We start from the raw sequence: 71,674 nt of genomic DNA, 5'->3' as shown, positions 1-71,674 counted from the left end.
TTTATGCAGCATTGGGGAGCTGCAGCTATGGCCCACCGAGTAAACACCTTGTCCCGTAAGCACGAAATCACGTGTTCAAATTCCACTGGATGTGTAATTGTGTGAATAATAATCAGGGCTTAATCTGTCACTGAATATTTTCCGGGTCGCTGGTGCGGAGTGGAGTTGGCAGCACAGCCCCGGTAGCCACGGCGATAGCGAAAGGTACACGCTGGACGTGGTGTGCCGGGTGTCAGCAGATTTTTCAGAGTCGCTGACACAGGGCAGCCCTGGCCGAAATTATCTCCATACATATGTAAAAGGCAAAGTTGTGATTATGTGTGTCTGTTCAAAATGTTTAGCGTACTTCCCAACATGCAACAAACTTGAAATTTGCCATGTGGGTACTTTCCAGACTGTACACCACGCAAAAAATATTAAAATACACTTTTGTGTTTTTTCGGGGGGGAGGAGGGGGGGGGGAGCTCAATAATGCATTTTTTTGCCCGGCAAGTGAGCTGTGACGTCAAATCTGTCACGTGACCCACGGATGTGGAAGCTTAACGCATTGTAGTGTAGCGGTTAGCGCACTGCGCTACGAACCCGGCAACCCGAGTTCAATTCCCGCTCACGGCCACCACCGGTGACGATTATTTCAACCGCTCCTGGGCCTCCCCTAGATCGACTCAGCCTCAAACGAGTAACTGGTGTGGTGTGTGAACATCGCCACTGGAGACACAAAGGCGGCCGGGCGTGGTGCTGTCACCCACCCCTTCGTCTGTATAGATAAAAGGGAAATTTGTGAATATGTGTGTCTGTTCGAAATGTTTAGCATACTTCCCGACATGCAACAAACTTGAAATTTGCCATGTGGGTAGCTTCCAGACTGTAAACAATGCAAAAAGTATAAAATATACTCTTTGGTTCTATTGGGTAAAGTCACGTAGGTGAAAATAAAATAACAAAAAATCACGACGTTTCGGCCACAACACAAGCGGCCTTCATCAGGTGAAGGGACGAGACTGTCTGGAGGACAGCGCTGGAGTGAGAGAAGCCACGCTCAGATCACGACCTTTAAGCTGTGTGAGAAGAAAAACACAAAGCGCCTTGACAAAGGAATTAGCATATAATTTAGCATTGAAATGGCTCATTGAAATAGCTAAGTTAAAGTATACACATCCGCAGAGGTACCCCTTGACAAAGGAATTCGCATAGAATTTAGCATTGAAATAGCTGAGTGATTAGCTTGTAACTGGTCACAGAAATAGCTATGTTAAAGTCAGAGCATATTTCACGTAAACAAAACGTGCCAATTAGTTACTGCTTCAGCACACTGGTGTATTGGATAGTAAACCCAGAACATTTACCATTAGAGTATGACGGTTCACTGATTATTACAACCAGCTTCATCAGGCGATTTGCCATAATTGTGAAGAAGTATTCCTGTTTCCGTCTTTGAAGTCAACTCAGCCTCAAATGAGTACTTGGTGCAGGGTGTGAACATCGCCACTTGGGAGACAAATGCGGCCGGGCGTGGTGTTTGGCCACCCACCCCATCGTGTGCTGGGCCGGCCTTCATAGGTGTTGGCTCCCAGCCATTGCCCCGAGTCTGTTAAGGCTATACGGGGGTCTTTGTGTGTATGAGATGCATGTGAGTGTGTGTGTATGAGATGCATGTGTGTATGTGATGTGTGTGTGTATGTGATGTGTGTGTGTGTATGAGATGTGTGTGTGTGTATGAGATGTGTGTGTATGAGATGTGTGTGTGTGTATGAGATGCGTGTGTGTGTGTATGAGATGTGTGTGTGTATGAGATGTGTGTGTGTATGAGATGCGTGTGTGTGTATATGAGATGCGTGTGTGTATGAGATGCGTGTGTGTGTGTATGAGATGCACTGCTGTATAATAATGTACTACTCACTACTGAGTACACAGACAGTCCCCACTGTGTTCACAGCTACCACCCCAACGCACGCATAAACTCAACTCAGTCATTAAAAATGTTAAGTTATGTTTAGCAAACAATAGTCATTGCAACGTTATACTTGAATCTAATAACAAGTTTAAGGCACTGCTGTATAATAATGTACTTGTCACTACTAACCACAGTCCCCACTGTGTTCACAGCTACCACCCCAACGCACACATAAACTCAACACACACACAGTGCGCTAACCACTGCACCACCGCTCCCCACACACACACAGTGCGCTAACCACTGCACCACCGCTCCCCACACACACACAGTGCGCTAACCACTGCACCACCGCTCCCCACGTCCACCACAACCTGGCACCCGATGATGTATCGATCGGCTCGGCTTACCGTGGCTGCTGCGCCAAGTCACCTGCAGAGAAAATCGATTTAAATTTCGATTAACTATACTCGCGCCGATTCCTAATGGGATAACATTAGGAATCGATTATAATAGAGTTACGGATGTATGAGTCGATTTCAATTGGGATAACATGGGAACCGATTTATTTGTGGCTTAGGCTAATAAAATCGATTTGCATTGGGATAACATGGGAATCAACAGTGGTCTAAAATGAACCTTCATTAATCGATTCCTCCTGTGTAGATGTGGGAATCGACCACGTTAGACGATCACGTGTGTGGGCGTGGTCTCTCAACGTCAATCAACCAGGTAGGGCGTTGACTGGTGGAGAGTTTGGGATCTGATTGATTGATTGATTGCTTCTGTGGACAGGTGTCTTTTATACAGGTAACGAGCTGAGATTAGGAGCACACTCTTAGAGGGAGTGCTCCTAATCTCAGCTCGTTACCTGTATAAAAGACACCTGGGAGCCAGAAATCTTTCTGATTGAGAGGGGGTCAAATACTTATTTCCCTCATTAAAATGCAAATCAATTTATAGCATTTTTGACATGCATTTTTCTGGATTTTGTTGTTGTTATTCTATCTCTCACTGTTCAAATAAACCTACCATTAAAATTATATTTCTTAAAATTATATTTCTTTGTCAGTGGGCAAACGTACAAAATCAGCAGGGGATCAAATACTTTTTTCCCTCACTGTAAACCCCAATGATCCGATCGAAATGAGGGATTTTGATTGGATCATTGGGGGGCCACGTGTCACTACCACCCCCCCCCCCCCAAACAGTCATGAGCAGCACCTCCCCACACGCCCTGCCACCGAGAAAAATGTTTCACGTACGAGAGTGAAACTGATATTTTCATTCTCAGCTGGAATTTAGCCAAATGCAATACGCTTGAGAAACCTGGTTTAAAATCACAAGCAAGTTGCCTGAATTTCAAACCCATGGTCTCAGCGGTACAGCTCGGTGCTCTTGGCAGGCTGAGCTAACCGGTCACTTCATCGCAAGCAACAGAAAGCATCAAGGTTGTCAATGCCGTGCGCGTCGTCCTAATGGGGAGCGGCAGTGTGGTGGCTTGCAACGCTGTGTTGCGAACCCAGTGAACAGAGTTCAATTCCTCCCCACTCACGACCAATAACGGTGTCGAATATTTAAACCGCTTTCCATGGGTCGGCATGGCTTTAAATGAGTACCTGGTGCAGTGTGATCGTGGTGGTGGTTGTGATGGTGGTGATGATCATGGTTGTGATGAAGGTGGTGGTGATGGTGTCTCTATGGGTCTCTGTGAGTCCCTGAGCCTCTATGGGTGTCTACGAGTCTCAGTCACTCTGGGTCTATATGGGTCTCTATGAGTCTCTACGGGTCTCTACGGGTCTCTGTGTGTCCCTGTGGGTCTCTGTGAGTCTCTGTGTGTCTGTTGGTCTCTGTGTGTCTCTGTGTGTCTCTGTGGGTGTCTCTGGGTCTCTGTGTGTCTCTGTCGGTCTCTGTGAGTCTCTGTGGGTCTCTGTGTGTCTCTGTCGGTCTCTGTGTGTCCCTGTGGGTCTCTGTGGGTCTCTGGTGGCCGGGCCTGCTGTTGGCCACCCACTGCTCGTGTGCTGTGCCAGCCTTCATAGACGCTGCTACTCGCCAACAGCAATTGCCTCAACAGTCTGTTATTTCAAGTTTCATTTCAAGTTTTCATGTATTAGGTATAGCCCTGTGACATGGGAATCAATAGTGGTCACCCACCTAAGTTCATTATAAACGTGGGAGCGTTATACGCATTAGTTCGCTATCACGACATACAGTACCCTGGCGTCTACAAACTAAGTTGCCTCTGTGGTAGTAGTTACATTGGAGAAACCAAACGCCATGTCTCGGACCGCATTCGTGAACACAAAGCAGACCTTAAACACGGTAGGACCAACACCTCGGCCATGGCAGATCACTGTTATAATTCAGTAGGCTCACATGACATTGACTTCTCCAAGACAGAGGTTCTTTGCAATCCATCTGGCTACCATGAGAGATTTGTTCATGAGGCTATCCACATATACAAACACAGAGACAATTTCAACCGAGAAGATGGACTTTGGCTTAGCAATCATTGGAAGGATTTGATAAACCATTTCAGGTCTTAATTGATTGTTCATGCTTACGGTGGCTTTCAGACAGCATAAATTAATTTTTGGTCTCCCCACTCCTCTTTTTAGAACATAGATGGACTCTTGAATTAAAGCTTTCGTGACTGCACTAATTCATATTCTTAGCTCTTTCGGTAAAGTCACGTTGAAGGGAAACAATAAAACAATAAAATATATATAAAGCACAATATATTTTATTATTTTATTGTTTCCCTTCAACGTGACTTTACCGAAAGAGCTAAGAATATGAATTACTGCAGTAACGAAAGCTTTAAATCAAAACATCAACAGGCTGATGTGCCACATCTCCTCCTTCAAGAAGTCTCACAGCCCTGCGATGTTGTGTCCACACAACCCAAACTACGGAGTGCCTGGTGGTAAACCGCTGTGCTGTAGCCTGCGCCCCTCCAGTGGAGGAGGAACAGTAAAACCTCGCTGATGCTCTCCTGAAGCACTCCTGTTGCGCAACAATCATTGAGACTAGTTGCACGTGCATCGATTGTAAAACCCCGTTCCGTTTCAGGAAGTGGGGACAGTTGGTGCCGTGTGCTCGTTTCACGTCGGGGTGCCACTAAAGGCGCAGGTCCCACTCCTGAGTGATCGGTTACGCGACTCTCTTTTGCACGCGACACAATCTCTTGTGGTTTATTTAATTATTTAAATCTTCCGTGACTGCAGCGATTCATATTCTTTGTTCTTTCGGTAAAGTCACCACGTAGAAGGGAAACAATAAAATAATAAAAAATCTAAAACAATAAAATTCTTACGACGTTTCGACCGCAACACAAGCAATCATCGTCAGGTGTGAAAACCACAGCAAGAACATTTAACTCGTAATCTCGTAGTCACTTACATGTTAATATCGCCTGATGATGTCACTTACATGTTAATATCGCCTGATGATGTCACTTCCCTTTTAATGTCGCCTGATGATGTCACTTCCTGCTTAATGTCACCTGATGATGTCACTTCCCTCTTAATGTCACCTGATGATGTCACTTCCCTCGCATTCAATGCAAACATGTCCAGGGCCCCGAGCCCCCCACCTCCGTCTGAAATGTCCAATGCGCCCATCGCAGAAAGCTGGTGCTACACACAGGTAACTTGTTCCCCTGTGGCCAATCACATTCAACGGGTCTCCATCTTGTGCCGGTCAAAGTATGCGCATGGCTAATGCATTTAACTTTTACACGGTTTTTGTTCGTCGCAAAGCCATCCAAAATGGTTTCATAATTATGTGTAAGTGCAATTATGGATTATCATTGTACAGGCTATTTTTGTACATCAGATTGCAAAGTTCATAGAATTGCACTAACAACATTATACTAGATAATTGTCTCTGATTTTGACTGGTCGTGTGTTTTTACAAAAGGGGCAGCAGTTTTTATCAAATAAAAAAAATAAAAAGGCCTTTTATTGCACACTCTAATCTATGACATGTTGAGACTTGTTGTGTCAACGCTGTGCAGTAATGAACATGCAAGGTAATCCCAGAACACTAATAAGACCCTTTCATTTACAGTAATGTTTCTTTCCTTATAGACAGTTTGTGTTTTTTGAGCACAATATTCAGATGTGTGGGTGAAATACTTGAGGGTTTGTCAATGGTCATGTATTTATGGTAATGAATGAGCTTTATAGCTGTTATGTGCTCGTGTATTTCAGGTTAAGGTCGTGAAGTTCTCTTATATGTGGACCATCAACAATTTCAGCTTCTGTCGTGAAGAAATGGGCCAAGTTCTCAAGAGTTCTACATTTTCAGCAGGCACCAATGATACATTGAAATGGTACAGTAAATTCTGGCTATTTTATGACATTAAAAAAAAATCACAATGCTCACGGAGGTGCTTTACTAGAACAATTTTGCATAGTGCATGTTTTAGTTCATACTATATTGTTTTAGTAATATAGTCTGCGCGTACATACACACCTAATATTAACGACCATGTCTTGTTCATATGTTCAATCAGGTGCCTACGCATAAACCCCGAGGGTTTTGACGGAGAGAGCAAAGATTACCTCTCGTTGTACTTGTTATTGGTCAGCTGTCCCAAGAGTGAAGTCTACGCCAAGTTCAAGATTTCTATTCTTAATGCCAAGGGAGAGGAAACCAAGGCTATGGGTGAAACTACTTGTATTTAAGTATCAATTCACGTCATATGTGTATTTGGTAACAGGATTATATCATAATCAGCCATTATTTATCGACTGCTGGAAACATTTTATAAACCTTACGAACACCATCCCTCATCCTTCACATGAGCTGATCTAATATCTCCTTGTCTACGTTTGACATCGTCTTGGGCATGTACTCTACTTTTCTTCCTATTCGACCACTAGTCTCATCCATCAACCATCCCATTTAGCGATGTGTCCTGTCCAAGCCCAATCTATATTTACAACAGTGAATATGATGTCTCTAATTTGCCGTTTTGATTTGACCAACGTGTTCCTCTTTCAGTTTCTCACTGTAATTCTCAACATACTTCTCTCCACGCTTTGTGTACTTTTTAGTTTTGTTCCATTTGTCAGTGTTTCTATTTGTAATCAGTGTTTCATAGTAGGTAATATGCACTAGATTGGAATCTTTCATCCTGTAGCACATTGCAACTTTTCATTATCAAATTCATTTTCCAAAAGTGCTCTTGATCCTGTTCCACGTTCAGAAGTTGCCATTATACATATTTTTTGTGTTTTCCATGATATTGACCCTCCAATAATAATTTTATTTTGCTTAGTGTACCTGGACATTGTCATTCACGGACATTTCTTTTCCTAGTTTTACAATCTTCACCATGTGTTATTCCATTGTAATTTATCAAGTGACGGCTTTATTTTTTCTGCTTGCACTCACTATTTATTACAACTTCATTATTTTTGTTTGTATTCTCATCCATTTTTTTTATTCATTTCTGGTGGTTTTACAAAGGTTGGCATTTTCATCCCATTTCACACTTCTCCTTTACCTTGCTTTAGTGGTTCATATTGTTTGTTTTATAATTGCCTTATTACTTTCAGGATACTCTTTAAATGCGCGATAACTATTTTAAGTGATGACATCCATACATTTACTGTGCTTTGCTAAGGCTATTAACATGTTTCTGAGAGTCTAAATCTATCTTTTTGTTTTAAACTTTCATGTTTTTTTCTTATTATTTGCTTTGGTGTTGTCTTTGGTAATGTTAACATGTAACTCACGTCACACAACCATGTTTACAAAGACAAGCATTATTAATACACAAACACATTCAACTAATCCATATGAACTATATCTTCATACACTTAAATCCAGGTCTGATTTTCATCTACCTTGAAGTTAAAAGCTAAACTGAACTATTTTTATTTTACCAGGCAAGGCCCACTGAGCTACAGTGTGGGAAAAAAGTATTTGATGCCCTGCTGATTTTGTACGTTTGCCCACTAACAAAGAAATGATCAGTCTATAATTTTAATGGTAGGTTTATTTCAACAGTGAGAGACAGAATAACAACAACAACATCCAGAAAAACGCATGTCAAAAATTGTATAAATTGATTGGCATTTTAATGAGGGAAATAAGTATTTGACTCCCTCTCAATCAGAAAGATTTCTGGCTCCCAGGTGTCGTTTATACAGGTAACGAGCTGAGATTAGGAGCACACTCTTAAAGGGAGTGCTCCTAATCTCAGCTTACCTGTATAACAGACACCTTTCCACAGAAGCAATCAATCAGATTCCAAACTCTCCACCATGGCCAAGACCAAAGAGCTCTCCAAGGATGTCAGGGACAAGATTGTAGACCTACACAAGGCTGGAATGGGCTACAAGACCATTGCCAAGCAGCTTGGTGAGAAGGTGACAACAGTTGGTGCGATTATTCGCAAATGGAAGAAACACAAAAGAACTGTCAATCTCCCTCGGTCTGGGGCCCCATGCAAGATCTCACCTCGTGGGGTTGCAATGATCATGAGAACGGTGAGGAATCAGCCCAGAACTACACGGGAGGATCTTGTCAATGATCTCAAGGCAGCTGGGACCATAGTCACCAAGAAAAAAATTGGTAACACTACGCCGTGAAGGACTGAAATCCTGCAGCGCCCACAAGGTCCCCCTGCTCAACAAAGTACATATACATGCCTGTCTGAAGCTTGCCAATGAACATCTGAGTGATTCAGAGGACAACTGGGTGAAAGTGTTGTGGTCAGATGAGACCAAAATGGACCTCTTTGGCATCAACTCAACTCGCCGTGTTTGGAGGAGGAGGAATGCTGCCTATGACCCCAAGAACACCATCCCCACTGTCAAACATGGAGGTGTAATCATTATGCTTTGGGGGTGTTTTTCTGCTAAGGGGACGGGACAACTTCACCGCATCAAAGGGAAAATGGACGGGGCCATGTACCGTCAAATCTTGGGTGAGAACCTCCTTCCCTCAGCCAGGGCATTGAAAATGGGTCCTGTATGGGTATTCCAGCATGACAATAACCCAAAACACACGGCCAAGGCAACAAAGGAGTGGCTCAAGAAAAAGCACATTAAGGTCCTGGAGTGGCCTAGCCAGTCTCCAGACCTTAATCCCATAGATAATATGTGGAGGGAGCTGAAGGTTCGAGTTGCCAAACGTCAGCCTCGAAACCTTAATGACTTGGAGAAGATCTGCAAAGAGGAGTGGGACAAAATCCCTCCTGAGATGTGTGCAAACCAGGTGGCCAACTACAAGAAACGTCTGGCCTCTGCCAACAAGGGTTTTGCCACCAAGTACTAGGTCATGTTTTGCAGAGGGGTCAAATACTTATTTCCCTCATTACAATGCAAATCAATTTAGAACATTTTTGACATGCGTTTTTCTGAATTTTGTTGTTTTTCTGTCTCTCACTGTTCAAATAAACCTACCATTAAAATGATAGACTGATCATTTCTTTGTCAGTGGGCAAACGTACAAAATCAGCAGGGAATCAAATACTTTTTTCCCTCACTGTACATAGCTCTTTTTCAGAAGTGCCCCGGCCACAAACGATAGCTTAACGAGATGGCTTATTGTGAGGAAATGTATAGCCAAATACTCTGGATTTTTATAAATATGGAGGGAAAAACCGGAAGACCTGGATAAAAATACATGCAACCACAAGGAGAACATGCAGATTCCAAATATACAGGCATCAGGGTTGAGATCGAACCCATGACCTATATACCAGGCGAGGTAGTTGACTGCCACCGTGGCGCAGGGCTTTAGAATACATTGCTGTCTTTACACTTTGAAAATAGAATTAAGTTTTTTTTTTTCCCATTACATGAAATTACCACCGTTTATTGTAAGAACTGGTGAGTATTGTTTGAAATCTATTTTTTTACAGAGAGCCCGCGAGCATACCGCTTTTTCCAAGGAAAAGACTGGGGATTTAAAAAATTCATTCGAAGAGATTTTTTGCTTGATGAATCTAATAGCTTGCTTCCAGATAACAAACTGACACTCTTTGGTGAAGTAAGTATGACATGCTGCAGCTAATGTGTAATTTTCTATTTTAGTCATTACAATTGCACAGTTGGAGTCAATATTCTACTTAATTGAAGATTGTAATAATTACTTTCCCTGTTCCATACAAGGAAATTGTTAACATGAGTTTTACAAGCACGTTTTTCCTCCACTGGTGCTAGAGTTAACATAGCACAACAATTAAATAATCAAGCGTATTTTTTTTTTGGTTTTCTCCCTCTGGATAGTGTTTATATTTAAACCTTGACATTTTTATAAACTAGAATGTCAGGTATTACATAAAGTGTTTTGTTTAAATGTCGCCACATGAATTCCTTTTCCTATTCTCGGACATCAGCCAGTTTGATGTAAATGTTACTTGTCCTTAGGGGGGTCCTTTTAATCAGCCAGATTTATATTTTTTACCTTTAAAATACTTTACAAAATACAAGCATTTTTGATAATGAAAGGAAGCACATCAAGAAGAGCTGTTCACTTCCTCTGTTGTTGTGCAAAACCCATAATTAGGGGCCTCACTACCTGTTTAAACTGTTTATACAGTGTAAAATAACTTGACAAAAATATAGAATGAAAATTGATTCATATGAAAAACATTTCACGGACCTCTATTTTGGCATTATTCACAACACTTGTTCTGATATAGGATGTCTGCAGATTTGTTTGCTTGATTGAACCAAAGCCTACATCTTCATGCAAAATGTGTAGTTAAGTGAGGATTTGTAAAAAAAAATCATCAAATGCCTTCTCAAAGCTGGTTGATGTCTATGCAGGTTAGTGTGGTGCAGGATTCCGTGAACATTTCTGGTCAATCCAGCATGAGTACATTCAAAGTACCAGATTGCCGGCTGGCAGTTGACTTCGGGGAGATCTGGGACAATTCCCGCTTCACTGACTGCCTGCTTCGTGTTGGTGGCCAGGAGTTTAAAGCCCACAAGGCCGTATTGGCAGGTCTGTGCCACAACAAGCAACACATGCGTCGTTTAGTGTACAATAGAACCATATAATTAATGATACTGTAATTAGTTTGGGGTAATCAACTACAGCCATTTCCTGTTTTACATTGAATTTTATTAACTAACACTGGCAAATGCTTACGTCAATTTGTAATGCTTTTTGTTAAAGGATACATCAGTAAATATGTGTAGTGAATTCAACTGAGTCACAGACGCACTTCTTCAACCGACACACGGGGTACTACCCCTTAACACATGAACAACCTATGGTGGTGGACCACCAGGCTATCTACACTAATTACACGGGAATTAGCTACGACGGACCGGACCCTGGCCGGGGTCCGGGTCCACGTGTTGGTGACTCTTGTAGGACGTATATTCTTCAGGATGAACAACAGCAGCCGGTCCCTCTCAGGGACCCGGCTTTTATCCTCTGTGGCGAGGGTGGCTCCGCCCTTGGCCACGGCCACCTTCTGGAATCCTCTAGCGGGTTCCCGGCCCTGACACGTGACCACCCCTAGCCCCCACCTGGGGGCCCTGTGTACACTTTACCGGTCACGTGTCCTTCGTGGTCAAGTGCCATGGCCCTTGGTAACCCCATTCCCATGGCCAGCACTCTCACACCCTATCCTGTAGGGGTCGGCACCGCACGCAGAGCGTGGTGCCACTCAGCACTGTCAGACAGCGCTCACCATGCCCCTCTCGGGCCGGTACTGCACCCACATCCACGTGGTGCCCGCGATGTTAATTCATCGCACGCCGTGCCTCTCTATAGCCGGCATTACACAGTGACATTCGCGATGTCACTACATATATAAATGTAATATTGTATTGTGTGAGAGATAAACATATTTAATTAGCCTGTTGCTAAAGTTTTTATTCCGTTTTTATTTACTTCACTATATCGTTGTTGTGCAGGAATTAATTTTTCACAATGCAGTTATGGTGTAGGTTTTGAGCCTCTAATTTGGACATTTATTTGCGTCCATGTTTGCCAAATCTGTAATGGATATGCCATATGAAATAAAATATGGATCTGGATTTTACCTCTTTTGTATCTAGATTAATTGATCTCTAGATATAACATCTAAATGTGTCTGTACCACATTCCGGTGTTTTTCCAATTCACTGTACAGTAAAACCTTGAATTGCGAGTAACTTGGTCTGCAAGTGTTCTGCAAGACGAGCAAATTTTTTTAATAAATATTAATTTGATAAACGAGTGAGGTTTTGCAATACGAGTAGTACGTATACGCTTTGTCTGCCTAGCGTCACGTGATCACAACTGATATACGAGTGCTTTGATATACGAGTGCTTTGGATTACAAACACGTTTCCGGAACAAATTATTCTCGCAATCCAAGGTTTTACTGTATTTGTTAACAGTTGCTTTACCTTTTTCAGGTCGGTCACTTGTTTTTAATGCTATGTTTGAACATGAAATGGAAGAGAGCAAAAAGGTATCTTTAAATGCAATCTTAATACAGCACATTAATACTGTGATCATACATTTCCAAGGTGCATTTGTCACAATGGATCGGTTGATAAGTATCTCTTGAGAGTGCTGTCAAATGTTGAACTATTACCCTAGTAACTCTTTTGGCGCATTGCCTATTTATTATCAAAAAGTATTCATTACGAGGGAATGTTAGATTGTATTTTATAGCTATTTTTTATTCAACATTTCACAGAAGGCCATTGCATGTGTGTCAAGAATGGATTTATTACGCGCAATAAATAGTCATCGGCAAGTTGAATACAACTTTAATGGAGCCACTTTACATGTGTTGTGTAGATATAACGGATGTTTATTTTATTTAATTGAATGCTATATTTTCGTCTCCCAATATATGCCGAAGTTAATTTGAATATATTGTGTTGCTACCTTGCAGAATCGAGTGGAGATTAATGATGTGGAGCCTGACGTGTTCAAGGAAATGATGAGTTTTGTCTATACGGGAAGGGCTCCAAACCTGGAGAAGATGGCTGATGAGCTGCTGGCCGCTGCTGACAAGGTTACACGCTTAAAATATTAACATGAGATCGCACCACCTTGTGATGTATCGGTATGCAGTTGTAGGTCGCAAGTGAAATTAAAACAGCATTTAGGTATTTTCTAAAGCCCGTGTCACAAATAATATGAATAGCAAATGTATTTGATGTAGATGTTCACATTAGTGCTTTCAGGTTTTGGAATTGATGTCCTGGGAGATGATTGAATTTTCAACAAAAAATATAAATTGTCATGCAATTTCACAATTGAATTGAATGTCAAACTGGTATTAGTCCATGCTAGAGGCTAGTACGTGTGCATTGAAGTGCATTCACATGCAGCATTTTTATCCTAAGTGCAACCATTTGGCTGTGTGTTCTTGTATTGAGGGGTTTTTGTTAATCACATTAACAATTGATACAATTAGTAATAAAATAAAGGGACGTGTTTTAATAGATTGTTTGATGTGGCATGGCTGTATAGAAATAAATTGGAACAAATATACTTTTATTAAGGAAACGGATATCCTGCTGTTCCTGAAGATCTGCCAGATAATCAGTTAAGAGTCATTACTCTCCCTTCTGGAACATCATATTCAATAGTTCCTAAAGCGATTGTAATGAAATAAGAATACAAATCGTATAAAGTCGCATGTTCAAGCTTTGTTCATTAAAGTTTAATATTCTGCTAGAGTTGAAATATGGTGGCTTGCAGTTGCATTGTTTATCAGCTTAACAACCAAACTCTTTAAGCTCTTGGAAAACAACATCTCACCTCCTTTGTAATTTGCATGACTTTGTAACCAATATAATAAAGTTTAGGACAAGGACCCCTAATTATAGTAGAGATCAATAAATACATGACTTAAAACATAAATATGCTGAAAGGTTGATGCCATGTTTTAAGAAAATTCTCAAACATTTGACTGCTGTATACTGCGTTTATAAAGTAGTTCATGGGGTGAGGGAATGTTATACAAGCGAAATAGGTAGAGAAAATAGTGTTCTTAATGCTGAAATTGCACTTTGTTTTTACTTTTCTCAAGTATGCATTAGAGAGGTTGAAGGTGATGTGCGAGGAGGCACTATGCACAAACTTGTCGGTGGAAAATGTTGCAGAGACTTTGATCTTGGCCGATTTGCACAGTGCAGAGCAGTTGAAGGCCCGGGCCATTGACTTCATAATAAACAGGCAAGTCTAGTGAGAGTGTGACTGTCACTGAGCTGCGTAACATTGATGATGCTTACATGGCAATTTGCATTACAGTCCCTTTTAATGGAGACTAACCGTTTGCCCCAATCCTTATAGACACTGCTTATTAGGAGCTCGCTTAACCCTGACTTGTACTTGCAGTCATGCGATGGACGTAATGGAGACGGCGGGCTGGAAGTCCATGGTTCTGTCTCGCCCTCACCTGGTTGTGGATGCTTTCCGTGCCTTGGCCACGGCCCAGTCTCCACAGCTGGGACCTCCATGCAAGCGTCTCAAACAGACTTAACGGTGGCAGGCAAAGAACATCTATGACCAGGAAAACTTGGGCTGCACGGTGCGGTTATTTACCTGTGGCCTCCATGCAAACAACCGTGAAGACTTTGCATCAGACTACCAACTTTCCTCTGCTTTGAAAATAATGTTAATTTAAGCAAATATGTTTACTTTCACAAAAAGGTGGCCAAATTAACTTTACCATGTAATATAGTGCTACATCTATACATCTACAACTCTATAAACAAGTACATATGTAGAAAAAGTGGAAAACTACAACCTAATAAACACCACGACATATCCCAATTGAGAGAGTGTAAAATAAAACGTTCGATGTGATTGTCCCTAGGTGGCAGGACAATTTGGTTCAATTGTTTAGTTAAGTAAAAACAGAATGGTCTAAAACCCTGCAATGTCTACCTTAACATGAAGGATGAGTATTCGTCCAGTGTCTGTGTACTCAAGGTTACAGATAGTGGTATAGAGAACAATCAGTTCTGAAAGATAAGAATGTGCCAAGCCATATAAGGCCTTAATTCAAGAGGTAAACTTTTCAGATTGATTTTTCATTGCACAGACAGCTTATGCATTGACTAGAACAGGAGTACTATGATTGCGCGAGTTTGAAGACTGACAAAGATAATATTGCAGTCGTGTATCCTGCGTATAACAAAGCATGGATGGAGTGCTCGGTGTAAGAAAAGAATACACAAGGACCATGGCTTATACCATAGCACCGGTGATAAATAAGAATTATCAAACAAGAACATGGAACAAAAGCTGAAAAGTATTTAGGAAAAAAGCGTGGAGCGGTGCATGCTGAGAGTTACTCTGGGATGGAAAGAGGAATGCAGATGTACTGACGTCGCAGACGTCGCTGTGTAATGCCGGCACTAGAGGGGCACGGTGTGCGATGTACTCACATCGTGGACACCACTTGTATGCGGGTGTCGTGCTGGCCCTAGAGGGGCTCTGTGAGCGCTGAGTCATAGCGCTGAGTGACACCACGCTCAGGTGTGCATTGCCGACCCCTACAGGATGGGGTGTGAGAGTGTCAGCCATGGAATCGGGTTACTTTAGGCCATGGCACTCGGGTTGACCCCGGAGAACACGTGACTGGTAAAGTCTACACAGGGTCCCCAAGTGGGGGGGCTAGGGGTGGTCACGTGTCGGGGCGAGATCCTGCTCGAGGATTCTAGAAGGTGGTCGTGGCCAAGGGTGGGGCCAGCCACGGCCACGGAGGATATAAGCTGGGTTCCCCAGAGTTGCTGTTGTCATCCTGAAGATCTACATTCGACGTCCGTGAAGAGTCACCAACACGTGGACTTGGACCCAAGCTGGGGTCCTGTCCGTTGTAGCTACTCCCAGTGTAGTTAGTGTAGTTAGCCTGGTGGTCACGTAGCTAGTTACGGTGTAATTAGTGTAGTTAGCCTGGTGGTTACGTAGCTAGTTACGGTGTAATTAGTGTAGTTAGCCTGGTGGTTACGTAGCTAGTTACGGTGTAATTAGTGTAGTTAGCCTGGTGGTGACATAGCTAGTTATGGTGTAATTAGTGTAGTTAGCCTGGGGGTTACGTAGCTGGTTACGGTGTAATTAGTGTAGTTAGCCTGGTGGTTACGTAGCTAGTTACGGTGTAATTCGTGTAGTTAGCCTGGTGGTTACGGAGCTAGTTACGGTGTAATTAGTGTAGTTAGCCTGGTGGTGACGTAGCTAGTTACGGTGTAATTAGTGTAGTTAGCCTGGTGGTGACGTAGCTAGTTAGGGTGTAATTAGTGTAGTTAGCCTGGTGGTTACGTAGCTAGTTACGGTGTAATTTGTGTAGTTAGCCTGTTGGTTACGGAGCTAGTTACGGTGTAATTAGTGTAGTTAGCCTGGTGGTGACGTAGCTAGTTACGGTGTAATTAGTGTAGTTAGCCTGGTGGTGACATAGCTAGTTATGGTGTAATTAGTGTAGTTAGCCTGGGGGTTACGTAGCTGGTTACGGTGTAATTAGTGTAGTTAGCCTGGTGGTTACGTAGCTGGTTACGGTGTAATTAGTGTAGTTAGCCTGGTGGTTACGGAGCTAGTTACGGTGTAATTCGTGTAGTTAGCCTGGTGGTTACGGAGCTAGTTACGGTGTAATTAGTGTAGTTAGCCTGGTGGTGACGTAGCTAGTTACGGTGTAATTAGTGTAGTTAGCCTGGTGGTGACGTAGCTAGTTAGGGTGTAATTAGTGTAGTTAGCCTGGTGGTTACGTAGCTAGTTACGGTGTAATTTGTGTAGTTAGCCTGTTGGTTACGGAGCTAGTTACGGTGTAATTAGTGTAGTTAGCCTGGTGGTGACGTAGCTAGTTATGGTGTAATTAGTGTAGTTAGCCTGGTGGTCACGTAGCTAGTTACGGTGTAATTAGTGTAGTTAGCCTGGCGGTCACGTAGCTAGTTACGGTGTAATTAGCGTAGTTAGCCTGGTGGTTACGTAGCTAGTTACGGTGTAGTTAGTGTAGTTAGCCTGGTGGTCACGTAGCTAGTTACGGTGTAATTAGTGTAGTTAGCCTGGTGGTTATGTAGCTAGTTATGGTGTAATTAGTGTCATTAGCCTGGTGGTCACGTAGCTAGTTACGGTGTAATTAGTGTAGTTAGCCTGGTGGTTACATAGCTAGTTACGGTGTAATTAGTGTAGTTAGCCTGGTGGTCACGTAGCTAGTTACGGTGTAATTATTGTAGTTAGCCTGGTGGTTCCGTAGCTAGGTACGGTGTAATTAGTGTAGTTAGCCTGGTGGTTATGTAGCTAATTACGGTGTAATTAGTGTAGTTAGCCTGGTGGACACGTAGCTAGTTATGGTGTAATTAGTGTCGTGATTCATAATAAAGGTTTTTGGGTTAGATCGCGTTATTTATAAATGTGTCGTAACCCTCCACCACCCGACACGGCCAATCAGCAAAAAAAGTGTCACGTTGACAAAAGACAAAAGAGTTCACTACATCAGCCCACCGCTGTGTTGAAGGGTGAATCAACAACATTTACAGTTTGAATACGACGTTTCGCTGGTAATTACATACAGCATCATCGGGCAATTCGCCAGAATGGTAAAGCCCTCACTTGCTCCCGGTCTTAAATAGAGCAGCAGCAGGGTGACGTCTTCATTTAACTCATTCAGGTGCAGTAATTATATAATCGATTGGTGATCAGTGACAGCGCCGTGACTACACGGGATGTCGCGCTTGGCCTGAGCAAAAGGCAGACGGCACAAAGAATGAAGACGCACAATGTGACACTGTGAACTTGCGAGACGATTTCGTTTTGCGCGTGCGATAATCACCGCCATTCTGCTGGGTAAAATGTGTAGTACTCTTTGGTTCTATTGGGTAAAGTCACGTAGGTGAAAATAACATAACAAAAACTCACTACGTTTCGGCCACAACACAAGCGGCCTTCATCAGGTGAAGGGACAAGACTGTCTGGAGGACAGCGCTGACTTTACCCAATAGAACCAAAGAGTATGGATCCTAGCAGTCACGAAAGCTTTAAATCTAGAATTAAAATGTGTAGTCCAATCGCTTGGCACTAAACATTTTATTTAAATGTGAAGACCTTTGTCGATCCACTGCTGGATAAATTCCTCCACCACGATGTTTCTGCCATGGGGGTTGTTTGACCATCATTCACCACATTGGTCAGTGTGGATTGGTGAAGGACAGGTAGGTGCCCAGAATTAGTTCAGATATCACTCGCTACTGATGTCATCCGTGATCAGTAATCAAACTTGAGTCGCTGCTGGGTTCATAGTGCATTGCGCTAACAATTGCACCGCTACTACACCTTAAACATTGAATGTCATCATTGACCACGATCAATCCACAGCTGGATGAAGACCTCCCGGTGCTATCCGTGTACCTGCTTGAGTCCCGAGTGGTTGGGGTCATCTGAGTGCAAGTGGTGTGTGGTTATCCACGTCGGGTGAGTTTCCTCACCAACCTGCATTGACCAGGGTATAATGACTAACGGTCACATATCTTCCCCACAATTTTAACGCATCTTGATACATTAACCTGAATCTGAAAATTTGAAATATTCATCATTACGAGGAAATAAAACAGGAAGGAGACAGACTTCTAAACATGGATTTCTCTGTTAGATGCAGTCATTTGATGCCACTATTTGTGATATCTCAGGGAACACGATGTGACAAATCAAGCATACCAGCTTATATGGAAGAATGTCTCGATTCCAGCTCTCAAATCAACAGATAGACACGATGCTTATATAAATAACCACATTGTACAGCTTACCGACCTACCAAGGAGTTGACCCGTTCTTTCGATGTCCTCTAGTACACAGGTAACTATAGGCTACAACAGGTGTTTCGTAAAGCCAGTAGATACACCTTTCTGCGGCCCACTTTTCACTTCCCACAAAATCAGCAGCCTGCAATACAATGCAGCGATACGGTCCAATTTACACTTCAATGGCGACTAATGGGAGATGCGAATGGACCGTGGAAGACTGGCCCACAAACTTCAGTTTGAGAATGCAGAGGACTGGATGGAAAAATGCCAAGGAAATCCCGATCGGATACCCCCCCCCCCCCCCAATCTCTCTACGAAGAGTTGACGGCGGGGATTTGAGAGGCGGCAGCAGCAGCAGCAGATGGTGGCCGTACGCTTGTGGCAACGAAGCCCCGAGTAGCCGTCCCTGCAGGTGCACACGCCAGGGAGCCGCGCAGCGCCCGCCGTTGACGCAGCCATCTCGGCACAGCGCTGTTCGGGGGGCATCGCCAGAGGCGCACGGGAGGAGGAGCCTTTAGCCGTCGGCAGAATCCTTGCATCGGGTAGAGCGGCCCCAGACATCGTCGTCGTCGTCGTTGTCGTCGGCCGCTAAATGATCGGAGTGGCGATGATGACGCATTGGCGAATGTTCGTGCGTGTGTATGTGGTCACAACGGTGACTTCCTGGGCCTCAATTATGTCGGCTCAGACTTAAATGAGTACCTGGTGTGCTGTGGATTACGTCAGCATTGGGGCGACAAAAGCGGCTTTGGGGCCGTCCATAAATGACGTCACGCGATTTTGGACGATTTTTGACCCCCCCTCGTCATTGTCACAAATGTCTGACCCCCCCCCAAAAAAAAAGATAAAACATGCTTCAAATCGCTTTAAACTATTGTCATTGTAGTGCGTATTTATTGTGCCGCTGCACTCTGATGTTGTAGGAGAAAACATTTATTAACAAGTCTATTTAATTAAGTGGAGCGTGTTGTCTATATTTATTTAAAGTTGCGCATTTTGATGTGACGTCACATTTCTCACCCCCCCCCCCCTCGTCACGCATCGTCACAAATGTCTGACCCCCCCCCCCCCCAGGTGCGTGACGTCATTTATGGACGACCCCTTTGGCGTGGTGTTGGCCACACCACCTACTCGATACAAGACGTACACAAGCTGAAGAATCAGACTGGCGAACGAGAGGCACAATTGAAATAAATACATCGTGACATGGTTGGCATAGATGAGGTGAGAAGGAAAGGAGAGCACCCCATACCTCTGAAGAGTGGCATAACCTTTCCTATCATAGGGGCACAGCTGACAGTAATTCTAGAGGAATGGGATTATATTATTGCTGTCTCTGAGAATCGCACATTGTGTTTGATCGCTCTCATCGGATAGGGCGACCTGAAAAACTGACGGTGTACTTTCTCACTCTCGCTTGTGTACAATTACGGGTTACCAGAGCACAGAATGCAAGCTCACATTCACTCGGGTAAGATGGGCTGCAAGCACAGTGGCCAGATGTTAACTACCTCGCCTGGTATACAGGAGGTCGTTGGTTCGATCTCGACTGATGCCTGCTGCTGTATATTTGGATGTTCTCCCCTTGATCGTGTGGCTTTTTCTCCGAGTCCTCCGGTTTTTCCCTCCCAATTCAGAAGCATGTGTTTGGAGTATTTGGCTGCTAGAAATTTTCACACGATAAGCCACTTCGTTGAGCTATCATTTGTGGCCAGGTCGCTTCTAAAAAAAAGAGCTTTACAGCTCAGTGGGCCCTGGTAAAATAAAAAAGTTTTAATTTAGTATGAGAGGGCAACATTCTCGTCGGTAATGGCATAAGACAGGAGGCGGCAGTGTATACGTGGTGCATCTGCGTTCGAGGCTTAGCCAATTTTCACAGCCTCAGATCAATCCACTGCTGGATGATGCCTTTCCCCATATTATATGGGTTACTTGACCATACTGCACCACACTGGTCAATGCGGTTTGTTTGAAGGGGTCCAGATATCGCTTTCAATTCATGTTATAGTCATTCCCTGTAATCGAACTTACAGTGAGGGAAAAAAGTATTTGATCCCCTGCTGATTTTGTACGTTTGCCCACTGACAAAGAAATGATCAGTCTATAATTTTCATGGTAGGTTTATTTGAACAGTGAGAGACAGAATAACAACAACAAAAATCCAGAAAAACGCATGTCAAAAATTTCATAAATTGATTTGCATTTTAATGAGGGAAATAAGTATTTGACCCCTCTGCAAAACATGACTTAGTACTTGGTGGCAAAACCCAGGAGTGTCCCACTTTTGTAGAGGAAACCTTTACAGCAAAATCATCAAACACCCACCACCCCCACCCCACTACCGTTCCCAAAGTCCGCCGAGTGGAAGGTCATGGCAACGCAAGAAAGTCGACTGATCTTTCACGAGGCCAGGACTCCCCACGCCCATGTCTGAGGGTTCTAAGGTCAACTGTAGTTTAGATAAAAAAAATATCTGAATGCAACTGCAACTCACAAAATAACAAAATTAACCCAGAATGCACCAAATCTCGTCAGATCTTTGAAGCTCAACCGGGGAAGAGCCTGGGTTGAGTGCTTAATTTGAAGACTGTCTGGGAAAAGCAGACGTTTTAGGCCTTGCGCTGCAAGTTGGCCAACAGATGTCGGTGTACGGTAACGCTTTTTATATTCTTGGTTCTTTCGGTAAAGTCACGTAGCAGGGAAACAATAAAATAATAAAAATATAAAACATCTATGCAGTTGTCGAGTGTTACCCCCCCCCCCCCACCACCTTTCGTATGCACAGGTAATCTCCGAGTTACTCCGGTTTCCTCTCACGAGCCAAACAAGCTACAAAGGAATTGGTCGAACATCTGAACGCTGGAACTTCATGAATACAAAATCTCAGAAACAGTCAGGATTTCCTGAGTAAATGAACGGGAAACAAATATTCTGACAGTACTATTTTATTATTATCACCCACGGATGCGCATGTGAACGCCGTTTTGTCAACAGCGCTGGATGCAGCAACAATACGTTCCTAACCTGAAGCCACGAAAAACCTCCCCTATGCATTAAGTGCCTGGCATGAGCAATTCACATTTTTCAGATTCCGTATTCAAAGATCGCACGTGTCCAAAACCAACGGCGCCACGTTCAAGTTGAAACCGGTTCCTTGCGAAGCCTCGGGAGGTACCGGTGGGGCGAGTGGGAGGACGTGTCTCACGGTGGGCCCCCCCCCACCCCAAACTCCCCCTTCTCTCTCCTCGCCGTCCGTCTTGATCTCCACCGCGGTTCTAGTTTCTGTACCGTGCCGCAACATCGGACCACAGCCTCTGCATGTCCTCCAGGCCCCTGGTCCAGAGCTCGCGTAGCTTCACCCAGCCGGTGCGTGCCGTTATCAGCAGGTAGTCGGCGTTCTGCGGGTATCGCAGGATCGTGTAGCGGGCCATGACCAGCGACTGGCAGAACCTGCGGGGAAAAGTAGACCATGTTGTTGTTGTCGCCGTTGCTGTCGTGACGGTTAATATCGTTTGTTATTCAAGAGGGTTTTTGCTGCCGACTTGTTGATCGGCTGGGATTTTAGCGTCCAGGAATCGCAGCCATAGTTGGATCAAGTCTCGTGGTCAGCAGCAGAAGTGCCAGCAGAAGGAAAGTCGCCGTCTTCATCTTCCTCGTCTCCAGCAGCAGCAGCAGCAGCGTGATCAGCAACATGATCGTAAACAACATTGCTATGAGTGTCTTTTCTATAATCATCATCACCATCAGCAGCATCCGTAGAAGTGCTGTTAGCAACATCATGGTAATCAGCATTATTATGTCTAAACTGTTACTGATCCCCCCCGTTCACCAATACACATTAACCAGCATGGTGAAGTATGGTCAACCACCGCGACGATCGACATGGCATTGGCAAGACCTTCATTCATCATTGGTCTGATGAAGAGCTTTAAATAAATAATAAAGCACGTGTGTTTTTTTTGCCGCACAATCATCGAGTTTATCGGATTCTCGCCAGACCTGGATTAATTCTCGTTACGCAACCGCCACAGGTTTTTGAAGCCAACGTTTCCCGATGCGGCCAACGGCGATCCGGGCAGACCCGACCCGACCTGCCCCGGCCCCCCTCCCCACCTCCGCTCTCACCTGCACGCCACCAGGAAGTAAACGGCCCTCCTCTCGTCCTCGGTGAGGGCCTGCACGCTCTCGTAGCCGGCCAGGACGTGACCCCCGGCTTCCATCGCCTCTCCGCTCTCCACCATCATGTACATGATGGCCATGGCCAGGTCGTACACGTGGTAGCCGAACATCATCGAGTTGAGGTCCACAATGCCGGAGACGCGGTGCCGCGGCGCTCCCTCCGCCGACTTGGGCCCCTGCTGCTGCTGCTGCTGCTGCTCGCTTCCCGCGGCCACCTCCTGCACCAGGATGTTGTCGTCATTGAAGTCACCGTGGATTATGCCTGCGGCGAGGGGGAAACGTCGAATTTGATTTCGTCCGTTGTCTTTTATTGTTGACCGTCCTCCCCTCGTCGCCGTCGTCATCGTTCGTGCCCGTGCCGTTTTTATTCCGGCCGCACGATTGGTGTTGCGCAAGCCGCGTGTGCGAGTCTAAGAACGGCCCCCGCAGAGTCTCAGTGAATCACCGACTTCTTCTCCTGCCTTCAAAGGCACAGAATTACAATAACCCACCAGCGTCGTACAACCCTGCACGGGGGCAAGATATGGAGCGGTGTGTAGTGGTATGCACACCGCATCACGAGCCCTTGATTCCCGGCCATGGAGAACATCACTGATATCTGAACCAGTCCTGGGATCCTACCTACCTCCTCACCGACCAGCATGGTGAAGGAGGCAAAACAACCCCCATGACCCTACACAGCCTGGGAATGCCTTCGTCCAGATAGTGCATTGACAAAGGGCTGTACATTATTATTATGAGGATATGTGTAACAAAAACTGTTGAACACAATTTAGCATCCATTGAAAAATGATTTGGTAGAAATTACAATTATGATTTATATACAGTAGCGTCTGAATGTAATAACCCTGTCATTTGATTTCACCTGTGATCAGTGTCTGTGCGAGTGTCCCCCATTACATGCATGCCTTGTAATGCATCTGTGTATGCTGGGTAAAAGTAATCACGTAAAGCACATTGCAAAGAAAATGCTTGCCACAAATGAATCACAATACCTTGCTGATCTCGTCAAGCAGCATAAACCATCACGCGAATTCGGGTGATCCTCGCAGCGGCTTTTGGCTAACCATCGAACAAACAAAGACGGTCACCGCATCGCGCGCTTTCAGATGCACTTCTGCGGCCGTCTGAAAAGCTCTTCTTTCCGATATTAGGAAGGCACTGGAGCTATGCACTTTTAAACCTAGATTGAACACTAATTTATTTTTGAACTGATTTTTTGTGTTTAGTTTGTTGTCCTTCCCCCGCACCTCCGATTAGCACGGTTGGCTATGTACGGTGCGAAAGAAGTTCAACGTACACACGTACGCGGCACCCGTCGTGGCTTCAAGGCCTCGTCGGTGGCCTGAAGCGCCCCTCGCCCCCTGAGGCATGGAGCTACGTCCCGGGTGAAGCTGCGAGGCGAGCGTACATCTGGTAAACTTGTGCAGGTTGGGTTGGATCTCCTCGCGGAACTTGGCGATGACCTCCCTGACCAGACCCTGGTTGGGGTCGCCGTCCAGAGTGAAGAGGTAGGGCTCGAGCAGGTGGGTGTTTGACAGGTTCCAGATGAAATCGTCTCGTTGCAGGGAGTGCAGGAACGGGTGCTCAAACTATGCAGATGTTTAAAAACGAAGGCGGTAAGATGACAAAAAATGCAATACGAGATTAACATCGCATTGGCCAGTTGAGTACACATGTAAGTTAAAGGCAGCAAAACGTCAAGCTAGCAAAGGATAGTCTTCGTTTCAAAAAAGATGTTCTCCTTGACTTATTATTTTCTCTTTGTTTTTTTTTTTCCGGTAAAGTCACGTAGGTAAAACTATAAAATAAAAGAATAAATGAAAAAACAACTACATTTTTAAAAATTCTATCATTTTATAGTTTTACCTACGTGACTTTACCGAAAAAACCAAAGAGTATGAATCCTTGCCCAAGTCCTGCGTGCGGCTGGCAAATGTTTGATTGGTATTTGTGAGTAACAGGACACTTGAATGGATCTGAGAAGTAGTTTTGTGAGATCACCTTCTGCGGGCCATTCTATAACCAGAGGTGATGCACAGAATGAGATGTTTTTTTCCATCTCATGACATGGCACCAATTAGCACAACTCATACAGCCCTTATCAAGGCACTGCCGTATTCAGTGTTGGTCATGTAGGGTGTTTGACCATACTTCGCCAAACTGGTCAGTGTAGGTTGGTGAAGGATAGAGGACAAGGGGGGGTGGGCAGGACTGGTTCAGATATCACTTGCCACGAATGTTAGGCGTGGCCGGAAATAAAACTCAGGTGGCCGGGTTCGTAGCGCAGTGTGCGCACAACTGCGCCACCGCTCCACCCCGACGCTTGGAATAAAATTTGGGGGGGGGGGAAACAAAAATACGTTGCTTGAAAACCAGCCATTCGATCACTTGGAAGGACTCTCACATTGCTAATTATGAACAGCTGCGTACGTTCTGAGCGAGTGGGCTCGTTACGTCACATTACACTTGCTTACCGAGAGAAAAGGCTCGCCGAGACTCAAGACTTTTTTTTTAAGATTGTCGCAGTAAGGGGTTGGGGAAACTATCGCTCCGCATTTCCCAATGAAGTAATTTGCGAGTTATTTCTTTTTTGCCTCTTTACTTTGGCGAATATTCTCATATTCTTGTTTCTTTCGGTAAAGTCACGTAGAAGGGAAACAATAAAATAATAAAAATATAAAACAATAGAATTTTCACGACGTTTCGACTGCAACACAAGCAATCATCATCAGGTGTGAAAACCACAACAAGAATTTTTTTTTTAATTTCCTTGTTGTGGTTTTCACACCTCATGACGATTGCTTGTGTTGCAGTCGAAACGTCGTGAGAATGTTATTGTTTTATATTTTTTATTATTTTATTGTTTCCCTTCTACGTGGTGACTTTACCGAAAGCAACAAGAATATGAATCCCTGCAGTCTCACGTCACCTGTCAAGAGGCGCTCGTGCGCTCGTACCTGCTGCAGGGCTTGGTGGATGCTCGCTGCCAGCTTGCCCACCTGGTAGTACAGGCTGCCATCTGCCAGCACCCTGGACAGCGGCACGCCGGGCAGGTACGTGAGCAGCCGCACGTTGAACTCCTTCTCTCCTTCGCCGCAGTCTGAGAATTCACAGCAGGAGTCGCCACCGAGGTCAAGAGGTCACCACGGTTAGTGAAATCTCACCGTCGCTTCCTTTTGCTGGAACATAAAAAGCTGTTTGGAAGCTGATATCGGAACCTCCAAGGTCTGGCCAAAGTGTCAACTCACCACTTTGCGCCCTGTGTTTACTACCCACGTGCTATACTACACAGGGTCTCTGATGAATTGCTCAACTGATAGCCAAGGCTACTATTCTTTTTTTAGGAAATTAAGCGACAATTTGCTGCTCAGCATTAAATGGTTAATAACAATAATGAACGTGCTAAGTCCCATATATAACGCACATAAAATTCGTGTAGTCTTTAAAACGCCAATCTCTCAAGCAACTTGAATCGAGTATTTCTGTTCCCCCCCCCCAACAATAGTAAATTGGAGTGATTTTTTCCTCATGACTTTCTTTCACGATACTATTAACGCAGAAATTAATAACAAGAACGCATTCCGAAATTCGCATTCCTATATGGCCTTGTTGTCTAAACCGCTGTAGCTAAATAAAGCATTTGAGAGGAATAATACCTCACCACACCCATGCGTAAGGCATCCGCCAAAGTTGCAACGTGGCACGCAACCCTAACGCCTTAGCGCACGCTGGCCGGAACCGGGGGCAATTCGCCCAGGTTCGGGCCAGAATGGATACGTCAGCACCACGAGTCTAGCTGAATTCCCTGGGTTCAGCTTGAGCAAATTACTTAGGAGCAGGGTGAATGGGGGCCCCATCTGCATCAGGAGGCGACTTTTATCGCTCGTTCCATCACGTAAATATAAGGGTCAGCGGCATTCCGTGATCTTCGCATTCCAAACACGGCGTTGGGCGGCGATGTCAGCTCACGCGATGAACCCCGAGCCTGGGTTTAAAGGAGCGCTGCTAGCCCAGGCATTATAATCAGAATATGTACTTTTACTGGAGGAATCCGATGAGCTATGAAGCACTTTGCTTTACAAATGTTTAGCAGCCCAGTGTTGTCCCAACTACAGCCCGTGGGCCAAGCCCGAACCACCAAAATTAATTCATTCTGGTCTACAGGACAACTATCCCGCCACGCCTTACAAGAACTAATTAAGTACATGTCTCAGTCAGCAATACTCACTTGAAATTACACACGACAACCGTCGCCCCCGCGCCCTCCCCCCAACTGAAAAGTTTGACAAGACCCTCCCGATACTCAGTGAGGCTCTGCTGTGAAAACAAGTGTAACGATGATAATTACAATAATAATATTAATAGAAGTGATGCGATGCAGGAGGCCGGAGTGGGTGTGGGGGAGAGATAAGCTCTGTATCGACATGTTTGCATTTCTCTAAATCTCTCCTCTTGCGGATAGATCTTTCTCCTATCTCTTCCATATAAATATCATATTTCTGATTAAATCTCTCTCTGAATGAGTTAAATGATGACATCACCCTGCTGCTCTATTTAAGACCGGGAGCAAGTGAGGGCTTAACCATTCTGGCGAATTGCCCGATGATGCTGGATGTAATTACCAGCGAAACGTCGTATTCAAATATTGTAAATGTTGTGGATTCACTCTTCATCACACCGGTGGGCTAAAGTAGTGAACTCTTTTATGTGTTGTCAACGTGACACATTTTTTACTGTTTGGCTGTGTCGGGTGGTGGAGGGTTATGACACATTTATAAATAACGTGATCTCACCCAAAAACCTTTATCATGAATAAATCTCTCTCATATCTCTACAATATATCACTTGTGACATATCTTTCCCGTCTATGCTTGTTCATGTAATACATGGTTTTGGTTTGACGTGTTCCCCTTGTCAGCAAATCCGGAACTCGATGCAAAGAGTTTGACGTTTGCTTCTCAGGGTCTCGTGGGAAGATAAGCAGAAACAAAAATTACGATTTAGGTTTCGTAAGTATGTTGAAATTCTTTCGCACCATACGTACGTAGCCAACCGTGCTCATCGGAGGTGTGGGGAGGTGGAACACACTGTGCAGTTGGCGAATGGCGGCGTCGGTGAACTGTACAAACATTATATCTACCAACCTGCAGGTCAGTAGATGAGAAAACAGCAAGTGTGCTTCTGATCTCTCACCACAGATGTTATCGTCTCGTCCGTGTGGCTTTGCTGTGAGCAGTCATTCCAGTTTCATCCCACACACCAAACATTGTTTTTTTTTATATATATATGAAGAATTTACAAAATATCACAATGTGGACCTTGGGCCAGTACCAACAAGCAGTGCGTTACATCCACCAACCTCACAAAAACTAAAAAGTACGATCCTTTTACATCACTTATCGTCAGTGGAGTGAGACCCAGTATTATACCACCGCCTCATGCTCGGATATTGATCGTTGTCTTTGCAAGTATAAACCAATGCTGTGTTCGTATGATTACTATCAGCCTATGACTAAATCACCTGGAATGTGCCCTATCATAAGATCTGAAAGCTAAGCAGGTTGAGCCTGGATTAGGGCTTCTATGGGTTACAATCGTGCATTAAACAGGCATCACAGGCTGCTGCGTGGTGCTATGTTGTGGGGGCCAGAGTTCAGTTGCAGCAAAATCAATTGTACTGCACTGTACATCTATTAAACTTGATTTGTCACTTTCGTGACTGCAGGAATGACTCTTTGGTTTTTTCGGTAAATTCACGTAGAAATAAGAAATAATAATAATAAAATTACATAATAGCATACGACGTTTCGATTGCAACGCAAGCAATCATCATCAGGCATAGAAGAGCTAAATTTAAGAGAGAGGAAACACAGAACCGCAGATATATATACAGACACCTAAGTAGAAGGGAGTTCATACAGAGACACAAAGAGAGACACAACGTACGGAGCACAGAGAGATAGGGTCTCTGTGCCGAGGCCTTAGCATGTAGGGGGAGACAAAGGGAGATGGAGATGCACATCAAGTAGAACAAGATTTAGTATTACGTACATCTCTTCTCCAATGTCTCTGCTCCCGGGACCCACGCGGGCGCAGCTCACCGATGTTCTCGAGCGACATGATCTTCCCGCTGACGTTGTCCACCACCTCCTGCATGGGGAAGCCCCTCTCCCGCAGGAAACTCATCATGGCCATCTGCACCTCGAGCAGCTGCGGCCGCTGGCTGTCCCGCGTGTTGGTGACCTTGAGCACGAACTGGCGACCGTCGCGCGCCAGCACACGGTAGTTCTGGTCGACGTAGCTCGCCAGCGGGCTCACCCCCGCCACGCTCACCCCGTAGAGGCGCTCCACCAGCTCCGCCGCGCGGGACTCGTTGAGGCACGGCTTCTCGTGCTCGCGGCCATCGTCCTGCAGCGCGGCTTGCATCGTCTTCAACGGACAAAACGAGGGCAATCAAAAAGCTTTTGGGTTTTGCAAGTGCACGTTGGCGTCCGCTCCATTCGTGCAGCGCAAGGCGCCTCCGATGAGCACGGTTGGCTACGTACGGTGCGAAACAAGCTCAGCGTACACACGAGGCTACACCCTGGAGGCGCTACGCTTCACGGACAGCCCACAGTAGTTGTCGCATTTACAGAATTGTGCCGACACACGTGGCATACTACTGATTTAAATTACATCTCCGAGATCTTTAGCATCCGACTGTGAAGCAGACAGTCCGCAATATTTACAGTTCATACACCCACAGCGTTAACCGGGGTGGTCGTGGGGCTCGTACCACAAACATCTGCAACGCGCTACCGCTCGGCCATGAAGTCAATCGATCGATCAGCGATCAATAAACAAGTCTCTTTGCTCGCATCACATTTAATAGCAACACATTTCACCGAACAGAAAAGCACCACTTAAACATGTCAGATATAAGATTCGTAATAACAGAGAATTATCCTTGTGTATTTCAGTGGAAATACAGCCAGTGCCTGATAAAGTAGCATTACTGTAACTGGAATTATAACAAGAACCGTGGGTTTATGCAGCATTGGGGAGCTGCAGCTATGGCCCACCGAGTAAACACCTTGTCCCGTAAGCACGAAATCACGTGTTCAAATTCCACTGGATGTGTAATTGTGTGAATAATAATCAGGGCTTAATCTGTCACTGAATATTTTCCGGGTCGCTGGTGCGGAGTGGAGTGGGCAGCACAGCCCCGGTAGCCACGGCGATAGCGAAAGGTACACACTGGACGTGGTGTGCCGGGTGTCAGCAGATTTTTCAGAGTCGCTGACACAGAGCAGCCCTGGCCGAAATTATCTCCATACATATGTAAAAGGCAAAGTTGTGATTATGTGTGTCTATTCAAAATGTTTAGCGTACTTCCCGACATGCAACAAACTTGAAATTTGCCATGTGGGTACTTTCCAGACTGTACACCACGCAAAAAATATTAAAATACACTTTTGTGTTTTTTTCTGGGGGGAGGAGGGGGGGAGCTCAATAATGCATTTTTTTTGCACGGCAAGTGAGCTGTGACGTCAAATCTGTCACGTGACCCACGCATGTGGAAGCTTAACGCATTGTAGTGTAGTGGTTAGCGCACTGCGCTACGAACCCGGCAACCCGAGTTCAATTCCCGCTCACGGCCACCACCGGTGACGATTATTTCAACCGCTCCTGGGCCTCCCCTAGATCGACTCAGCCTCAAACGAGTAATTGCTGTGGTGTGTGAACATCGCCACTGGGGACACAAAGGCGGCCGGGCGTGGTGCTGTCACCCACCCCTTCGTCTGTATATATAAAAGCAAAATTTGTGAATATGTGTGTCTGTTCGAAATGTTTAGCATACTTCCCGACATGCAACAAACTTGAAATTTGCCATGTGGGTAGCTTCCAGACTGTAAACAATGCAAAAAGTATAAAATATACTCTTTGGTTCTATTGGGTAAAGTCACGTAGGTGAAAATAAAATAACAAAAAATCACGACGTTTCGGCCACAACACAAGCGGCCTTCATCAGGTGAAGGGACGAGACTGTCTGGAGGACAGCGCTGGAGTGTGAGAAGCCACGCTCAGATCACGACCTTTAAGCTGTGTGAGAAGAAAAACACAAAGCGCCTTGACAAAGGAATTAGCATATAATTTAGCATTGAAATGGCTCATTGAAATAGCTAAGTTAAAGTATACACATCCGCAGAGGTACCCCTTGACAAAGGAATTAGCATAGAATTTAGCATTGAAATGGCTCATTGAAATAGCTAAGTTAAAGTATACACATCCACAGAGGCACCCCTTGACAAAGGAATTAGCATATAATTTAGCATTGAAATGGCTCATTGAAATAGCTAAGTTAAAGTATACACATCCGCAGAGGTACCCTTTGACAAAGGAATTAGCATAGAATACAATTTTATAAAACAATAAAATTGTATTGTTTTATAAAACTACAATTGTATTGTTTTATATTTTATTATTTTACTAGCGGTAAGTACCCGGCGTTGCCCGGGCGAAAAAGATAGACTCACACATCAACTTACACACAGACATCGACCCACACACGTAGAAACACATCGACTTACACGCGCACACACATACACATATAGACTCACACAGACAGACATCGACTTACACACACACACATATGAACTTACACACACATAGACATCCACTTTAGATACACCCACATGGAGTTACACACATACAGCGACTCACACACACATCGATTCACACACAGACAAAGGTGAACTCACACACATATTGACGTAAAAACACGTCATTACACACACACACATATCGAGTAAGACACACACACGGACGTATATATACACACACATGGACCCACGCACACACATTGACTTACACACACACACATAGACTCGCACACACATAAATAGACTGACACACACATTGCCCCACACACATATGGACTCTACTTTAGATACACACACATGGAGTTACACACACATATCAACTCACACACATGGACTTACACACACACACATGTATGGACTTACACACACACATGTGGACTAACATAGAGACATGGACTGACACACATACACATGGACGTACACACACACATCGACTGACACACATAGACACACAAACGCACATTGACTTACACACTGACATGGAGCCATGCACACACATTGACTAACACACACACAAACACATCGACTAACACACACACAGCGACTGACACGCACACATGGACTGACACGCACCCTTGGACTGACACACACACAAACACATCGACCTACACATACACACAGCGACTGATACACACACATGGACTGACACGCAACCTTGGACTGACACACACACACAAACACATCGACCTACACACACACACAGCGACTGATGCACACACATGGACTGACACGCACCCTTGGACTGACACACACACACACATCGACCTACACACACACACATCGACTGATACACACACATGGACTGACACGCACCCTTGGACTGACACACACACACACACATCGACCTACACACACACACATCGGGGGTTGTCCGTTAGAAAAAGACAGACACACGCATGGTCCTACACGCACACACGTATGGACTCAAACACACACATCAAATCACAAACAAAGATCCCCCATATAGCCTTAACAGACTGTAGGGGCAAGTGCTGTTAGCGAGCACCTATGAAGGCCGGAACGGTACACCAGGGGGTGAGTGGCCAGCACCACGCCCGACCGCCTTTGTCTCCCTAGTGCCGATGTTTACACACCGCACCAGGTACTCATTTAGAGGCTGAGTCGACCTAGGGGAGGCCCGGGACCGGTTCAGATAATCGTCACTGGTGTTGGCTGGGAGCGGGAATCGAACCCAGGTCGCCAGGTTCATAGCGCAGTGCGCTAACCGCTACACTATCGCTCCCCACATCAAATCACACACACACATCGACGTGCACAGCAATCCCCGATGATGGCACAGCTATGAGCATCGCAGTACTACGTATCAGCAAATAGTGTGACGTGAGCAATCGAAATAGTAGAAATGCATAGAAGAAATCAGCTGAAATAAGTGTACATGAATGAGCATCAGTATGCACAGGTAAGTTGAGAAGCAGGCTACAGTCTAGATTATAGAGTGGCAGTACGTCGACTCAATGACATAAGCATAGCTACAGTCGACATAAAAAGCTGGCAATATGGGCAGCAGCTGAAAAAGCAGGATACAGTCGACATGAAAGGCTGGCAGTACACTGAGTGAGGTAAAGAAGCAGGCAACAGATTATAGACTGGCATACACTCATAATGGGCAAAAGCTAAATTAGCAGTGTGTATAATAGCGGCGGTGCACTGGCGTGAATTAATCAGCAGGCAACAAGCCACATCACAGACTGGCAGTGCACGGTCTCAGCGTCATAAAAACACAGCTCAAAAAGGAAACATGTAGCAACCTAAGAATTTAAAAAGTATTTTTCTGCACACAAAGAAAGTGATTGTAATATCTGCCACCTTCTTTGTTTCATAATAGTAAACAATGAACCCGAGTTATTATCTGCACACAAACATTATTATTATTGTAATATCAGACAACTTATTTGTTTGGGAATAGTAAACAATGAACCCGAGTTATTATCTGCGCACGAACATTATCATTGTAATATTTGGCAACTTATTTGTTTGATAATAGTGTAGGGAGGGGCGTGTATGGGCTATGTGTAGCGACGGTCTGTGTACAACTTACCTGTAAGGGCTGACATAGTCCAGTAGGGGCAGTCGCAATATCCCTTGCCCCGTAGCAGGAGGGGGCTGTTGGGTGTCCTGGGATCCGCCGGGGTCCCTCCTGGGGGGAGGCGGCTGCCGGGTGTTCTGTTAAACACGTGAAATAAAATGTCCGGTGTGAGCTCCACTGAACGCACAACACTTGGCGCGGTCCACCGCCCCCTTCCCCCCCCCAAGCAATTGGCGTGAGTTGGTACGGTCAATGTCGCGCAGTAAATAAATTCATATAGCGAAATCCCACGAAATCGCTGTGACTAATTTAAAGGTGACGGACATGAAAAAGGAAGAGCCTATTCCCACCGTGGGGCTTAGGGCGTGCTGGCTGGCACATTTTTTTCGATGTCAACCCCACGGTTCGAGAGGCAAATCCCTCGCAAGCGCACGCGCGCGGAGACGTTTATAGATAAGATATTTACATACAAAAATTATGCCTTTTATTTCATAATACGAACGCCCGCTGGCAGAAGGTCAAGGGACAGACCCAGGTGCCACGGGTCGACTGACTGAGATGACTGGCTGATGCACCACCTGTGCCCCCTCCTGTGCCAACCTGCTGTGCTTTAGCCACCCGGCGTTCCGCTCGTTGTTGTGAGCGTCGCTCCTCCGCCCTCCGTTGTTGTTGGAGGGTGACTGCCTCCAACTGCCCAGTAGCAGCGTCCTTCACGAGCCTCCTCCACAGAGGCCGATCTTGACACCGCTGGTACCAGTCATCGGCAAGTCCACTCAGCTCCACGTCCTCCTGTACCACATCACTCCATCTCTTCTCTAGCCCGTGCCGCGCACAGACAAAGATACCCCGTATAGCCTTAACAGACTGTAGGGGCAAGTGCTGTTAGCGAGCGCCTTTAAAGGCCAGCACGGCACACGAGGGGGTGGGTGGCCAGCACCATGCCCGGCCGCCTTTGTCTCCCTAGCGGCGATGTTTACACATCGCTCCAGGTACTCATTTGAGGCTGAGTCGACCTACACACACACAGACACATATCCTTGTGCGTGGTCTCACCTGGTCGTCGTCCTCACGGTCAGTGAGCAGCGTGAGGAGTGAGCGCAGCGTCCCAGCCGCCCTCACCACCCCCACCGCCCACTTCTCGGGTTACTCGCAACCACCACCAACACCACCAGCACCACCACCAACACCACGGCCACCACCCCCACCAACGCCACCACCACCACCACCGCCACCACCGCAACCACCACCACCAACACCACCACCACCAACACCACCCCCACCAACACCACCACCACCAACACCACGGCCACCACCCCCACCAACGCCACCACCACCACCACCACCGCCACCACCGCAACCACCACCACCAACACCACCACCACCAACACCACCCCCACCACCAACAAACAACAACAACAACCGCCATTCGCCACTAAGTGGCGGTGACGTCACCACGACGCTTGTGCCAGGCTATGTGCACCCTGAGGCCACGTGAAGTGTCGAACGCCCGCTGGCAGGAGGTCACGGGGCAGACCCAGGTGCCACGGGTCGACTGACTGAGATGACTGGCTGATGCACCACCTGTGCCCCCTACTGTGCCAACCTGCTGTGCTTTAGCCACCCGGCGCTCCGCTCGCTGTTGTGAGCGTCGCTCCTCCGCCCTCCGTTGTTGTTGGAGGGCGACTGCCTCCAACTGCCCAGTAGCATCCTTCACGAGCCTCCTCCACAGAGGCCGATCTTGACACCGCTGGTACCAGTCATCGGCAAGTCCACTCAGCTCCACGTCCTCCTGTACCACATCACTCCATCTCTTCTCTAGCCCGTGCCGCGCCCGCTTAGCCCCCTCAATCCGGCCAAACAACAACACCACCACCACCAACACCACCGCCACCACCACCACCACCGCCACCACCACCAACACCACCCCCACCACCACCAACACTACGGCCACCACCCCCACCAACGCCACCACCACCAACACCACCACTACCCCCACCACCACCAACCACCACCACCAACACCACCACCTCCACCACCACCGACAACACCACCACCACCAACACCACCACCACCCCCACCAACACCACCAACACCACCCCCACCACCACCAACACCACAGCCAGCGGCTGTGGTCTGAGAGCGCCCAGGAAGCCGAGCCACCAGCGGCACAGCGGGGAGCCAAGCGGCAGTGCGGCAGCAGCAGGAGCAGCAGCAGGGACAGCAGCAGCAGGGACAGCAGCAGCAGGGACAGCAGGGACAGCAGCAGCAGGGACAGCAGGGGCAGTAGGGACAGCAGCAGGGACAGCAGCAGGGACAGCAGCAGCAGGGACAGCAGCAGGGACAGCAGAGGCAGCAACAGCAGCAGGGGCAGCAGCAGCAGCAGGGACAGCAGCAGGGGCAGCAGGGACAGCAGCAGGGGCAGCATCAGGGACAGGGCGCGGAGCGTGAGACAGGAAGGCCGTGTTGGCCATGGTGGTGACAAAGTCCCTCGTCCTGGGGGGGAGGGAGGGGGAGTGGGGGAGTGGTGAGTGTACTAGTGGTGAGTAGTGGTGAGTGTACTAGTGGTGAGTGGTGAGTGTACTAGTGGTGAGTGTACTAGTGGTGAGTAGTGGTGAGTAGTGGTGAGTGGTGAGCAGTGGTGAGTGTACCAGTGGTGAGTGTACTAGTGGTGACTGGTGGTGAGTGGTGAGTAGTGGTGAGTGTACTAGTGGTGAGTGGTGAGTAGTGGTGAGTGTACTAGTGGTGAGTAGTGGTGAGTGTACTAGTGGTGAGTGGTGAGTGTACTAGTGGTGAGTAGTGGTGAGTGTACTAGTGGTGAGTAGTGGTGAGTGTACTAGGGGTGAGTAGTGGTGAGTGGTGAGTAGTGGTGAGTGTACTAGTGGTGAGTGTACTAGTGGTGAGTAGTGGTGAGTGTACTAGTGGTGAGTGTACTAGTGGTGAGTGGTGAGTGTACTAGTGGTGAGTAGTGGTGAGTGTACTAGTGGTGAGTGTACTAGTGGTGAGTGGTGAGTAGTGGTGAGTAGTGGTGAGTGTACTAGTGGTGAGTAGTGGTGAGTGTTGAGTGTAAACTCACCAGGCAATGCTGAACCCCCCGGACCCGGATCCAACTCCACACGACGAACCGGTTCCAAACACAAGTCGACAAGGAATTGATTCAGACCCTAAGTCGATTCCTCATGCAATTCAATGAGCAATCGATTTCTAACACAACTCTACAATCCGATTCCCCGTGCAAGTCAATGGGAGTCGATTCTTAATGCGATTAAAAAGGAGTCGACTCCTCACGAAACAATGTTGAGAATTTGTACGGTGGAGTCACGGAGGAAAAATAAAATAAAACAAAAGAAAACAATTAAATCACGACGTTTAGGAGGCAACACAAGTCTCCTTCTTCAGGTGGTGTCAAGTGGACAGCTCAGTGACACAGAATTAGTAAAGTTGGACTACATGTTTATTTCTCGAAAGCATTTTGGCTGTAGACCAGTGTAACAAGTCAAAAATTTAACTGGAGGCTTTATTTCTTCCAGCACAAGACGCATGATATGGTAGCTGCAGTAAGCCACCCACCGCCGACACACACACACCCACGTGTATTTGTGGATGCACTAAGTCCGACACACACACCTGTACTTGTGGATGCACTAAGTCCGACACACACACCTGTACTTGTGAATGCACTAAGTCCGACACACACACACACACCTGTACTTGTGGATGCACTAAGTCCGACACACACACACCTGTACTTGTGGATGCACTAAGCCGACACACACACACCTGTACTTGTGGATGCAATATGCCAACACACACACACCCACCTGTACTTGTGGATGCACTAAGTCCGACACACACACACACACCTGTACTTGTGGATGCGTTAAGTCCGACACACACACACCGACCCGTCTGTACTGGTGGATGAACTAAGTCCGACACACACACACACCGACCCACCTGTACTTGTGGATGCACTAAGTCCGACACACACACACCTGTACTTGTGGATGCACTAAGTCCGACACACACACACCTGTACTTGTGGATGGACTAAGTCCGACACACACACCTGTACTTGTGGATGCACTAAGTCCGACACACACACACACACACCGACCCACTGTACTGGTGGATGCACTAAGTCCGACACACACACCGACCCACTGTACTGGTGGATGCACTAAGTCCGACACACACACACACCTGTACTTGTGGGTGCACTAAGTCCGACACACACACACACCTGTACTTGTGGATGCACTAAGTCCGACACACACACACACCTGTACTTGTGGATGCACTAAGTCCGACACACACACACACCGATCCACCTGTACTTGTGGATACACTAAGTCTGACACACACACACACACCTGTACTTGTGGATGCACTAAGTCCGACACACACACCTGTACTTGTGGATGCACTAAGTCCGACACACTCACACACCGACCCACCTGTACTTGTGGATGCACTAAGTCCGACACACATCCACCTGTACTTGTGGATGCGTTAAGTCCGACACACACACACACACACCGACCCACCTGTACTGGTGGATGTCCTCGAAGGACTTGGAGTTGTTGATGGCGAAGACGCAGAGGAAGCGCTGGCGGTCGGAGACTGAAATGGTGGCGGCTGAGGAGCTTGTTCACTAGCTCGCTCCTTGTTTAAAAAATGTTGCTTTGAAGGTCTCGCTCTCAAAATAACGCTCCCAAATAATCAACAGATATTGGTAGTGTGCTGCTATCGACCGCCTAGTGGGAAGGATGTTGAAGCTGCGTCTGCACTGAGAGAGCTTTTTGGGCGCCTCCCTAAAGGTGAAATAGTTTTAGTGGGTGATCTAAATTGGAATTGGCTAAACCCGCCGGCCGTGGCCACACATTTTGCAGATGAATTTAATCTGTTTCAATTAATAAATGTCCCCACAAGACCCAACCTAAAATATTCGGGACAGTCAACTCTGCTTGACGTCCTATTGACATATGCCCCTCACAATTTCACACTGACTGGTGTTCTGGGTAATAACCTTAGTGATCACTCCTTCATTTTTGGAGTGAGATCATCAGCCAGACCCAAAGCCCCCCTAAATTGGTTGAGAAGCACTCTATGAGACACTTCAGCACTCAGGCATTTGCTAATGATGTGCTTCACTCGGATATTGACAAGGTCTGTGATATCCCCAACCTGATTACGGCTTGGGAGACTTTCAGGTACACGTTTCTCCAAATTCTTAACAAACATGCTCCGTTGGTTAGATTTAAAACTAAATGCAACCGCCCACCATGGTTTGATCATTTGATTACAAAGCTAATGAAAACTAGGGACAAGGCTTGGGCATGTGCTGAGAAAAGTAATTTGGTCAATGACTGGCTAGAATACAGGATTTTAAGGAATAGATACGTCAAAAAAATACGGCATGCAAAAAATGCCTACTTTTCCTCCACTCTCCTGGAATCACATGGAAATGCCAGGATTTTCTTGAAAACAAATATATCGAAAAGGCATCCAAAACAGACAATCTGCCCGTTGAGCTTAACCGAAATGGGGAATATTTTTCAGATCCCAAAAAAATAGTTGACAATTTTAACCTTCATTTTTCTGAAGCTGGTAATCTTTTTTTATAATGTATTGGGAGTCACCTCTGCTCATGCAAATTCCTACACCCCTGTCCAAACATTAAACGAATTTAGTTTCCAGACAATCCACGAAAGTAATGTTCTGAAACAACTGTCTTACCTCAAAGGGTCTTCCTCTTCCGGAGCAGATAGTATTCCCGTCTTTGCTCTACTAACTGTTGGTCACCTAATATACAAACATATAGCCCATATTTTCAACCTGTCCATCAAAGAAGCATCAGTTCCTCTAGAATGGAAACATTCCTATGTCCGTCCACTTCACAAAGGGGGCCCTAAAGATGATCCAAATAACTACTGACCTATCTCAATTTTGTCCCCGTTGATGAAAATTTTTGAAAAATTATTGACCTACCAAATTAGCAGTTTCCTGTCCACCAACTATCTACTACATCTGCAACAATCTGGGTTCGGAAAAAAATACAGCACCACATCTGCTGCATTAGACTCTCTGAATCACATTTACAGTAGCCTTGATAATAAGCAGTACTGTACCTGTCTTTTTCTAGACCTGTCCAAAGCTTTTGATACAGTAGACCACAACACCCTGCTTAGTAAATTAAGTTGCCTCGGTTTTTCCGAAAACACAGTAAAATGGTTACAAAATTACCTCTTTTCTCGCACCCAAACTGTATTCACAGATGGTTGGAGGTCAAACAGTGTTAAGATAACAAAAGGGGTTCCACAGGGTTCCATCCTCGGCCCCCTTTTCTTCTCTCTTTATGTCAATGACTTGGGCACTGACCTGGATCATTCCAGGGTAAATCTTTTTGCAGATGACACAATAGTGATTACTGCTGGCCGCTCTCCGGATGACGTGATTGCTAAGCTACAGGGTGATTTCAACAAACTACAACATCAGCTAGTTGCTCTTAAACTAGTCCTGAATACCTACAAAACCAAGGTGCTATGCTTCTCACCAGGACTGAAGCAGGAAGTCATGTTTCCCCAATTACATTCCTTAAATAATTATAAAATAGAGCAAGTCAAGATCTATAAGTATCTTGGGGTCATCCTGGATTCAAAACTGAATTTTGAAGATCACATTGATTATATTGGTAAAAAGACAAAAATAAAAATTGGTTTTCTGTATCGACACAAGCACTGCTTCCCCCCAATGTTCCGTTTGGAATTGATAAAAGCTACCATACTGCCTCTACTTGACTACTGTGACATCGTGTATAAATCAGCCCCAAGTACTGTACTGAAGAAGTTTGATTCCATCTATCACTCGGCCTTAAAATTTACATTGACCTGCACATATAGGACTCACCACTGTGATCTCTACATTGGGTCAAACTTAACGTCTCTTAATGTTCGACGGCTTGTGCACCAGATCTTATTTATTCACGATGTACTTACAAAAAAATCCACAGACTACCTGCTGGATCTCCACTCTATTTCAAATAACAAATTTGACCTCAGGTCTTCGCTCATTTACCAGCTTCACATTCCCTATTGCCGTAGGAAGGGCCTTTGCTATTGATGCCCCCAGCGTCTGGAATGCTATTGCCAATAAACTGCAACTTGAATCGCTACCAATGAGATCTTCTCTCAAAACTGCTCTCGAGGAGTTGTACACCCCTAGCTGCCACTGCTATTCATTGGCGTAACATAAAATAAAATGTTTCGCTCCGGATGACGCTGCAAAGTATTATCTGTATTTTGATTTAGCGTGCTGATCTTAAAGGTACATTGAGTAATTTGATACTCAGACCGATGCATCTGTTGTTGTGGAGTAACTCATGCAGCCAACTATGGCTCTAGGAGTTGGTGTTACATGTTATTTATGTAGTTAATTGTAAAAATTCGGTCACAGTCCCTGTGATCACTGTTACGCTGCAATTATGGCTTTATTTTTTGGTGATTTGGAAAACGTTTTTAGGTTTGGACATGTTTGTTTTGTTGTAGTACGGAGTTAAACTGATGGCCTTAATCTAAGTTTTTGTGGTTGTTGTTTGACTTGCATCCCACTGGGATTTTTTGCACACAGCGTTGGTGTACGGCTACTTTTTTCTGGAATATTTTGCTGTTTTTTTCATGGATTTTCTGTTTGCACAGTCACATAGTCACTTTAAGATGTTTTTCTTGTTCGTGTTTTTGTTTTTTTTGTTTGTTGTGGTTGCACCCGATTCAAGAGCCGAATCGCTCACAGGGCTAAAATAAACTGAAAACTGAACTGGGCCTTCAAACCGTCACGGAGAGACGTGGGTGGAGGAGGGGCGGGGTTTGAAGGGGGCGTGGTGGAAGGAGGCGGGGCGGGGTGGAAGAGGGCGGGGCGGTGCAAGGGGGCGGGGTGTAAGGGGGCGGGGTGGGGGTGTAAGGGGCGGGGTGGACGGGGGGCAGGGTGGGTGGGGTGGGGAATTGCCCCTCGGTTTAAAAAAACGCCGCGTATTTCTATTGGTCGAGAGGCATGCACGTGACCCACTTTATATTTCATGCAGTTCACATTCCTGGTTCTTTCGGTAAAGTCACGTAGATAGAAAATAAAAATTAAATAAAAAATGACTAAAATGAAACACAAAGCAAAAAACCCACGACGTTGAGCGGAAGAGAAACAAATCCCCCTCCCCCCACAATCCCGCCCACTTGGCGCTACCCAGAGTGCATTGCAGTGCCAGTGGCGTGTCCGTGAACACGTGGGGGCCACGCGGTGGGTTGTTGCCATCATCATCATCACCACCATCATCATCAACACCATCATCATCAACACCATCATCATCAACACCATCATCATCATCAACACCACCATCATCATCAACACCATCATCATCATAAACACCACCATCATTAACACCATCAACAACACCACCATCATCATCACCATCATCATCAACACCACCACCATCATCAACATCACCATCATCAACACCACCATCATCATCATCATCAACACCACCATCATCAACACCATCATCAACAACACCACCAACACCACCACCATCATCAACACCACCACCATCAACACCACCAACACCACCACCATCATCATCGTCGTCGTCTCACGATCCGGGCCAAGTTCCCCCCTCCCCCCCCTCCTCCTGCCCGGCCCCACCAAGGCGGCCCCACCAGCCCCTCTCGTCGCCCGTAGCCAGAGCCGGCGACCATGGCCACTTGGGCGGCCTGCATGGGCGTCAGGATGAGCTTGCTCTCCATGGCGGGCATCCGCTACGAGGGCATCCTCTGTGACATCAACACGGACGACTCCACCGTCGTCTTGGCGAAAGGTTACGCACTGGGGGGTGGGTGGTTCACGGGATGACTGTGGACACCCCGAAGCTGCGGGTTAAGGGTTTAATGAAGCCGCTTGAGTCGTCCTAACAGGCGACTCGCTCGGGCAGCAGCAGCAGCAGCAGCAGGAGGAGGCCTTGGGGCTGGGGAAAGTTTGCCAGGAGGAGGTGAACGTGTCGGCGACGTTGTCGCCTTCTGGACAGATTGGTGTGGGTGTCGTGGGGTCAATGTGTGGGGGGGTATTAAGGAGGGGTTTGACCCTTTTCAGGGCAATCAAACAGGAGGTGTTAAGATGCTCAAACGACAAGATAGTCTTTGTTTTTTTTCGGTAACGTCACGTAGGTTAAAAAAAATGAAAACAACTAAATTAAATCATGATTGTATTGGATTGCTGTATGTACTTTTGTGTTTTCAATTAACCTGGATTTGTAAGAGAGTCCTTAATCTCAGTGGGAATTGCCCAGAAATGTTTAAAATGACAGCCATTGATGCGTCACGTGGGGGTCAGACATTTGTGACGATGTGTGACGAGGGGCGGTGGGGAGTTGAGAAATGTGACGTCACATGAAAATTCGCAACTTTAAATATAGAGAACACGTTCTACTTATCTTCTTGGTTCTTTCGGTAAAGTCACATAGAATGGAAATAAAATAATAAAAATAAAGCAATAACATTTTATTGTTAAGAAAATTGTATAATGTTTTATTATTATTTTTTTTAATAAAATAAAATGTTATTTTATTATGTTTTATTTTTATTATTTTATTTCCATTCTACGTGACTTTACCGAAAGAGCCAATAAGATGAATCCCTGCAGTCACGAAAGCTTTAAATCGAAACGTTCTACTTAATCAAATAGACTTGTTAATAAATGTTTTCACCTTCAACATCGGAGTGCAGCGCCACATTAAATACGCACTACAATGATAATAGTTTAAAGAGATTTGAAGCGTGTTTTATATATTTTTTTTGGGGGGGGGGGGGTGGCAAAAATCGTCCAAAATCGCGCGACGTCATTTATGGCCGGCGCCTCTAGCTGTGCTGGGGCAAAGTTCTTCAACTCGTCACCCGCTTAATCACGAATGTTCTGAGGTTGTTCTTGCTGATTCTGGTTCGCAGTGGTTTCAAGTATTTTTCAACGAAGGCTATTGGGTGCACAGCCGTTTCAATACGGGCACACATTGTTTCGTCCGTCTGTTTGCGTTTCTCCCTTGCGACGGGACCTCGTTGTCTAAACGTTGATATTTATAAGGGCAGGGGGTGACCAATAAGGGTTTGAATCGATCTGTAACAATCTAGGGGCACTGATAAGGGGTTGACAGCTATGCCAACACGAACGCGCGATTAACCCCGTTGACCTGAACAAGTTCGTGGTTTCGGTGCGTGCGCGTGTTCAAGTTTCATTTATTAGGTATAGTCCTGTGAGCCATGCGAGCATCTTAAGTCGGGGTGCAACCGCAACAAACAAAATTTGAACACAGAACATCTTAAAGCGACGACGCGTAACAGAAACATTCTGGAATAAACCAGCAAATAATTCCACACAAAAACAACGTATTAAAACGCTGCGCGCAAAAATCAAGTGTTGAAGCCGGGTCGGTAGTCACAGGGCAATGAGATGCGGCTGGTCATAGACGGCGCGTGACCCCGGCCAAAAAGCCCGGCAGGGTGCCGCTTAAGGGGCCGTCCATAAATGACGTCACGCGATTCTGAACGATTTTTTTGACCCCCCCCCCGCCCTCAAATATGACGTCACAAAGCTCTGCCCCCTCCCCCCCGCCAAAATAAAACACACTTCAAATCGCTTTAAACTATTGTTGTCATTGTAGTGCGTATTTAATGTGCCGCTGCACTCTGATCTTGTAGGAGAAAACATTAAAAAGTCTAATTAAGTGGAACGTGTTGTCTATATTTAAAGTTGCGCATTTTGATGTGACGTCACATTTATCAAACTCCCCCCCCCCAGTCGTCACACGTCGTCACAAATGTCTGACCCCCCCCCCCCAGGTGCGTGACGTCATTTCTGGACGGCCCCAAAACACTCCAGCGCTGTCCTACCAGACAGTCTCGACCCCTTCACCTGATGAAGGCCGCTTGTGTTGTGGCCGAAACGTCGTGAGAATATTATTGTGTTATTTTATTTTATCAATTTATTATTTTATTCTCATTCTACGTGGTGACTTTACCGAAAGAACCAAAGAAGAGGCCCCAAAACAGTTAATTTGGAAATGTTCCAGATTCATTTTTGCCTTCGTTCACAGATCTGGGCCAACGGCACCTGTCTGGATTAAATTGGCACAATGGAGAACTTCTTTGCGACGGTGATGATAGGGATTTGTGATGTTGATACCCATAAACATTCAATACCTGCAGGCATATGGCTTATGGATGACAGGCTATTGGTTGGTTTTAATACAGCTAAGACATAATAAAATAAAATACATATAAAATAAATTTCATTTATATTTTATTTAAATAAAAATACAATAAATTTCATTTTTATTTTATGTTTTATTTTTATTATTTCCGTTCTACGTGACTTTACCGAAAGAAACAAGAATATTTAATACAGCTTCTGGCAGGAAATAAATGAATCTCAATTTTTGGCTTGCAGAGTTGAGAAATGTGTGCAGCTCGGAACCCCGCGAGCTAGATTTGATTCCTGGCTACAGACAACGTCGTCGGTGGTGGCCTTGTATCCCAACTCATTCTGGTTTTCGTGTAGGTAGACTGCCTTCAAGTGAAGTTACCTGGTGCGGTGTGTTAGTAAAAAAGATGATTAAATCAGCACTGGGGAGGATGAAGGTAGCTGAACCAGCTAGAAACTATTTTAAACAATTGTTTAGGTTGCGGGTAAGGCCCACTTACTATACTGCTCTTTCAGAAGCGACCTCCCCACAAATGGTAGGTAACGCAACGAAGTGGCTTATCGAAGGACCTGGAGGGGGGGGGGGGGGAAATCCACTCGACCCATGGGAAGAGAAAACCTCGCTGACTCCAAATCTACAGCAGGTGTTGTCAGGGTTGGGATGAAACGCATGACCTTCGATATATACCAGGCGAGGTAGTTAACTTCTCACCACAGTGGCGCCCAAAACCCACAACCACGCACCTGCTCCGACCTGCATAGGTGCTCTCGACCGTAACAACGCTTGACCAAACGGGTACGTGGAGGTCTGTACCAGCGGCGGGCGTCTTTGTGTGCGCGCAGTGCGCTTGCGCGGGACGGAGGGGCGCCCCGCCGACCGTCCCATCGCCCCTCGTGAGGAGGTCTTCGAATACATCGTCTTTCGCGTCAGCGAGATCAAGGACTTGACCCCGTGCGAGTACATGCTGTCCGCTCTGCACCACGACGTGGCCATGGTGCAGGTGAGAGGTGCAGCCGCTCTTTACCATTAAACTATTTATTGTACCATGTGAGGCCCACCGAGCTACTTGACTCTCTTTTCAGAAGCGACCTGGCCACAAATGATTTGCTCAACGAAGCGGCTTATCGCGTGGACATTTCCAGCAGCCAAATACTCCAAATGCACGTCGGTTCTAAAACGTGGAGGTAGAAAATGGATGACCCAGAGAAATCCACGTGACCACGGGGGAGGACGTTGAAAACTCCAAAAATATGCAGGCGTCGGGGGTCTGGATCAAACCCCACGACCTATTGTACTCCAGGCGAGGTAGTTAACATCTTGCCACTGCAGCAGTGCCATGGTTTAGGGGAGCGGTGGCACAGTGGTTGATGCGCTGCACTACAAACCCGCCTACGACCCACCGGGGTTTGATTCCCACTTACGGCCAACGCCAGGTGACGATTATCTGAAACGGTCCCGGGCTTTTCCTGAGGTCTATCCAATGAGCACCTGGTGCGATGTATAAACATCGCCACTGGGGAGAAGGCGGTCGGGCGTGGGTCTGGCTTCCCCACCTCCTCCGTGTGCTTTGCCGGCCTCGTAGTTGCTCGCACTGCACTTGCCCCGAACGTCCGTTAAGCCTTTAAGGGACATCTTTGGCAACATGTTGACAAAATGTGGAAAAAAAAGTCAACGCTGATCGGCCGCATTTCGGGCAAATTTTCCCTTCACGGCACTGGAATCGAGGAAGCCAGAGATCGTGGAGAATACGAGGTTGGAGACTGCACTTCACACTTGGGGGGCTTGATGAAAGTTGCATTTGAGAGTTCCAATAGTTAGCTAACAGTGGTAGCTGTGGAGGGTTTTTACAGGTTGAGGAGGAGGAGATGGAAGAGGCTACCAAGATCCGAGCCCGGGTGCCAGCGTGCCAGTGGCTGAATTGCGCAACCCTTGGCACCTGATTGGCTCTCGGGTGATGACATCGCAATTATCCCTCCTCCTAAGACCGAAACGGGAGAATCTCTCATGGTAGCCTGATGGCTTACAGAGGTTCTCTGTAAGCCATCTGGCTACCATGAGAGATTCGTTTATGAGGCTATCCACATATACAAACACAGAGACAATTTCAACCGAGAGGAAGGAATTCTGGCTTAGCAATCATTGGAAGGATTTGATAAACCATTCCGGGTCTTAATTGATTGTTCACGCTTACGGTGGCTTTCAGACCGCATCCATCATTTTCGTCTCCCCCCTCTTTTCCGAACATAGATGGACTTGTCCATCTGAATAACTGCCAAATCGCTCTCCGTGGTGCTAACGTTAAAAAAAACCCGCCACTTTTAAAAAAAAAATGTCTTGCTGTGGTTTTTACACCTGATGATGATTGCTTGTCTTGCAGTCGAAACGTCGTGAGAATTTTAAAGTTTTATATTTTTATTATTTTATTGTTTCCCTTCTATGTGGTGGTGACTTTACCGAAAGAACCAAGAAGGTGCATAAGAAGTTTGACATGCGTACGTCGTCCGTCGTGATTTGTTCTAATCGCTGCCTAACCCACCCTCACCCCCCGTCCAGTCCTCGCCGGGCACCCCGGGGGGGGCCGCCGCTCGCTGCCACACGTGCGGTATCGGAGCGGCGGCGAGCTGCCACTCCGCGCCGGGCACGCCGACCGGACCCCCCCGCGGTGCCACGGGCGGCCACCCGGGCCACGCGCGGCACGACGCCTGGGCCACAGCGGTCGGGCACCGTCCCTTCGTGCAGCCTGCGTACGGAGGAGCTGCGGGTACGGGAGGGGGGGGGTGCGGTGTGCGGTAAACATCGGCACTGCAGGGCTGCACCTTTGCCCTCTTAATGCCACGTGGTTTCCGTTGCCCAGTGGCCTTGCCTCGGGTCATTTTCGCCTTTTGCTCGTTTAGAGGCAACTGCGTGATTTCAATGCGATCTTAATTGAACGCAGTTGAGTTGCAGCTATCTTCATGGAATTATTTCCGTAAGCGCATGCTACTGTTGCTGCCCTCTGCTGCTGCTGCCCTCTGTACTGCTGCCCTCTGTTGCTACTGCTGCCCTCTGCTTCTGCTGCCCTCTGCTACTGCTGCTGCCCTCTGTGCTGCTGCTGCCGCCGGTGCCCGCGGGTTGCATTGAGCTTCGCGTGCGAGCCGAAGGGCGATGCGAAGTGGCGCTTCTACGGAGAGGAACAGCAGCAGCAGGAGCACAGCGCCCTCGACTGGCAGGTGCGGTGGTGGCGGCCTGGGGTCGTGTTAGTGGTGGCTATGGTGGTGGTTGTGGTGGTGGTTGTAGTGGTTGTGATGGTGGTGTTTGTGGTTGTGGTAGTGGTGGTTGTGGTGGTGCTTGTAGTGGTGGTGGTTGTGGTGGCTATGGTGGTGGTTGTGGTAGTGGTGGTTGTAGTGGTTGTGGTGGCTATGGTGGTGGTTGTGGTGGCTGTGGTGGTGGCTGTGGTTGTGGTGGTTGTAGTGGTGGTGGTTGTGGAGGCTATGGTGGTGGTTGTGGTGGTTGTGGTGGTGGTGGCTGTGGTGGTGGTGGTTGTGGCTCTGGTGGTGGCTGTGGTGGTGGTTGTGGTGGCTGTGGTGGTGGCTGTGGTGGTGGTTGTGGTGGCTGTGGTGGTGGTGGTTGTGGCTCTGGTTGTGGTGGTGGTAGCTGTGGTGGTGGTGGCTGTGTTGGTGGCTGTGGTGGTGGCTGTGGTGGTGGTTGTGGTGGTGGCTGTGGTGGTGGTTGTGGTGGTGGCTGTGGTGGTGGCTGTGGTAGTGGTGGTGGCTGTGGTGGTGGTTGTGGTGGTGGCTGTGGTGGTGGCTGTGGTGGTGGTGGCTCTGGTTGTGGTGGTTGTGGTGGTGGTGGCTGTGGTGGTGGTGGTTGCGGCTCTGGTTGTGGTGGTGGCTGTGTAATTGGTTGACAATATTTTGTATTTCTCTCAATTTCAATAGATTTTATAATTAGTATTGGCCAGTATTAAGACTAAAATAACACCAAAGAAATATGTTGATGTTTGTGTAAAACGAATTATTATTGACCACGACTATTTAGATCATCTGTTGAAATTGAGAGAAATAAAAAAAAACTATTTCACCGTTCTGACAGCTGCAGGCTCAGTGCTGCTGGGAGCGTATTGTTTAGTAATACATTTAACGCATGCTTATATCCAGGTTATCCAGGTTAACTCGTCCGTCTTCAGGCCAAAGCCGGGGTCTGCTTCTGATAAGATCGACCGCGTGACGCTGTGCGGGCAACGGGGAGCGCTGCAGAACACGTCGATGATGCGCGTGCGCGACACCAAGATATTCTTGGTGTCGGCGTACCACGACCAGCGCGAGGCCGGTCAGAGCACACGCATCATCGGCATCGCCAACCGGTATGAGCCGGACGTGCTCTCCTGCCACTTCTGCTGCCGAGGGCACTCGGAGATCCTGACGGTCACCGCCAGCGCCTACGTCCACTCGGATCACTTTGACTTCCCGTACGGCACGGCCGACTTCCTGTGCACGGAGCCGCTGGACTGCGAGCCGGGACACGTGTCCGTCCAGCGCATGCGCACAATACCGGACGAGGAGGAGGCCGAGTGGGTCTTCATGCCCGTGCGAAATCGGCTCTACATGCCCCCCACCTTCACACAGGAATTCAGCGTCTGCATCTCCACGCTCTTCGGGAACTACGGCAACGTCCTGCAGTTCGTGCAGGCGATCGAAATGTACCGCATCTTGGGTGCGGGCCGCGTGACGGTATACAACACAAGCTGCAGCTCTGAGCTGAACAAAGTGCTCCTCTACTACATCAAGACCGGCCTCGTCGAGGTCGTTCAGTGGCCCATCACGGACTACGTGCGGGTGTCCAGAGGGTGGCACTACCCCGAGCACCCAGGCGAGCTGCACTACTATGGCCAGATAGCGGCGCTGAACGACTGCGTGTCTCGGCACATGTACAGCACGCGCTACCTGGTCCTCACGGACATCGACGAAGTGATCATCCCTTTGAAGCACACAAAATGGAAGGACCTCATGCGGTACTTGAACGACAAGTACGGCGCCGACATTTACACATTCGAAAACCACGTGTTTCCCTACACGGTATCGGAAGAGTTTGGGTCGAAGTTCCAGGCGTGGAACGCCATCCCGGGCGTCAACATCATGCGCCACATTAGACGGGAGCCAAACCTGCCGGAGGTCTTCAACCCGACCAAGATGATCCTGAACCCACGCGCGGTGCTGCAGACGTCGGTGCACAGTACGCTCAACGCGCTGGGCATCTCGCAGACGGTGCCCGGATACATCGCGATCATGCACCACTACCGATCGCCCAAGCAGCCCGACCTGCCGCTCGACTCGCTGGTCGTGGACCTCACGCTGTGGAGATACAATGCCACTCTGATCAGAAATGTCAACAAGGTCCTCAACAGGGTCTTCTGGAATGAGTAGGCACAACGGGCGGCGGTGGCGGCGGTGGCGTTGATTGTCATCTTGCGTTTTTTGCGGTCTTGCAATTTGAGTTAAACACCGGTGTTTGTGAGTTTTCCGTTTGCGAATGTGGTCAATGTATGGGACATATTTATTTGCTAATCTTATGATTGCGTTTACAGTTAAAATTTGTTATCTTCATGTTTTTCTGCATTTGAATCCACCAGGGCACAATAGGGGTTGTATTGGTATGTCTTATGGAAGCTAGGGAAGTTAACATTGGTTTATTTTAAACCAATCCTAATTATTTCTATTGCTTTTGGGAGTACCACTCGAAATGTTTTCAGGTTAAAACATTTAAAATGTGGCACAAATTGATTTAAATAAATGTTCAGTGTGCATGTTCTACCAGTCTCTAATGAGCTTATTGTTTTCATGACTCGTGTCCACGGAGGATAGTCAAATCCCAGAGGATGGTGGCAGGATTTTAAAAAGTAAATCCTGTGGTGATAAAAAAAATGTACATACGATATTAAACTTTTAATTTGAGTGATAATTTGAATGACAGGTGTGTTTTGGGCCAAATGAGCTAGTAAAGACTCACATTAAACATAATAGATTCAGTAGGAATATATGTATACATCCAAATGTATATAGTTGTGTATTTGAATATGTATCAACACCAGCTGTTGATACATACAACTCATTTTAAATTATAAAGCCATGTTAATGTATTCCTAAACAATACATGGAGTTGACATTTCTGAATTGTTGCATTAGATAGTTTCGCGATGGATTATTCAGCAGAAATCATCATTATCACGTATTATCAATCTTGCAAACCAGTTTTAAACATATACAGCAAAATGCTATTACCATTCTTTATCTACATATATAATATCACAGATCTGTCCTGTCATTCTGTGACTGTGATTAACGCCCCCGGATTGGTTTAAGTGCGTCACGTGATCCCGAGCAAGCAGCCAACCAGAGGTGCGCCCCCCCCCCCAAACATGTACGCCCCCGGATTGGTTTAAGTGTGTCACGTGACCGCGAGCAACCATCCAAGCAGAGATGAGCCCCTCCCAAACATGTACGCCCCCCGATGCTGCCCTGAGGCAGAGCCGTGCTCGGGCCGCTGCTGCCCTGAGGGAGATGGGTGAGGAGACAGGTAACAGGAGAAGGGTGAGTGAGAGTGAGGAGAAGGGTGAGAGTGAGTGAGGAGAAGGGTGATTGAGAATGGTGAGAGTGAGGAGAAGGGTGAGTGAGAGTGAGAAGGGTGAGTGAGAGTGAGAAGGGTGACAGTGAGAATGGTGAGAGTGAGGAGAAGGGTGAGTGACAGGAGAAAAGTGACAGGAGAAGGGTGAGTGAGCGTGAGAAGGGTGAGTGACAGGAGGATGGTGAGGAGAAGAGTGAGTGAGAGTGGAGAATATATGTAATTTGTACGTGTTTATCTTAGGGATGATTCTTTGGTAGAATACGTCAATACAAAACTTCCATAAATCGTTAACAAGTTTATATGCTTAACCCAGATATCATGGCACTTATGTATTTGTAATGAGAGTGCGCCACCTACAGGACGACCGGGGGGTTATTGCAGACACGTGCTATGTTGTCTCACATCCAATCAGTAAGGGGGATCCCATCTGGGTGAAAGGTAAATGGGTAGAGCTAGCGGGAAGCCTCGAGAGCCCTCTAAAATGTTCCGAGAGGGGCGTGGCTAGAGGCGGAGCTTAGCACCGCCGAGAGGGATATAAGCAGAAGCAGCAGAGGACTCTGGGTCGTCGGTGTGAAGAGCCTGGGTCCGAACGTCGTCACCACCTGCGCTACCACCCATCGGCCACGTGGCGGGCTCCACCAGCTGAGCCTCCCCTCTCTCCGACACGCCGTCAGCCAGCGGCGAGGCGGAGAAGGAGTGAGTGCCACGGCGGCGGGAGGCAAAGCGTGCGCCGCCGTCCCGGGAGCAAGAGAGAAGCCAGCCGCGCAGGGAGACACGTGCTGTACTGCAACTTGAGAATAAATACAACTGAAGTTTAACCCATGTCGGAGACGCTGATTACATATTGATAAGTGGATGTTAATAAAACATGCAACTAGTCGTAGTCAAAACCTTCTGTATTGTCATGTAACAATGTATCCGTTCACAAAAGTTAACATTTAAAATCGTGACGTTTAACAATATTCACATGCAGCGGTTGGCAATTTTACGTTTCAACTTTCCAGGCACTCGGGTTTGTTAATTCAGAGAGTGAAACAGCAAGGGACATTCTCGTCTCTTTGTCCTGTGTTTGCCCTCGGGTGCAGTGAGTTTATGGTGTTTTGCCATGGGTCCTCCCTTGCTCTCTCAGAAATTCCCTGAGTCACTCCTTGGAAGAGTTATTCCTTTATGGCCTTTCATTAACGTTTCACCTTTTGCTACATGAGTTAGGTTTATTCCTGAGAAGCGAAATATTCGACGGCTTTAAGGCCCTCCTCAGCTCTGGTTATTCTCATCATGCCCATCTGATCAATGTCTCTTGTATTATGTTTACCCGTTTCTCATTATAGTGCTGTTTTGGCTTCGTCATCTGGTTTTCCCAAGCTTCAGCATGCAGGGAACGTATATTTGTGTCCAAGGAGCCATGATATAAAAAATAGACAATATTACACTAACAGTTTTTTGGAAGAGGCATATATACAACAGGTGTGGGAGCATGGCGCTGAGGTTTAGCAAACTGTAAGTCCCAGGCTTCTATGGTCTGGCCTTCCCATAAACAAAACACGAGGAATGGTAATGGTGGTTGCTTACGCCTCCACCGACTATTAACACCAGTGGAGGGATGGAGGCAAGGCCGGTGAGTCAGATGCCTTCTATGACCTGTCACAAGTACTAGCTAAAGTCGCCCCTTGGGATGGAGTCATCCTGTCGGGTGACTTTAATGCCTGAGTGGGTCATGACACTGGCACCTGGGCCAGAGTGATTGGAAGGCATCGGCCAGAACAGCTCAATAACAATGGTAGGAGGCTGCTAGACTTCTATGCAGCACATTGGGCTTACCAACACGCTGTTCCGGCATCGGCGCATCCACACAGCATCATGGATGCACACTGGGTCCAAGCAGGGACATCTGCTGGACTATATAGTAACAGAACACCGAATGCAAGCCCATGTCCTTGACACCAGGACCTACCGTTGAGGTGATCTGCCCGTTGACCATATGCTTGACATCTGTAAGATTTTCCACTCCGGTGGTGGGTGTCCATCTAGGACACCATTCAAAGCCACATTGGCCTGGTCTCAGCTAGCTGATGAGCGTTGCAAGTTAGAATGTCATCATCTCTTGCAGGAGAATACAAGTTAGGAAGCATTAAAGTCAGAACACAGATCAGAACATTTAATTAAATGACTGCGTGTTGTCTTGGTGTGGTCTGGGACTGTTTTGTTGGTGTTTTACTGCCTTGCCCTAGCTTGCGTTCGGTATTGATACATCGGCAGGCATGTATGTACTCATTTAATTTGTACTTAGATACTATATTTATAGTCGTACATTTTTAGTTACTTGCATTACTTTTTTCTATTTTGTACTCCTAACAAAATTGTATTGCTTGTTGTAACTTGATCCGCCCCTGCTGGACATTTGTGAAAAAGACCAGAAACCTTCACATTACAGGCATTGCAGAGTCCAATTCCAGTTGTTTCCAGACACTCACACCGCCACACGCAAGCCCGCACTTTGTTGAAGGAACTGGTTCCCAGAGAGTTGGCTGCAACAATCCAATGCAACCAATTTAACGGGGTTCAGGAGTTACATGAGGTGCATCCGAAAACGCTACATATTGACAGAAATAATTGAATCACGCTCTATTGGGGGCAGAGTGGTGCACCAGAATGTGTCTGGGATCGATTCCAGACTCGTGTGCTTTTTTGGGTGGGGTTGGCATGTACTCCCCTTGTTCTGCATGAGGGTGAGTGAGCGTGTGAGTGAGTGGAGTTGGAATGTACTCCCCTTGTTCTGCATGAGGGTGAGTGAGCATGAGTGAGTGGAGTAGGAATGTACTCCCCTTGTTCTGCATGAGGGTGAGTGAGCATGTGAGTGGAGTTGGAATGTACTCCCCTTGTTCTGCATGAGGGTGAGTGAGCGTGTGAGTGAGTGGAGTTGGAATGTACTCCCCTTGTTCTGCATGAGGGTGAGTGAGCGTGTGAGTGAGTGGAGTTGGAATGTACTCCCCTTGTTCTGCATGAGGGTGAGTGAGCGTGTGAGTGGAGTTGGAATGTACTCCCCTTGTTCTGCATGAGGGTGAGTGAGCGTGTGAGTGAGTGGAGTTGGAATGTACTCCCCTTGTTCTGCATGAGGGTGAGTGAGCGTGTGAGTGGAGTTGGAATGTACTCCCCTTGTTCTGCATGAGGGTGAGTGAGCGTGTGAGTGAGTGGAGTTGGAATGTACTCCCCTTGTTCTGCATGAGGGTGAGTGAGCGTGTGAGTGGAGTTGGAATGTACTCCCCTTGTTCTACATGAGGGTGAGTGAGCATGTGAGTGAGTGGATTTGAAATGTACCGTGGCGAGGCCCTAATCCGCTGTGTACCAATGCTAATGATAACGAAAACGGGATGGCTGCGGCAGGACTCTGGGTGCACGCCTCGCCGCTAAGGCTGTTTTTACTATGCACACGCTGTGTAAGTGCGCGCGAGTGCCAGCAAGTGGGCCCCACGATGAAACCCTGCAGCCCCGCGCACACCCTCTCATGCACACCGTCTCCCCACAAAAATCACAGACTCCACGCCGAGGCTCTACCCACACACACAGAAATGAACTAAAGTTTATTAACGGCACAAAAACCCGCTACCTGGAGGGGGAATATTTCGTGAGGAGAGCCTAGCCTAACTCTGCCTATGACCCCAGTTACACAAACGTCCTACCATGTACCTCGTAGCTGTTCTCACGGCTTCGCACAGACGCTATGAGAGTCAGAGGGAGAAGGACGAGCGAAACCCTTGCCTATCGCTGCCTCATAGCAGCACTCGCTGGCATCACATGGACGCTGCGAGCAGCTCGAGGAGGCAGGACGGCAGGCAGTGGGTCTGGATTGCCCGGAGGTTGAAGACAACTGCCCCAATCGTCCCGGGGCTCCCACCTTCATTCTCTAAACTTAAAAGGCCCAGGGTGGAATTGTACCGCGCGGCCAATCGCGCGCTTAACCTGCGCTGTCTAAATGGAGGGCCACGGGGTCTGCTGCCGCTCACCCATTGTCCTCCCGTGCTCATTAATTCTAACCCACTGGTCTGCTCTTCTGGCCAATTACTCCACACTCCGCCTATCCCAAGGTCGTGAGTAACTCATCGCGGTTGGTCCAGTGAACCTTTCTCTTCTGCGCCCATAAAATCTTCAGCCAATTTAGGGGCACCGCAGTGTAACCTGTCCTGTGGGGGGTCGGCCAATCTCCTGGCACCGGGAAACCGTGGGACTCTCCCTCTAGGCGCCCTTTAGATTAAAACCCGATGTGCCAGGAAACCCCCCGTCAGGACACTACTAGGGGGGTGCGCTGTGTGCGGGTTGCGCGCTTAGTCGGGGGCCGGGAGGGGATTGTGGTGTTTGCGGAGTTGCTCCGTGGTCGTGGCACCACAACTGAGATGACTGGCCAATGCACCACCTGGGACCCCACACAGTTTGTACACACACAGTGTGTACACACACACAGTTGTACACACACACAGTTTGTACACACACACACAGTGTACACACACACAGTTTGTACACACACACACAGTGTACACACACAGTTTGTACACACACACACAGTGTACACACACACAGTTTGCACACACACACAGTGTGTACACACACACAGTTGTACACACACACAGAGTGTACACACACAGTTTGTACACACACACACAGTGTACACACAGTTTGTACACACACACAGTGTACACACAGTTTGTACACACACACAGTGTACACACACACAGTTTGTACACACATAGTGTGTACACACACAGTTTGTACACACACACAGTGTACACACACACAGTTTGTACACACACACAGAGTGTACACACAGTTTGTACACACACACAGTGTACACACACAGTTTGTACACACACACAGTGTACACACACACATACAGTTTGTACACACACACAGTGTACACACACACAGTTTGTACACACACACATACAGTGTACACACACAGTTTGTACACACACACAGTTTGTGCACACACACAGTTTGTACATACAGTGTACACACACACAGTGTACACACACACAGTTTGTACACAGTTTGAACACAGTTTGTACACATACACAGTTTGTACACACAGTGTACACACACACAGTTTGTACACAGTGTACACACACACACAGTTTGAACACAGTGTACACACACAGTTTGTACACACACAGTGTATACACACACACAGTTTGTACACACACAGTTTGTACACACACACAGTGTACACACATACAGTTTGTACACATACAGTGTACACACACAGTTTGTACACACACACAGTGTACACACACAGTTTGTACACACACAGTGTACACACATACAGTTTGTACACACACAGTGCACACACACACAGTTTGTACACACACACAGTTTGTACACACACACAGTTTGTACACACACACAGTTTGTACACACACACAGTTTGTACACACACAGTGTACACACACATTGTACACACACACACAGTGTACACACACACACAGTTTGTACACACAGTTTGTACACACACACACACAGTTTGTACACACACACAGTGTACACACACAGTGTATACACAGTTTGTACACCCATAAACAGTGTACACACACACAGTGCACACATACACAGTTTCTACACACACTGTACACACGACACACACAGTTTGTACACACACAGTTTGTACACATACACAGTGTACACACACAGTTTGTACACACACACAGTGTACACACAATAATATCCACGTTTTTGTTGAGCTTACGCACCCAAGGGGTCTCTGTTGAAGAGAGGGAGCAATGGAAAATTAATCTAAATCAACTTAAACTCGAACTCCGCTCTGTGACGTCACCACTCAGCAATATCTCATCGGCGTGAAATGCCAGGCGGCGGTGTCCTTCGCTAGTGACTTCATGTCACCGAGGTATTCGGTGCGCTCTTGAGCGTGACGTCACCTCCGCTTGGTCACTGCAGAAATCTGTTCCGGTACAATCCTTATTTAGGTAAAGCTACGCCCAGTGACTGGCGGAACATTAACATCCTCGACAAATGGACCAAACTAATTAACATAATTTATTCATATTCTTAGTTTTTTCGGTAAAGTCACGTTGAAGAGAAACAACAAAATAACAAAATATATAAAACAATAAAAAATTCTCACGACGTTTCGACCATAACTCAAACGGTCATCATCAGGTGTGTCGGTTTGCATAAATGTATTTTTAAAACGGTACATTTATTTATTTATTTAAAAAACGTTGGCGTCACGCGCAGCGATTTGGCAGTTTGCCCAGGACTAGTCCATCTATTTTTTTTTAAAAGAGGAGGGGGGAGACGAAATTTTTTATAATGTATGCTGTCTGAAAGCCACTGTAAGCGTGAACAATCAATCAAGAACTGAAATGATTTATCAAATCTTTCCAATGATTGCTAAGATAGAATCCATCTTCTCGGTTGAAATTGTCTCTGTGCTTGTATATGTGGATAGCCTCATGAACGAATCTCTCATGGAAGCCAGATGGCTTACAAAGAACCTCCGTCTTGGAAAAGTCAATGGCATGTGAGCCTACTGAATTAGAACAATGATCTGCTACGGCCGAGGTGTTAGTCCTACCGTGTTTAAGGTCTGCTTTATGTTCACGAATGCGGTCCGAGACATGGCGTTTGGTTTCTCCAATGTAACTACTACCACAGAGGCAACTTAGTTTGTAGACACCAGGGTATTGTATGTCCGGAATCACATCTTTTACAGACGGAACCAGATCACGGATTTTATGTAATGTGTTGAAACGGACCTGGATCTTGTGTTTATTCAAGATTTTGGAGATCTTTTTTGTGATCCCAGCAATGTAGGGTAAAGTGATGGTTTTGAAAGGCTCCTCAAGAGGGTTCTTCTTCATGGTTTGAGTGATAGCTTTGCAGATTGTATAGTCGGAGTAACCATTAGCCCTAAGAGCTTGGTGTACGTGCTTGAGTTCACTGCTTATGTGTTCCTGGTCGGATATGCATTGGGCTCTATGATACAGAGTCTTGATGAGAGAATTCTTCTGTGATGGATGGTGGTGGGAATCCGGTTTCAGATAAGCATCCGTATGGGTAGCTTTCCTGTAGACAGAGTGGCTCATTGAACCATCAGGTCTCTTTTTAATTAGGACATCCAAAAAAGGTATCTTGCCATCTATTTCGACTTCCATGGTAAATCTGATGGCTGGGTGTATGGAATTGATGTGGTCGAAGAATTGGTCTAGAGCAGGCCGGCCATGTGGCCAGATGACAAAAGTGTCATCCATGTACCTCTTCCATAAGGTTGGGCGCAGAGTGGCAGTCTGGATGGCGTCAGTCTCAAATTTCTCCATGAAAATGTTAGCTATAACTGGAGAAAGGGGGGAGCCCATTGGGGTGCCCTCAGTTTGTTTGTAGAAAGTTCCATTCCAAGTGAAGTATGTATTGGTTAAACAGTGTCTCACCAGGGGGGGTACCTCAGTGTTTAGTCCTTGATGAACCAAGTCTTCAATGATTGCAATGGTGTCAGGTACAGGAACCTTGGTGAATAAGGAAACTACATCAAAACTGACAAGCAGGTCGTCTGGGGACAGGGAAATACCCTTGATTGTTGATACCAGGTGAGTAGAATTTTGTACCGCAGAGGTGGTCTTTCCAGTGAAAGGACGCAGGATTTCAGACAAAAAACGAGCTAGTTTGTAGGTGGGGGAGCTGATAGTAGAGACTATGGGACGAAGAGGTGTATCAACTTTATGTATTTTTGGTAAGCCGTATAATCTTGGTGGCCTGGCAGCAGAAGGTTTCAACGAAAACTGTTTAGATTGATCAATTAATGCGGTTGAATCAGAAATTATTTTGTTGGTTTGTGTGACGAGGCTGTTGGTGGGATCTCTTTTTATTTTTGTATAACTACCATCGTCGAGTAATTCTTTAATTTTGTTGTTGTATTCTATTTTATCCATGATGACAGTAGCATTGCCTTTGTCAGCTGAGAGAACTACAATATCATTCCTCTTTTTTAATTTATATAATTCAAAACGCTCATCTTTGCTGAGGTTGCTAGCTGGCATCTTAGCGTTTTTGAGGGTTGTAGCGATTTCAGATCTTGCTACGTCTGCAGCGATGTGACCCAGAGAGCAATACGCACAGAACTAGATCAGTTAGACAAGACACTCTACAAATCACACTTATCATTGACGGCAATAATGTCCACATCGGATTGGGAACATGTAGACAATATGACTGCCTCTTCAGCTGCTACTATGTCGACCAAATGTAAGGAAAACCTGATTTCCAAATTTAACCTCCTCTTCAACAAAAGACCGGACCCACACACCAAAAAGTTAGACGTTAATAAAGTCGTAATTAATCGCAGTAACAGTTCTATTTCCGATGGTCTGAAATCCGTTTTAGCTAAAGGTCTAAACTTTGCAGTCACACCTAAACACATACCAGTTAATGATATAATTGCCCAAGTAGACGTTGCTCTCAGGGGCCTGGGTCACATCGCTGCAGACGTAGCAAGATCTGAAATCGCTGCAACCCTCAAAAACGCTAAGATGCCAGCTAGCAACCTCAGCAAAGATGAGCGTTTTGAATTATATAAATTAAAAAAGAGGAATGATATTGTAGTTCTCTCACCGTTAACACCGCGGTGCACGCACAGACACTAGTGACACTCGCTCGTGTCTCACCGTTAACACTGCGGTGCACGCACAGACACTAGTGACACTCGCTCGTGTCTCACCGTTAACACTGCGGTGCATGCACAGACACTAGTGACACTCGCTCGTGTCTCACCGTTAACACTGCGGTGCAGACACAGACACTAGTGACACTCGCTCGTGTCTCACCGTTAACACTGCGGTGCAGACACAGACACTAGTGACACTCGTGTGTCTCACCGTTAACACCGCGGTGCACACACAGACACTAGTGACACTCGCGCGTGTCTCACCATTAACACCGCGGTGCACGCACAGACACTAGTGACACTCGTGCATGTCTCACCGTTAACACTGTGGTGCAGACACAGACACTAGTGACACTCGTGCGTGTCTCACCGTTAACACCGCGGTGCACACACAGACACTAGTGACACTCACGTGTGTCTCACCGTTAACACCGCGGTGCACACAGACACTAGTGACACTCGTGTGTGTCTCACCGTTAACACCGTTGGTGCATGCACAGACACTAGTGACACTCGTGTGTGTCTCACCGTTAACACCGTGGTGCACGCACAGACACGCGCCGGCGCGGGCCACCGTTGGTATTTTAATATGCGCGTGCGACACACCCACACTGAATTTTGATTTAAAGCTTTCGTGACTGCAGTAATTCATATTCTTAGTTCTTTCGGTAAAGTCACGTGACTTTACCGAAAGAACTAAGATTATACACCCACACTGATTTATAGTCACCCACACACCGTCGTACGCCGATCGCTGTCCCACCGCTCTTCACACGCACACATGCACCACGCGTCACAACGTCAGTCTGTGCTAAGATTTATTTCCGAATAGGGACACCCGTTTATGGCCCCCTCCAGCCAGCACCCTTCGGACAGCGCCTAACCTCCTGTCACCTGGCCGTCGCAGAGTGCGTCTATCCCCCAAGCTCGAGCTGACTGAATTGGCCCCCCTCCCCGTACCCACTCACCTCTTCGGCTGCCCCATGGGGGCTGGGGAAGATGCTCACCTTGGGGACTTTTTCTGTCCGACCGTTTCCAGCTCCACCCTGCATTGGTCGAACAGACGCTGAGGACGGCTGGTCTCCTCCGCCGCTCCAGAAGGACTCTGATTCAATCCGCCCCTCCGGCCCCCTTATGTCTCCAAAGCCCCCCTTAACCCCTGGGTCACATGACGTCATCCTGCGCATCCAATCGAATCCTCTTTACGGACGTTTTGAGCGCTCTGGCCGTTGAGAGGGTGGGGGGGTCGCGTCATTCCCCCCCTTCCCATTGTCTCTGTGCCTGCGTTCCTCGCCGTTGACTCATCGATAATCCCCTTGCTCCCTCCAACTTGAGTCAACTCTTATCTGCCTAGGGGCTTTTCCCTCCCACCCCACTGTTTACCCTGCCACTGGGTGCTGGCCTTGAGGTCCCCCCCCCCCGTGTTGTGTATGCTTCATCAACACCCTTTGCTATGTCAGCTGAATTTAGCTTTTATAAATATTCCTTTTGTAGCCAGACAGCTGAAATTGTGTGCTCGGAGTTTTGGGTGAACATTCATTTTGAAGATACGAGGGCTTCCAGGCATGTTTATAACCATTTGCCCTCTCATTGAGTGCCACAACAGCCCGTGTGATGAATTTTTGAATTTTTTTCACGATATCATGAATATATGAATAATAAACACGTGTAAGTCGCGTGTGACTGTATATTTGCATTCCTCTGTGCCTCGATACTGACGTGTAGATGGTGTGGATATTCTTTTTTTCTGTCTGCAGCTGATGCTGGTCTGATGGAGCAAAGGCAGTCAGCACAGCAGCTTGGTACAACAAGCCAACAATGCAACCAGCGTGCATACAGCACGGATCGGACTGTAAATTTTACACAGCACCAGATAACTCGCACAGGAGAGAAACCCTTCAAGTGCAGTGTGTGTGGGAAGGCATTTTCATGCTCATCTGCTCTTGTAACACACCAGAGAACACACACAGGAGAGAAACCCTTCAAGTGCAGTGTGTGTGTGAAGGCATTTTCAGATTCGTCTAATCTTAAAACACACCAGAGAACACACACGGGAGAGAAACCCTTCAAGTGCAGTGTGTGTGGGAAGGCATTTTCACGGTCATCTGCTCTTAAAACACACCAGAGAACACACACGGGAGAGAAACCCCTCAAGTGCACTGTGTGTGGGAAGGCATTTTCACGGTCATCTGCTCTTAAAATACACCAGAGAACACACACGGGAGAGAAACCCTTCAAGTGCACTGTGTGTGGGAAGGCATTTTCAGATTCATCTGATCTTATAAAACACCAGCGAACACACACAGGAGAGAAGCCCTTCAAGTGCACTCTGTGTGAGAAGGCATTTGCACAGTCAGCAGTTCTTCAAAGACACCAGAGAACACACACAGGAGAGAAACCCTTCAAGTGCAGTGTATGTGGGAAGGCATTTTCACGGTCATCTGCTCTTAAAACACACCAGAGAAGTCACACAGGCATCAGAAAATCCACAAGGAGCGGAGTCGGAGTCTGAAATCATCTTGTGAAAGTCAAAGTGCTGTAATGAGCCCATCCCTCATGAAACAAAAACCAGAATAAAATCCCAGCTTGGACACTTTTAAAGGTATCGAGGTGAAATATGAAGGGGTGAAGGTGAAATGTGGTGAAGTGATGGGGAAGAGCGAAAAAGTGACGTAAAATGTGAAGATGAAGATTCACCGCCAAAATGGGACCTTCACATCGATGGAGGCAACGTAAAGCAGGAGGAGAATTCTGACCGTGAGAGCGAGGCAACTCCCAGCAGTTTGTGGAAGTGGAGGTGTGGGTGGACTTCTTCGACAATATGAAGTCAAATGGAGACCAGTTAGTCGATGTGTAAGCTTGAGACAATGAAGCTCCAATAGATTCACCTTTGTCAACCTGCAGAGTAAGAGCGGCCAGTATTTGTGGACCTGTGGGTTGGCTAGATCTCTAACCCGGAGAGAGAGTCAATAAGCTCCCAAGCATTCACGATGTTATAATATTTGCATTTATACGGTGCTTGCTTAATTGCCTCAGCAATTCGGAGTTTTGTATCATATCGCATCTCAAACACTCGAAGAGCATCCCCAAGTAGCAGCTGCCCCTGTGTGGCACAATGTGGTGGCCCTGCACCAGCCTGCATGTGGACAAGAGCCTGTCAGTAGGGGGCGATGATTGATGTGTCATCTCAGTTGTGTAGTTTGTAGGTAATGTTTTGAATTTGCAAAATTTTGACTCAGACGCCAGCATGCAATGGCCTACTCGTTTTGAATGACACAATAGTATGTTTTACATACACTGTGAAGCAGATGGTGTATTTTTTTTTAAATAGCTTCTTGTTAATATGATATATCGTGATGCAGTATATTTCGCTGCAGTAATTCAATGTTAATATTCCCGTCAATAATTTAGAATGAATACTTGTCTGGTTTTGTGCATACTTGTAACATTTGATCTGTAAGGGTCAAACATTGAATAAGTGATGTTAGGACAAAGTGTGTGTGTGTTTTGGAAGTAACCTGTACAGAGAACTCAGGTGAGACCCGTTGTTCTTGTGATACAGGTCAAAGGGCACTTTTGTGTTTCACGAAGTATCTGCCTCTGGAGCAACTCATTGTCTTTGAAATAGGGAGCACGCTCGGATCATTCATCAGTTACAAGGCATACCACTTGAAAGTTACACGTATAGGAGGAGGTACATTCTCTACAACACGAATTGTAGTTTTGTCTTATGTGTTGACGTAGATTTTGTCTAACTGGGACTAGAAGTGCTCCTTGCTGATTGACGTCTGGATGTTCGTTACCTATCGGTTGAAGCAAACCCCACTGCTGTTGTTGAGACGCTGTCACAACATTTGCACACGAAGGACACATTCACGCAAGTACCCCATGCTCCGTTTTGAAGTTTTAAAATGAAACATCTTTGAATTGTGTTGTGTTTTGAATTAGATGATTTTATTTCTTCATTAAAAGTTAATTTTACATCTGGAAGACTTAGTTGAAAAGGACATTTCGTGTGAATTTTCTCTCGTCGTTAAGTAGACAATGGCCTTGCCGGGGGTTCGGTTCGATGCGGACTTTCACCTGGTAGGGGATTGCGGGATCGAGATAAGGCGACACGGAGCTGCTGGCCGTCTGCAGATCGATTCCAACGTAATGGAGCGTCTGTCCCTGCGCCTCTGTCGTTCGCATGCAGGGGGCGCGTGTAGGTTTACAGCGCCCCCTGCATGAAAACGACAAAGTGCAGCATTCATCACAAAGTTGTGCGTTTGTATTTTAAATGTTATTCTTTTATAAGGTGATGTTAATATCGAAAACTGACACATAGCTGGCATGCCATAAATAGGAAATTAACTCTGCTTATTCGTATCAATGTATTCATATATGTTGATGAACTGTTTTCAAGCAGATTTTGTGTCTCTAACAGCGACTACAGGGACCACGTGATTGTTTAAAAATGTCTTTGATTATAACTATAATTGCCTACAATTCGTCATGTGTAGCTTATTTAGACTATAATTTATTCACTACTCAAAATGTATTTACTTGAAAACATGGAGCTGATATTTATTCTTGGTTCTTTCGGTAAAGTCACGTAGAAGGGAAACAATAACAAAAATATAAAACAATTAAATTCTCACGACGTTTCGACTGCAACACAAGCAATCATCATCAGGTGTCACACAGGCACACACACAGAGACACAGGCACACACAGATACAGGCACACAGTGTGTACACACACTGTACACACACACACTGTACACACACACTGTACACAGTCTGTACACACAGTGTACACACGTACAGTGTGAACACAGAAACAGTGTGTACGTACACACACAGTGTGTACACACACACAGTCTGTACACACAGTGTACACACAGAAACAGTGTGTACACACACACACACGGTGTATACACAATAATGTCCACGTTGTTGCTGAGTTCACGCACCCAAGGGGTCTCTGTTGAAGAGATGGAGCAATGGAAAATGAATCTAAATCAACTTAAACTCCATCCACGCTCTGTGACGTCACCACTCAGCATGACCTCGTCGGTGTGAAACGCCAGGGGGAGGTGTGCCTCGTTAGTGACGTCATGTCACCAAGGTATTCACCCCACCCCCGTCCACCGCGCCCTTGAGCGTGACGTCACCTCTGCCTGGTCACTGCCGATATCTGTTCCGGTACAATCCTTATTTGGGCAAAGCTACGCCAAGTGACTGGCGGCTCATTAACATAATTTGTCCGTTAAAGCCGTCGCGAGTTTATTGGGACGGGTTCAGCACACACAACCCCATCCCTCGACATATGGCCCGGGCTCATTAACATAATTTTATTCATAGAAATATGTTTTACCCTTTTAACTGGCACAAAAAACTGACACCTTTATTCAAGGCATCATGTTTGCCAGTTAAAAGGGTAAAACCTATTTCTATATCTTGTTTCTGGCAAAAGAGGTCTCATAATATAATTTTATTCAGTTACGGAGCCGCTCGTGGGAGGGGAGTGTCTTGTACCCGGACGTGACGTCATGTCACCTGCTGCTGCCGCGTGACGTCTTGAGGTAACAGGAAGCGATCGCTTCGCTCTTGCACTGAAATCCGAGGTGAGAAATTATTATCGTGTTGGTGTTCGTGGTTGTTGTGGTGGTGGTGGTTGTTGTTGTTGTTTACCAAGGTAGAGCCTCTCTCTCGTAGGGATGTCAGTTGAGTAGCAGCGAGCATGGGAATCGATGTCCAGGTTGGAACTTTACAATGCGGGGCCTAGCCACGCGGGGCCTTGCCTCCTGCCCTCGCCTGATTGCATTTACTTTAATTATCTCTCTTAAGTTTAATTTGTCTTCACCCGGCTCGCCACTTTGTAACTTTGTTTTATTGTCAATATTCACGCAGTTTTTATTTTCTTTTGTTAGCAGGCCAAGCCCGCTTGAGCTGCTATACCGCTCTTGTTATCAGAAGCGACCTGCCCACAACAACACAAGGTGAGGCTTTGTCAACGTGTGTGAATGTTTTGACTTAAAACTTTGGTGACTGCAGGAATTAATATTCTTGGTTCTTTCGGTAAAGTCACGTACATAGAATATAAAATAACAGATAATAAATTTAATGAAAACTAAATTTTTTTAAAATGAAGCAAAAAACCCACGACGTTTCGATCGCAACACAAGTGGTCTTTATCTTATTAAATTTAATCTGTTATTTTTATTTTCTATCTACGTGACTTTACTGAAAGAACCAACAATACGTGCGTCCATGTCTATCGGTCAAAGACGCTAAGCGCGTGCCGCTGTTGACTCTGAATGTGTGGAGGGGAACACCTTCACCACGGGGAGAGAGAGACAGAGACACGGATAGCCTTGGCTATGTTGATTGATCCTTGATTCATTACTTGGTGGAGTGAGGAAGAATTAATGCTGAGCAGATGAAGGTGGCCAGGCATGGTGCTGGTCATACCGCCACCTGTTTACTCATGGCAGTGTGTGACAGTGTCACGTTTGTTTGCAGTAAAGTCTATTAACTCTGTTGAACACGGAAGTTATATCAAGACAATAGTTTATTTTTGTTTTCCTCTGGAATGCTTTGTAAGAATGGAAACAGGAGGTGAACACAGCACACACATGCAGCTGAATTCGGAACTGTTCATCCCAGCATTCAAGGACATCTGAGCCTGGATTCACACCTCTAAGTTGCGATTGAACATTAAGTCATGCATTTCTGCAAAACACAAATAGTATTGTTTTCAACACCCTTTGCTATGTCAGCTGAATTTAGCTTTCATAAATATTCCTTTTGTAGTCAGACAGCCAAATTTGTGTGCTTAGAGTTTTGGGTTAACATTCATCTTGGAAGATATGAAGGCTTCCAGGCATATTAATGACATCTGCCCTCTCATTGTGTGCCCTAACAGCCCGTGGAGAGAAACCCTTCAGGTGCACTCTGTGCGTGAAGGCGTTTGCACGTTCATCAAATCTGATGAATTTGAGAAACTTTTCACTACATCATGAATATATTAATAAGTATAGACGTGTAAGTCACGTGTGCATTCCTCTGTGCCTGACGTGTAGATGGTGTGGATATTCTTTTTTTATGTCTGCAGCTGACGCTTCCTCTGCAGAATTGGTCTGATGGAGCAAAGGCACTCAGCGCAGCTCGGTACGACAAGTCAACAATGCGACCAGCGTGCATACAGCACGGACCGGACTGGAAATCTGACACGGCACCAGAGGAGTCACACAGGAGAGAAACCCTTCAAATGTACTGTGTGTAACAAGGCATTTGCATGGCCATCAGTTCTTCAGACCCACCAGAGAACACACACGGGAGAGAAACCCTTCAGGTGCAGTGTGTGTGGCAAGGCGTTTGCACAGTCATGTAATCTTGTAAAACACCAAAGAACACACACGGGAGAGAAACCCTTCAAGTGCAGTGTTTGTGGGAAGGCATTTGCACAGTCATCTGATCTTGTAAAACACCAGAGAACACACACAGGAGAGAAACCCTTCAAGTGTGCTCTGTGCGGGAAGCCATTTGCAGATTCATCAACTCTTCGAAGACACCAGAGAACAAAAAGGCATCACAAGGAGCGGAGTCGGAGTCTGAAATCAGCTTGTGAAAGTCAAAGTGCCGCAATGAGCCCATCCCTCATGAAACAAGAACCAGACGAAAATCCCAGCTTGGACACTTTTAAAGGTATCAAGGTCAAATATTAAGAGGTGATGGTGAAATGTGAAGAAGTGATAAGCGAAGAAGTGAAGGTAAAATGTGAAGATGAAGATTCATCTCCAGAATGGGACCTTTACATTGATGAAGGCAACGTGAAGCAGGAGGAGAATTCTGACTGAGGCAGAGTGAGGCAACTCCCAGCAGTTTGTGGAAATGGAGGTGTGGGTGGACTTGCTCCTAGACAATACAAAGTCAAGTGGAGACCCGGTAGATGTGTAAGCCAGAGACGATGTCGCTACAATAGATGCACCTTTGTCACAGGCCTTTAATGACAGTAATGTGAAGTTGAGCACTTTGTGGGCCCGTGGGTTGGGTAGATCTCTAACCAGGAGCAAGAGCCAATAAGCTCCCAAGCATTCACTATGTTATAACAATTGCTTTTACATGGTGCTTGCTTAATTGCCTCAGCAACTCGGAGTTTTGTGTCGTACCTCTTCTGAAACACTCGAAGAGCATCCCCAAGTAGCAGCTGCCCCTGTGTGGCACAAGGTGGTGGCCCTGCACCGGCCTGCATGTGGACTAGAGCCTGTCAGTAGGGGGCGATGATTGATGTGTCATCTCAGTTGTGTAGTTTGTAGGTAATGTTTAGAATTTGCTACAATTTCACTCAGACGCCAGCATGCAATGGCCTACTCGTTTTGAATGACAATAGTATGTTTAACATACACTTTGAAGCAGACTGTGCAACTTTTTTTGAAAGCTTCTTGTTAATACGATGTAACGTGATGCAGTATATTTCACTGCAGTAATGGTTAATATGCCTGTCAATAAATTTAGAATGTATACTTGTCTGGTTTTGTGCATACTTGTAACATTTGATCTGTAAGGGTCAAACATTGAATAAGTGATGTTAGGACAAAGTGTGTGTGTGTGTTTGAAAGTAACCTGTACAGAGAACTCAGGTGAGACCCGTTGTTCTTGTGATACAGATCAAAGGGTGTTTTTGTGTTCCACGAAGCATCTGCCTCTGGAGCAACTCATTGTCTTTGAAATAGGTAGCACACTCGGATCATTCATGAGTTACAAGGCATACCACTTGAAAGTTACACGTATAGGAGGAGGTACATTCTCTACAACACGAATTGTAGTTTTGTCTTACGTGTTGACGTAGATTTTGTCTAACTAGGGCTAGAAATGCACCTTGCTGATTGACGTCTGGATGTTCGTTACCTATCGGTTGAAGCAAACCCCACTGCTGTTGTTGAGACGCTGTGCACCAATAAGGGTTCAACACATTGACGGCCTTCAGGCCAGGAAAGTCACAACATTTGCACACGAAGGATGCATTCACGCAAGTACCCCATGCTCCGTTTTGAAGTTGTAAAATGAAACAGCTTTGATTCGTGTTGTGTTTTGAATTAGATGATTTTATTTCGTCATTAAAAGCTTGTATCAATTTACATCTGGAAGACTTCATTGAAAAGGACATTTCGTGTGAATTTTCTCTCGTCATTAAGTAGATGGCCTTGCCGGGGGTTCGGACACAAACAGTGTACACATAGTGTACACACACACAGTGTACACACACAATGTACACACAGTGTACACATGCACACAGTGTACACACACACAGTGTATACACACATAGCGTACACACACACAGTGTATACACAGTGTACACACAGTGTACACGCACACTGTACATGCACAGTGTATACACTGTACACATACACAGGGTATACACTGTACACACACACAGTGTACACACATACAGTGTATACACAGTGTACACACACAGTGTATATATACACACACAGTGACACAGACAGTGACACATAGTGTACACACACAGTGTACACACACACACAGTGACACAACAACAACCGCCATTCGCCACTAAGTGGCGGTGACGTCACCACGACGCTTGTGCCAGGCACAGTGACACATACACAGTGACACACAGTGTTTACATACACACACAGTGTGTACACAATAGTTTCAGTTTATATATATTTGGTATACCCCTGTGAGCCATTCGGCTCTTGAATCAAGTGCAACCACAACAAACACAAACAAGAACAAGAAACACATCTTAAAGTGACTACTTTGTGTGCCTGCAAACAGAAAATCCATTAAAAAAACAGCAAAATGTTCCTGAAAAAAGCACCGTACACCAACGCTGTGTGCTAAAAATCCCAGTGGGATGCAATGTCCACGTTGTTGTTGTTGCTGAGTTCAAGGGAGGGAGCAATGGAAAATGAATCTAAATCAACTTAAACTCCAACCCCGCTCTGTGACGTCACTACTCAGCCTCACCTCATCGGCGTGAAACGCCAGGGGGAGGTGTCCCTCGCTAGTGACGTCATGTCACCAAGGTATTTACCCCACCCCATCTACCGCGCCCTTGAGCGTGACGTCACCTCTGCCTGGGTCAACTTGCGTTATCTGTTCAAGTACAATCCTTATTTCGGCAAAGCTACGCCCGGTGACTGGCGGCTCATTAACATAATATATTCGTGTCGACTGTCGCGAGTTTATTGCGACGGGTTCAGCACCCACGCCCCATCCCTCCACGTATGGGCCGGGTTCATTAACATAATTTATTTTAAATTAAGACCCGCTCGTTGCGGGAGGGGAGTGTTCTTGTACCACGCAAGTGACGTCATCTCCTGCTGCCGCGTGACGTCACGAGGTAACAGGAATCTGCCGCTCCGCGCGTGAACTGAAATCCGAGGTGAGAAATTCTCATGGTGGTAGTGGTGGTGGTCGTTGTGGTGGTGGTGGTTGTTGTTGTTTACCAAGGTAGAGCCTCGCTCTCTCTCGTAGGGATGTCAGTTGAGTAGCAGCGAGCATGGGAATCGATGTCCAGGTTGGAACTTTACAACGTGGGGCCTAGCCACGCGGGGCCTTGCCTCCTGCCCTCGCCTGATTGCATTTACTTTAATTATCTCGCTTAGTTGAGCAATCTTTGTAAGAAAGTAATCTACCAGGCTATGCGTTTATTGTGTGTTGACCGACTCTCTGTGTTGCATTGCATTACATTTCCAAGTTTTACTCAGTTTGTTTGATTAAATGTGCTTTTGATTTAAAGCTTTCTTGACTGCAGGGATTTATATTCTTTGTTCTTTCGGTAAAGTCACCACCACGTAGAAGGGAAACAATAAAATAATAAAAATATCAAACAATAAAATTCTCACGACGTTTCGACTGCAAGACGAGCAATCATCAGGTGTGAAAACCACAGCAAGAAAATTTTCTTGCTGTGGTTTCTTGCTGTGGTTTTCACACCTGATGATGATTGCTTGTGTTGCAGTCGAAACGTCGTGAGAATTTTATTGTTTTATATTTTAATTATTTTATTGTTTCCCCTTCTACGTGGTGACTTTACCGAAAGAACCAAGAATATAAGTGTGCTTTCTCTCTCTCTGCGTGTACTCGTGTTATTATTTCCTGCAGTCACCAAAGTTCCAAATCTCTCATTGACACAAGGCCGTAATTATAATATATTATAATAATTATAATATATATTGGTGGGGGACATATCCCCCCACAATAATTAAACATGCTCAAAATGTCTCCCCCAATTTATTGCTATAAAAATATTTTTTTAAATAATAATTGCTATGCTATGTTAATAAAAACAACTTGCTAAACCTTGGCCACAAAATGTGGACTTGTCTTCATATAACAATGCGTAGATTTGTGTTTGTATGATTGCGTTGTACTTTATGAATCCCTAATCTCTGCCATTACATACTATGAAACAAGAAAAGTTAAAAAGTAAAAACAGAGCAATGTAATACAATACAATATTATACATTATTGTATCAAATAATACAAACATTCCATCCCATGTGTTAGTGAAATTTTTCAATATTTTAGGAAATGTCAGGAAATTAGTTTTCAAATTTAGATTTTTTTCCTGGGGGGGGGACCCCAGAGCCCCTGGTAGATTTGGTCCCCCACAATGTTGACTCCATGGCTACGGCCTTGCATTGACTCGCAGATTTCTCTACACCCCCTCCCCTCTCT

General features: G+C 46.3%; 3 protein-coding genes across 10 annotated transcripts; 2 read left to right on the top strand and 1 right to left on the bottom strand.

Moving 5' to 3' along the window:
- The first annotated feature begins 5,429 nt into the window (after positions 1-5,429).
- Positions 5,430-14,214, top strand: LOC142912067 (speckle-type POZ protein-like). Of its 2 annotated transcripts, none has more exons than XM_076060358.1 (8): positions 5,430-5,542; positions 6,109-6,230; positions 6,414-6,565; positions 9,777-9,904; positions 10,687-10,864; positions 12,274-12,329; positions 12,762-12,884; positions 13,908-14,214. In XM_076060358.1, exons 1-8 carry the CDS (start codon positions 5,465-5,467, stop codon positions 14,061-14,063), a joined length of 993 nt encoding a protein of 330 aa, XP_075916473.1. In that variant the 5' UTR covers positions 5,430-5,464; the 3' UTR covers positions 14,064-14,214. The 2 variants fall into 2 exon arrangements, with proteins under 2 accessions (XP_075916473.1, XP_075916474.1); XM_076060359.1 differs by lacking the exon at positions 5,430-5,542 and adding an exon at positions 5,595-5,682 and having other exon boundaries at positions 13,908-14,213.
- Positions 14,215-20,716: 6,502 nt separating this feature from the next.
- LOC142912066 (hydroxylysine kinase-like) lies at positions 20,717-34,709 on the bottom strand. 5 transcript variants are annotated; one of them, XM_076060354.1, is made up of 8 exons: positions 34,537-34,708; positions 34,084-34,230; positions 33,496-33,620; positions 28,896-29,223; positions 25,752-25,894; positions 24,203-24,383; positions 22,738-23,053; positions 20,717-22,062 (listed from the first exon to the last, which is right to left on the bottom strand). In XM_076060354.1, exons 4-8 carry the CDS (start codon positions 29,218-29,220, stop codon positions 21,888-21,890), a joined length of 1,140 nt encoding a protein of 379 aa, XP_075916469.1. In that variant the 5' UTR covers positions 29,221-29,223; positions 33,496-33,620; positions 34,084-34,230; positions 34,537-34,708; the 3' UTR covers positions 20,717-21,887. The 5 variants fall into 5 exon arrangements, with proteins under 5 accessions (XP_075916469.1, XP_075916471.1, XP_075916468.1 ...); XM_076060356.1 differs by having other exon boundaries at positions 24,203-24,349; positions 34,084-34,709; XM_076060353.1 differs by having other exon boundaries at positions 34,084-34,708.
- Positions 34,710-41,710: 7,001 nt separating this feature from the next.
- Positions 41,711-50,503, top strand: LOC142912065 (beta-1,4-galactosyltransferase galt-1-like). Of its 3 annotated transcripts, XM_076060351.1 has the most exons (5): positions 41,711-42,343; positions 45,559-45,716; positions 47,270-47,477; positions 47,838-47,925; positions 48,853-50,503. In XM_076060351.1, the coding sequence occupies exon 5, from the start codon at positions 48,961-48,963 to the stop codon at positions 50,116-50,118; it is 1,158 nt and encodes a 385-aa protein (XP_075916466.1). In that variant the 5' UTR covers positions 41,711-42,343; positions 45,559-45,716; positions 47,270-47,477; positions 47,838-47,925; positions 48,853-48,960; the 3' UTR covers positions 50,119-50,503. The 3 variants fall into 3 exon arrangements, with proteins under 3 accessions (XP_075916466.1, XP_075916467.1, XP_075916465.1); XM_076060352.1 differs by lacking the exon at positions 47,838-47,925 and having other exon boundaries at positions 41,711-42,358; XM_076060350.1 differs by lacking the exon at positions 47,838-47,925 and having other exon boundaries at positions 41,712-42,343.
- The last annotated feature ends 21,171 nt before the right edge of the window (positions 50,504-71,674 follow it).

This window comes from Petromyzon marinus, unplaced genomic scaffold (genome assembly GCF_048934315.1).
Source record: "Petromyzon marinus isolate PM22_M1 ecotype Great Lakes invasive population unplaced genomic scaffold, UKy_Petmar_22M1.pri1.0 PM_G_Scaffold_184, whole genome shotgun sequence".
NCBI classification, from domain to species: domain Eukaryota; kingdom Metazoa; phylum Chordata; class Hyperoartia; order Petromyzontiformes; family Petromyzontidae; genus Petromyzon; species Petromyzon marinus.
Note: the sequence above shows the minus strand (reverse complement) of the source record. Positions and strands in the feature narration are given on the sequence as shown.

Excerpts from the sequence above, each read along its gene's own strand:
- LOC142912065 (XM_076060351.1), top strand. The coding sequence starts at position 48,961 with ATGATGCGCGTGCGCGACACCAAGATATTCTTGGTGTCGGCGTACCAC.
- LOC142912066 (XM_076060353.1), bottom strand. The coding sequence starts at position 29,220 with ATGCAAGCCGCGCTGCAGGACGATGGCCGCGAGCACGAGAAGCCGTGC. Across the intron at positions 25,895-28,895 it reads CATGTCGCTCGAGAACATCG|ACTGCGGCGAAGGAGAGAAG; the intron begins GTGAGCTGCGCC and ends GTGAATTCTCAG. Across the intron at positions 24,384-25,751 it reads TCCACCAAGCCCTGCAGCAG|TTTGAGCACCCGTTCCTGCA; the intron begins GTACGAGCGCAC and ends ACATCTGCATAG.
- LOC142912067 (XM_076060358.1), top strand. The coding sequence starts at position 5,465 with ATGTCCAGGGCCCCGAGCCCCCCACCTCCGTCTGAAATGTCCAATGCG. Across the intron at positions 5,543-6,108 it reads AAAGCTGGTGCTACACACAG|GTTAAGGTCGTGAAGTTCTC; the intron begins GTAACTTGTTCC and ends CGTGTATTTCAG. Across the intron at positions 12,885-13,907 it reads TGCTGGCCGCTGCTGACAAG|TATGCATTAGAGAGGTTGAA; the intron begins GTTACACGCTTA and ends ACTTTTCTCAAG.